The sequence below is a fragment of the Petaurus breviceps genome, unplaced genomic scaffold (assembly GCF_028583685.1).
Source record: "Petaurus breviceps papuanus isolate PSGF00001 unplaced genomic scaffold, PetGlider_PUasm1.0 470, whole genome shotgun sequence".
In the NCBI taxonomy this organism is placed as follows: Eukaryota; Metazoa; Chordata; class Mammalia; order Diprotodontia; family Petauridae; genus Petaurus; species Petaurus breviceps.
The window spans coordinates 7,260,551-7,317,155 of NW_027186350.1; the positions used below are offsets into that span (position 1 = coordinate 7,260,551).

General features: G+C 43.0%; 1 protein-coding gene across 1 annotated transcript; it reads right to left on the minus strand.

The window, feature by feature from the left end:
• Positions 1 to 26,453: 26,453 nt before the first annotated feature.
• CLSTN3 (calsyntenin 3) lies at positions 26,454 to 53,401 on the minus strand. The gene is made up of 17 exons (XM_069101547.1): positions 53,248 to 53,401; positions 52,555 to 52,750; positions 51,390 to 51,598; positions 50,796 to 50,945; positions 50,288 to 50,473; positions 49,505 to 49,786; positions 48,323 to 48,435; positions 46,914 to 47,076; positions 46,179 to 46,235; positions 45,317 to 45,474; positions 45,056 to 45,204; positions 40,696 to 40,922; positions 40,062 to 40,232; positions 37,049 to 37,194; positions 36,682 to 36,817; positions 27,656 to 27,858; positions 26,454 to 27,433 (listed from the first exon to the last, which is right to left on the minus strand). Exons 1-17 carry the CDS (start codon positions 53,321 to 53,323, stop codon positions 27,293 to 27,295), a joined length of 2,763 nt encoding a protein of 920 aa, XP_068957648.1. The 5' UTR covers positions 53,324 to 53,401; the 3' UTR covers positions 26,454 to 27,292.
• Between the last annotated feature and the right edge of the window lie 3,204 nt (positions 53,402 to 56,605).

Genomic DNA, 56,605 nt, shown 5'->3' on the forward strand with positions numbered 1-56,605 from the left:
CCAGACCCCTGCAACAACAGCACTGTCCTTCACCAGTGGACAGTATTCACTCTGTCTGCAGGACAGTCTCCAGACCCCTGCAACAACAGCACTGTCCTTCACCAGTGGACAGTATTCACTCTCTGTCTGCAGGACAGTCTCAGGGCTTCTTAGCCAAAAGCCAGGTTCCAGGACTTCTTCAACAACAGGACTGTCTTTCACCAGCGGACAAATCTGGCAAAACAACATCAAAACAGACAGACAAAGTACCATCAAAACAGCCATGTCTCCTCAGTCCTTGGCAGCTCAGGGAGCAGGTCTCAAAAGTCCCCCAGCAATTCTCTCAGTCTCTCCCTCTGCCTCCACGAGGTGCTCTCTCAAAAAGTTCCTCTGCCTCTCTCTTGTCTCTCCAAATCTACGTCACCAGCTCCTCCCAGTTCAAGACTTTCTTTTCACATCAACAAGTCCATCCCACAGGTGGGATTAACAAGCTCTGGGTTTTAACACAATCAATTTGAAAACCAAGCCAATACAGGGGAATCTTTAATTGCCATTACTATCACAGGGCATGATAAAAGACAAAAATTATAGGGATTTAACAGAAGCAGAAGAGATTAAGAAGAGGTGGCAAGGATACACAAAAGAATTATGCAAGAAAGATCTTAACATTCCCAATAACCAACATGGTGTGGTTGCTGATCTAGAGCCAGACATCCTGGAGAATGAAGTAAAATGCTAACAATATGGCTAATGGAGATGATGGAACTCTAGTTGAGATATTTAAAACACTAAAAAATGATCCTATTAAAGGGTTGTACTTGCTATGCCAGCAAATTTGAAAACACAACAGTGGCCTCTGGAATGGAAAAGATCAGTTTACATTCCAATCCTAAAGAAGGACAATGCCAGGGGTGGCCAGGTTGCTCAGCAAATAAGAGCACTGGCTCCAGGGTTGGGATGACCTGGGGTTCAAATCTTAGCACCACACTCAGAAATAGCTGGCTGTATAACCTTGAGCAAGTTACTTAACCCTGATTGCTTTAAAAAAAAAAAAAAAAAAGGACAATGCCAAGGAATGGTCAAATTACTAAAGAACTACATTCATTTCACCAGCCAGTAAGGTTATGCTTAAGATTCTGCAAGCTAGGTGAGCCAAAAATTACCAGAAGAGCAGAATCATTTTCAAAGAGGCAGAAGAACTAGAGACCAAATTGCTAACATTTGCTGGATTATGGAGAAAGCAAGGGAGTTCCAGAAAAACATCAACTCCTACTTCATTGACTACACTAAAGCCTTTGTGTGGATCACAACAAATATGGCAGGTCCTCAAAGAAGACCTTGTCTCCTGAGGAATCTGTATGCAGTCCAAGAAGCAACAGTTAGACCTGAACATGGAACAACTGATTGGTTTAAGATTGGAAAAGGAGTATGATAAGGTTGTATATTATCACCTTATTTAACTTATAAGCAATATATCATGTGAAATGCCAGGCCGGATGAATCAAAAACTGAAATTAAGGTTGCTGGAAGAACTATCAGCAGTTTCAGATATGTTTGCTATTCCACTGTGATGGCAGAAGGTGAAGAGGAATTAAGAAGCCTCTTGATGAGGGTGAAATAAGAGAATGTAAAAGCTGGCTTGAAGCTTAACATCTAAAAAACTAAGATCTTGGCAACTGGTACCATCATTTCCTAGCAAATAGAGGGAGAAGAAAAGGAAATAGTATAAGATTCTATATTCTTAGGTTCAAAGGTGGCAACTGCAGTCATAAAATTAAAAGATACTTGCTTCTGGGAAGGAAAGTTATGGCAAATCTGGACAGCATGCTAAAAAACACAGACATTACCTTGCCAACAAAAGTCCATATAAGCAAAGACATATATAGAAATGCCATATAGACAAAGGTCCATACAGTTTTTATAGTAGCAGTGTATGGTTGTGAGAGTTGGACTATAAGAAAGCTGAGCACCACAGAATCAACACTTCAAATTGTGGTGCTAGAGAAGAATTTTGTGAGTCCCTTGGACAGTAAGGCAATCAAATCAGTACTTAAAGAAACTAATTCAGATTATTCACTTGAAGGTCAAATACTGAAGCTGAAGCTTAAACACTTTGGCTATATAATGAGAAGACAGTACTCATTGGAAAAGCCCTTGATGTTGGGAAAGACTGAAGGCAAAAGAAAAGGGGGATAGTAGAAGGTGAGATGCATAGATAGTATCATGAAAACAATGAACATGAACTTCGACAGACTTCAAGAGATAATGGAGGATAGAAGAGCCTAGTGTACTATGGTCCATGGAATCACAAAAAGTCAGACATGACTGAACAACAACAAATATGACTCTTGACAAATCTTCTAACCTCTGTCTTTCTCATCTGTAAAATGGGGATTGTTGTTGTTTGTCCTTCATTCTTGGAGAGGACCAATGACATCATGTAGCACTTATATTCCAGGGTTATAGTGAGAATAAAATTAAATAATATTTGTAAACTAATAAATAAATAGTATTTGCGAACTAAAGGGTTTTTGCAAAACTTAAAGTACATATAGAAAATGCTAGCTATTATTATTATCCAGCAGTAACACTGGATATATTTCTCAAAGAGATCAAAGAAAGAAAAAATGGACCCTTATATATACATATATATATACACACAAATTTTTATAGCAGTTCTTTGTGGCAAAGAACTAAAAAAAAGAGATGTTCATCAATTGAGCTGAGCAAATTACAGTGACATAAATACATATATGTAATTGAATATTATTGTTCCATATGAAATGGTGAAAGGGATGGTTTCACATATTCTGGGAAGATTGATATGAAATAATACCAAATGAAGTAAGTGGAACCTGGAGAAAAATTTATACAGTTACAACTTTCTAAAGAAAACTAACTTTGAAAGACTTAAGAACACTGATCAAGTGGGACAGAGCCAAAATAGTGGGTAGAAGGAGGAAAACTCCATGACTTCCCCCCATAACTACCTCAAATACCTATAAAATATGACTCTAAAAAAACTTCAGAGCTACAGAACCCACAAAGTAACAGAGAGAAAAAGATCTCCTGATGAAGGCAGTCCAGCAGGCTGGCAGGAAGGGTCCATCACAGCATGCTGGTAGCCAAGCCCAGCCCCATGTAAGCCCACAGTTTTAGCCTCATGGTGGCCACGACCAGCAGCGGCAGCTGGAATGGATTTTGGGAGAGTGGATCACTAGCAGCCGTGGCAGTTTCCAGAATTATCAACCCATAAATGACAAAGACAAAGTAAAAGGTCAGTGTAGAACTCTGCTGGAACTGGGTGGAGGGGGAGAAAGTGCAGTATGGGCCCCTGCCCCCTTGGATGAAAAGTGGTAGAGGTATGGTGGCCCTGGAGCTGCCGCTGGGTGGCTGCTTCAGAGCACCTGGCCTGCAGATTGTGGGGGAACCAAGCAACCAGTCTGAGGGGTAATCACTCTTGCTTTAACCTGCTTGGATTTGGATTGCTGTCTTAGGTGGAGGTCCTGGGGTGTGTGGCTAGGTGCCAGAGCCGGTGGAGGCTTCTGAGAGGGCACCCAACTAATAGCCCCAGCAGCTGTAAAACCCCCAGTAATTTGGGACAAATCTCTCCTCTCTGGAAGCAGAGCTCTACTGTGGCAAAAGGCTCAAAAGTCAAGTAATTGAATGACAACATGAGCAAGCAAAGGAAGCAAAGCAAACAGAGCAGTCAAACCTTAGATTCCTTTTTTGGGGACAAAAAGTATAAAAGCATGGAACAGGAGGAAGATAGTGAAGTCAGAACTCCTGCACCAAAACTTTCCAAGAAAAACATGAACTAGTTACAGGCCATAGAGGAGCTCAAGAAGGATTTTGAAAACCAAGTAAGAGAAGTGGAGGAAAAATTGGGAAGAGAAATGAGAATAATGCAAGAAAGTCATGAAAAGAGAGTCAACAACCTGACTGAAGAAAATAACACCTTAAAAAATAGACTAACTCAAATGACAAAAGAGGCCCAAAAAGCCAATGAGGAGAAGAATGCCTTAAAAAGCCAAATTTGCCAGATGGAAAAAGAATTTCAAAAGCTCACTGAAGAGAATCATTCCTTCAGAATTAGATTGGGGCAAATGGAAGCTAGTAACTTTATGAGAAATCAAGATACTATTAAACAGATCCAAACAAATGGAAAAAATAGAAGGCAATGTGAAATATCTCATTGGAACAACCACTGACCTGGAAAATAGATCCAGGAGAGATAATTTAAAAATTATTGGACTACCTGAAAGCCATGATCAAAAAAAGAACCTAGAAATCATTCTTCAAGAAATTCTCAAAGAAAAATTGCCCTGATATTTTAGAACCAGCGGGCAAAATAGAAATTGAAAAAATCCACCAATCACCTCTTGAAAAAGATCCCAAAAAGAAAACTCCTAGGAATATTATAGCCAGGTTCTGTAATTCCCAGATCAAGGAGAAAATATTACAAGCAGCCAGGAAGAAACAATTTGAATATTGTGGAAACACAATCAGGATAACACAGAATCTGGCAGCTTCTACACTGAGGGATCGAAGGCCTTGGAATATGATATTCCAGAGGTCAAAGAAGCTAGGATTAAAATCAAGAATCACCTACCCAACAAAACTGAGTATAATGTTCAGGGGAAAATATAGTCATTCAATGAAATAGAGAACTTTCAAGCATTCTTGATGAAAAAAAAACAGAGTTGAATAGAAAATTTGACATTCAAATAAAAGAAGCAAGAGAAACATGAGAAGGTAAACAGGGAAAAGAAATCATAAGGAACTTATCAAAGCTGAACTATTTACATTCCTTCATGGAAAAACGATAATTGTAACTTATGAAACTTTTCTCAGTATGTAGATAGTTGAAGGGAATATAAATGTACATATATATATATACATACATACATATGTCTATATAGGAGAGTATATTTGCATATGCATAAATGTGGGTGTGTGTACATATGTGTCCAGGTATACATAAACAGATCAATTGAATAGTAAGGGATGATATTTAAAAAATAAAATTAAGAAGTGAGAGAGGAATATAATGAGAGGAAATAGGGAGAGACAAAATAGGGTAAATTATCTCATATAAAAGAGGCAAGGGGAAACTGTTACAATGGAGGGGAAGAACAGGAAGGCAAAAGGGAATGGGTCAACCTTACTCTCATTGAATTTGGCTTAGGGAGGGAATAACATACACAGTAAATTGGGTTTCTTACCCTACAGGAAAGTAGGGGGGAAGGGGATAAGAGGGGAGATGATAGAAGGGAGGGCAGATTGGGGGGGAGGGTAGTTAGAGGCCCACACTTTTGAAAAGGGACAGGGTCAAAGTAGAAAATAGAACAAGTGGGGGTGTGATAGGATGGAGGGAAATATAGTCAGCCTTTTACAGTATATCCACTATGGAAATGTTTTGCGTAACTACACATAGACAACCTATATTGAATTGCTTATCTTCCCAGTAAGTGTGGGAGATGATGGAAGAAGAGAAAGAGTCTGGAATTCAAAGTTTTAAAATCAAATGTTTAAAGAAATTATTTTTTTTACATGCACTGGGAAATAAAATATACAGGCACTAGGGTATGGAGATCCATCTTGCCCTACTGGTAAGTTGGATAGGGAATGGGGGAGGATATAGGAGAGAGCAGATTGGGGAAGGGGTACTTAGTGGGATTGATGTTTTGGGGTGGTGGGTAGGGGAAAGATGGGGAGAAAATTTGTAACTCAAAATCTTGTGGAAATGAATGTTGTAAACTAAAAATAAACATAAAATTCAATTTAAAAAAAAGAACACTGATCGATCAATACAATAGTAAGCCACAATTCCAAAAGGTCAGTGATTAAAGAGGATACCAGACAGAGCTGATGAATTCAAGGTAGATTCACAAAGAGGATGAAACAAATAGAGAATTTCATAATTTTAATATTTGTAACAATATTCCATTTTCTTTTACATAGATTAGTGCTGATTCATGGACTATGAGAGGGATAGAAATATTCCCAACTTCCAACATCAACACTTGCCAGCCAGAAGTAATTTCTCTGAAGAGCATTTTGCGTATTTATGGCACTTAAAACTTTTAAAATTGCATTTATGGGTATCCATACGTGTGTTTTTTGTGCAAAGTCAGTTACTTGTGCAGTCAGTTTGAGTGGACCCCATTTTATTTTTGTTTTGTTTTGCGAGGGGGGGGGAAGGCAAGGCACTTGCAGTTAAATGACTTGTTCAAGGTCATACAGCTAGTTAAGTGTCAAGTGTCTGAGGTCGGATTTGAACTCAGGTCCTTTTGACTTCAGGGCTGGTGCTCTATTCACTGTGCCACCTACCTTTCCTGGCCCCATTTTAAAACCTTGTTTAGACTGTGGGTTTATGTGCAGCCAGCCCGCAGGAGATGATGGTCCAGAAATACTTCTACAAACCTGCTCTGATCCAGGCACAGACGTTTGAGAGATGCACAGGAGGTGCTCACCAGATTCCTGAAGATTATGGACATTGCCTAAGGACTTGACATCCTAAAGCTATAGCTCTATGGGTTTCTTTATTCACCCTATTATCATTTTGCTTATTTTATTAGTTTTGTGTGTGTTATGGCCCCATTAGCTTTTTTGTAAGCTCCTTATCAATTCTGTTTGAACTGATTCCAATTTAGGAACTGAGGCCCTTGTACTGAAAGTTTACCAGTCACAGTTTGCATTGACGAAAGGCCCATATGTGGTCTCTAGCTAATTTTCTTGTCAACAGTTTGACTCCTCTCAGAAGAAAACAATGACAAAAGGGGGAGGAGGAGAAGTAGGTGACCCTACCATTTAAACACATGCAGACTGACTTTATTGTCCCTACCATTTGAACACCCACAGACTGACTTTATTAAACTGCATAAGTCTATGGGCTACAGATATGTTTTGGTGTCCAGAGATTAATTGAGCCATTGGGTAGAGGCTTTTCCTGATCCTGCTGACCTCCCAGGGTTGTTGAGTGGATGACCTGCACATGTCACTCCCATGTGAAACCTGCCATGATTGAACCAAGCCCAGCAAAGGACACAACCCCTGAGTAGTTCCTAGACCCGATTAGGCTAAAAAGAGACCCCAATAACAATTAGTGGTCCTTGGTCACCTGATTATTTGTCCCTGATAATTAGGACCTTATCCCTCACCTGTTTCCTGTCTACTGTGCATTTGTTGTTTGTGTTTTATGCCTTCCTTTGCACCCATGGGGTTGGGAGAACAGGAGAGCCTAATACTTATGTTCATCTGAACCAACCTACCAGTCATGCTTTTAAGTACTGGATACATGCACATGGCCTTTTGTCTTTGGGAGAAGGGATGCTCCTGGTGGGTGTGGGAGCAGACATCTAGGACTTGTGTGATTATTGTTTTGCAATCAATAAGGCAAACTTAGGTACAACACCAATGTACTGCCATGGGCTAGAAAAATGAGTCCTCCCACTCATTCGCTTTTAATTGGGAAAAGATCACTAACCTTTCACAATTCTCAGCCTCCCCCTCTCCCCTTGAGCTTGTAACATATTGTCAGGTTACCAGTCATTTATTATAAGCAAAATGAGACACAAGGTCATGAAATGGCATAGCAAATGGGATATAATTATGCCCTATCCCTGAAACAAAATGTGACCATTCAGGATGGAAAAGGCCTACTGAGAATTTTTCTTAAGCCAGGAGGCCTGGCACTCACAATCGGATTTTTCAGGATATCCCCTACAGAGATTTTATTTCCTGTGTAACAAGAAAGCTTATTATTGGCTTCCCTCAAATTGGATGGGCAGGTGTGGTTTGGGGCGGTGCTTTTTGGCCTCCAGCCCACACCTACCCTGCTTCCTAGCACACACTAAAGAAACAAGTGTAAAGCCGTCCAAGTTTCTGCTATGGTTTCCTCTTTAGTGAATGAGACTGAATGAACCTTTTCCATCCTATTACCCATGTAAAGAGCCAGATGCAGTCTGGCACTCCTGAATAAAATGAACAAATTTTTAAAAGTATTTGTTAATGAAGCCATAGGCTCTGTGGAGGACCTTAATACTGAGGTTCATGCTCTTAGGCCATGGCCTTACAAAATAGGTTGGTTCTGGATTCCTCCTGGCAGAGAGGAGAAGGGTATGAACTCTTGTGGGTCAGGAGCGCTGCACCTGGAGTTCCTAACAACTTCATTGATATTTGTACCCATATGGACTAGATTGGAATGGCTAGAATAAGTTCCAGGAGAATGGGAAGAAGCCCTGGCCCCCATGGGAATGGCTAACCTCTTGGCTCCCAAATCTCTCATTGCTGAAATTGTGGTTTTCTCTTTTGTGTCCTCATAGGGATTATGTGTTTGTATTTTTTTGTGCACTCCTTTGGTGCAAAGAACTGATTCCCAAAGTGACTTTCAAATTACAAGCAGCAGAGATTAAGATGATACAATTGAGGACAGAGGATCAATATAGGTCTGATTTGGTGCTGTACCATGAGTATGGTTAGTACCAAAGAGGAGATTGTGCAAAGTCAGCTACTTGTGCAGTCAGTCTAGTGAACCCATTTTAAAACCTTGTTTAGACTTTGGGTATGTGGGCAACCAGCCTGCAAAAGATGGCGGTCTGGAAAATACCCTTGCACGTGTGCACTAATCCCATTGCCTCATGATTACGTGCACCAATCAACATACTTTTTCCCTTATATGGAAGTTGTTTACTCCTGTCTATAAAAAGCAGCATGCTGTTTGAATCTGAGCCGGTAGCACCCAACTGCTTGCTGCCTTGGTTTGCTAAATAAAATACATTTATGTTTCTTTTCCTGAGTTTGCCTAAACGATCAGGGCAAGGCTCAAAACTAGATTTCTTTAACACTTGCCTCATCTAATAAACTGTGGACTTGTTTATAGCAGTGATGCACCAAATCTTCTTTCATTTTTGTAATACCAGCTTCTCTCCCCAATGCCTAGCACAGTATCTGCACCCAGATGTTTGTTAAATAACAAGTTGATTCACTTAAACTAATTTAGGGACTTATTGCTAAAGCACTGAGGTTTGCTTCCATTTTAGAAGGGGCTGCTCTGGAAAGGTAAGCTAAAAAGAAGGAATCACTTGTGAAATTTCAGGCACCTGAATGAATAGGATATTTGAAAATGGGGTGGTCTTTCCAGTGCCCCTTAAAATTGTACCTCTTGGGTAACAACCTGTTTCCTTCATAAGGCCAGCCCTGTGGGTATGGTGATTGAGATTGGAAATTATAATAAAGTTTACTTAATATGTACTCAGGACTGCTAGGTACTTTGGAGGGATATAGGAAAAAAAAGTATAAGCTCTTCAAGATCACAGACTCCCATAAAACTAAGGAAGAAATTATAGCAGTATAGCATTTTGCAAATTGTTGTCAATCAAAAATTAGATTTTACAATTAAATGTGTACAGTGGCATGAACTGTTTTCCAGTTCTTTTCCCTAGTAATAACAGGAGGTTTACCAGGAATCCTTGATCAATCTAGTCCCTCCCCCCAATCCTCTTGATATTTTAGGATATAAGGGACAGGTAACCAAGACTAGGGAAAGTAAGAAGGTGCCTGGATTTCCAGGTTGTAAGGGTGAACTTATTTTAAAAAGATTTTTAAGTGGTTCATTTGCATATGAAAGGCAGAGGATTATTAAAGGCTTTGGGGGGAGGCCAAGACCTCTTTTTTCCATACTACTCACTGCTGTGGGTGAACTGAACTATTAACTATAAACTAGTTTTAAAGTCAAAGAGATGACCTTGCCTTGTCTTTGAATTCAGTCAAGAGTCAGCTTTGGAGGAATTCAGCTGCAGAGAGGTTAATTTGCAGAGAGGTTAATTTCCACTTTTTCCCTGTGCCTCTTGGAGATTGTAGCAGGCAGGAATAGGAGTGATGGGATTTCTTTTCCCTCTTGCCTTTAATCGTGGTTTGTGGCAGAAGCACATAGACTCAAGTTGAGAGAAGTCAAATTGAGGAAAGATTCTAGGACTCAGAAGGAAGACTTCTGCTGGTCCCAAGATGTAGATTCTCATTCTTTCTGAAAGGCCATACCAGTATATGCGTTGAGGTTAGAGTTGGGAGAGCTGGTTCAGATTTGAAAGAATTCACTTAGGCCTTTTCTTTAGCCAATGGGAGCTTTATTGGTGCAAAAGCATATGGACCTGAGATTTAGCAAGGAACTAAACAAAGGCCCCATATAGGAAAAGAACCAGACTTATATAGACAGAAAGCTATATAGCCTATAAGATGATGATGTAATTTTTAGGGTTTCTAATGGGGGTTGGAGATTTAGGGGCAGGATGAGAAAGATGGATGATACTAGATAAGGAAGACTGGGGAAATTTTATGATGCAGGATGGGGGGAGACAGGCAATTTTATGGTCCAGGACAAGGGGAAGTTTTTGGTATTTTAAGATAAGGGAAGGGACTTTAGGGTGCCTTTGGGTTAGAGAATAAACCAGGGAAAGAGCAACTCAACCCTCAGGGCATTTTTGTGTGTCCACATCATATCAAGCCAGCATTTCTGCTGAACCCTAAGCTAGACTCAGTAAAGACTATGGCCAAACATTGGAATAGATCTGGCTTACCCAGCAGAGACAGCAGCACCCACACAGAATAGCATGAGATCATCATGAGAAGACATCAGGGGATCTGGAGGCACAAACTGCTTTGGCCATATGTATTTTATAGGTTTTTGAACTCTCTACTGACCTCTGCATGTGTCCATTCTTCCCAGACTTTGTGGGAGATGGAAAACCAGGTTTATGTGTGAAATGTTTTGTTGGGGCTGTGGTTAATATGCCATTTCATTAAATGCCTTTACTCTGAGCTAATTGTAGCCTCTGACTGACTAGAGAAAGTGGAAACTCATTAATTATTATTTCAGGAACATAGACCCACAGAATGTTGTTATATTGGCGCAGTCATCCTTGAGTGATTCAACCTTCAAGTGCAGGTTGGGTCCCTATATAGAGATGTGACATTGGCCAACTCTCTTAACCAAACAGCTTCAGTTTCCTTATCTGTAAAATGGAGTTACTGTTCCTTACAGCATTTAGCTAAGGGTTCGTATGAGAAAAGCAACTATAAACTACAAAGTTAACTATATAATCATGAACTATTACTACAATGAATATCGTTCAGTCATAGAAAGTAATCAACACAAGCAATGATATCTTCTAATGTGAGGATATATTTTGCTGTAAAATCACCAATTTGGGCATGTGTAGATACACTTGAGTAAATTACAATTTCCCTTAAAAATTATATTTGGTGGTCATGTGGATCAGGGATAACAGCTCCATTGGTATTCTCTCAATTTTAGGAGAAATTGAGGAAGGCCCCCAGTGTGTTAAGTGGACCTCTTATGTCAAATTTATGGGAGGACATGGAAAAGAGTCATATGAGATGGTCAGGCATGGATGGGTTTTGATATGCATCATCTGAGAGAATTTCAAAATGTATGAGATCACAGATCCACTTGAATGTTCAGACAAGGCACATCTAGGCATAAGCCCAGATATAAACCTAGGTTTGGGCAAATCATGCCTAGAGTTGGAATGTGTGCCTATATTCTGTAAGAAACTACAAAATATCCCTACACAAATAGAAGTATGAGGTGTGCAGTAACCACCCTGGCACTGTGGCAGGGGATTTCTCCATGGTAGTAATCACAGAAACTACCTTGTTCCTTGTTCCTTGCCAAGGCAATTGGATTGGAAGGGCTACCCCACACTCCACCTTTCACCTCTATCCAAGCCTGGCAATAAGACTAGGGAATCACAAAGATTTCAGAATTGTCACCATTTGCTCAAATCCAGCCAAGGACTCTTTAAATGGAATAAGAAAGTTTGGGGTTGTTTTTGTTTTTTTTAATACTCTTGTTTGTAACACTGGTACATAGAACCCAAATTAATGGGCAGAGAGGGATTTCCTCATAACATGTCAACAACATACAAGATATAATGATAAAGTAATGAATTATTTCACTGGCTGAATGTAAGAGCCAGTTTTATAACATTATGGTCACATGTTTATGTGTATCATGCTGTTCATATTGTCTTCCCAGGAACTGACCCTCCCCAGTCTTAGCTCTTCTTTCTCTCTCCCTTCTTTCCTAGCCTGTCATTGTGTGATGGATTCTCCCTGACCAGCTCTGCAGTTTTCCCAGTTTCCACCGGCACCCCCCCAGTTTTCTTTGTTTTTTTCCCTCAAATGTATTACTTCCAGGGAACATTCTTGGGTTTTCTTCAGAGGGAAGTGCAACTTTAGCCTGTTGCTGCCTTTGGGACTATCCACTTCTCAGTATCAATTAGTCTTCCTCTTTCTTCTATAGCTGTTTCCATCAACATAAAAGATGAATTATTAGCACTGGCCCTGGAGTCAGGAGGACCTGAGTTTGGTTCCGGCCTCAGACACTTAACACCCACACAAAAAAAAACTAGCCATGTGACCTTGGGCAGGTTACTCAACCCCAAATGTCCTCCAAAAGGCAAAAAAAAAAAAAAAGATGAAATATTTCATGGGATGGCATTCACCTAGTCCAGGGGTGGGGAATATGTGGCCTTGAGGCCACATGCAGCCTTCTAGGTCCTCAAGTGCAACCCTTTGACTGAATCCAAACTTCACATAATTTATTCTGTAAAACTTGGATAGTCAAGAAGCCACACCCAAGGACCTAGAAGGCTACATGTGGCCTCGAGGCCACAGATTCCCCACCCCTGACCTGGTCTGTGTTCTTTAGACATTGATTGTCTAAATTGTTTTAGACATTAGTTTGGACATTGGCTGGTGAAATTGGGGGTGTCAGTTGATGATTACTCTTGCTATAAATTTATTGATTATAGCCCCTGGGCAGGTACAAGATTACATTGTTGACAAAAGTTGGAAGTTATTATTATAGTATATTAACTGTGGCCATTTTATGATACATCAAAATTTAAGATACATAAACATAATAGTAACTATAAATTACAGTATGAATCCCATGACCAAACAAACTTTCTGTTTTCTGTCTTCTACCTATGAAGTCTAAGTGTTTGCCTTTATACTGACCCCATCATGTCTGGGGTTGCAATATTTTTTTTTTACCTTCCAATAAAAAAATCTCAGTAATTCTTGGGAAGAAGAACAAAATGGCTTATAGATGGAAAATAGCAGCCTGTGAAAAAAGGGAACCCAACTATTGGCTGACCTTGTGACTTCCATCACCCAAACCCTTAGGGGTTCTCTGTGCCCAACTCAACTAGCTTGCAACACAGTAAAGTTTTACCTAGGAGTACAACATACAACCCAAGAGAACACAGACACAGAGGAAAAGCCCCCCAGGCTTACCTAACCCCCAGAGCTGCATTGCTTCACCAAAGTATCTAACTTAATTCTTCCACTCATTCCATTCAACATGTACTAATTGTTCACTTTCTGCCTTATCCTTCCAAGACAGACAACTCTATAGCTGGAGTATATAATAGGTCTGCTTATAACAAACACCAAGTTATCCAACCCACCCTTCAGGTTTATAGAAACAGACTGCCTTTTGGCATCCCTAAGATCTTTCCTTTCTTTGGAAATATGGTGGAATAGAAACCAGCCCTCCCCCTGTTTGTTTCAATAACACATTAAGTTCTATTGAATATAATGTGAAAAACTTTTTTTAATGTATTTATTGGTTTTATTGATTTTTCCCCTCTTTTTTCTTTTTAAAGAAATTCTCTCTGTAGGAGGGAGGGAGCTAAATACTGGGGAAAATAGACAATGTAAAAACAAAAGATATTAATAAAAAGTGTATTTAAAAAAAAAAAACATTAAGTTCTAAGAACCTGGGCACCCTGGCTGATAAACATCAGAGATCAGCTCAGATATTTCCTTCTCCACCATTAACATAACAAGGAAAGCAGGACAGTTGAGCAGTGAGGCAGGAAGGGAAACAATCTGTCACTAGTCCTGTCAAGGGCATCAGCCTCTCCCCATTCAGAGGCTACCTGTGCTTTCAATGTGATGCCTTATATGTCTCCAAAGTGGGGATCATGGTTCTACTATGGGCCATGTTGTGACCCCAGGTGTTGTGTGAGAAATGAGAGGATAAGAAGATGAATTCAATCCCACTCTTTCTTCATTAGTCAATAACAGGGCTCATCTCCAGCACAAATTTACCAACCTTTTACTCAGTATATCCCAACCACTCCACCCATTCCAATCCTGTCCTACCACTTTTGCAAGCTCCCAACCTTTCCCTATGTGACTCTCAGGGTACTTATAATCTAACTGTGATCAGCACACCCAGAGCAACAGCTAAACAGAAGCCACTGGAAAAATCACTCCCCTCCTTCCCATCCCCTCAGCATACTAACCACAATCTCTCTGAATCCCCTTGTGACTTCAGCAGGTATCCCTTGGAATATGGGCTCTGCACTCTGGGACAAATGTCAGTGAGTTAAGAGCCCTCTCCCTTTTTGTTTTGGGTGGGACTGATTCTCACATGATGAGTAATATGGGATTGAGTTTCAATCTGACATGCAGATTTCAGTACATTATTTTTCCCACATACCCCTCTTCCAAATAGGGCGCCACCATCCTTCCAGTCACCTAAGTTAGCAACCTCAGGCTTATTCTAGACTCCTTACTCTCCTCACTGCACATATCCAGTTAGTTGCCAAATCTTTTTATTTCCATTGCCACATTTCTCACTTTCATACCCTTCCTACCCAAGTTCAGACAGTGTTGCCTAGACTATTGAAATGGCCCAATGTAGCAGCAAGCACCCCAAGCGTCCTCAGGGTTTGCAGCTACCACAGGTTCTTGGATCTGCTTTGTTAAAGGAAAGAAACTCAAAATGGGTTAACAAGCTTACTTTAATCAGTCAGATATATATCGTTTACCTTGTTCAGGAGAAAAGGTCAGTACCCGGAACCTCAAAGTATACAGGCATAATTATCAAGACAGAAACATCAAGTAGACAGATTTCCAAACTGTCAAACCATTACATCCATACCCAGTCAACATCTGGGTTTCCACATTCTGGGTTTTTCAAAGCCGGGGGACTCTCAAAAACGGCTTCCCAGAATTCAGATCAAATCACAGAACACTTCTCAAAGTGAGTCCCAAAACAAAGCTCCACATCAGGGCTTATATAGCCTTCTCCTGGCTCAGAGAATGTAACAACCTTATTGACTCACTGGCCAATCAAGAAGTATCTACTGAAAAACAAGCCTCCCACCCCAGGCTTCAGGTGCACATTAGCCTAGGGGCAGGGAAGATCTTAAAAATTTACATTCTTATTACACCCAATTTGTCTGATCTCTCTCTAGGTCAAAACATTCTGCCCTCAGCTGCTAGGAGGATTTTACTAAAGTTCAGATCTAACCATATCACCTTGCCTCTTTGTAAATTTTAGTGGCACAGTATTGACTCAAGGCCCAAATAAAAACTCTGTTTGGCATTTAAAGCCTTTCACAAACTGGCCCCAACCTACCTTTCCAGCCATATCTATTTATTATTCCCCTTCTTGAACTCTATTGGCCATTCTGTTCTTCCCTTTCATAAATACACACTCATACAAAAATAAAATATTGAAGCACAAATGGAAAATTAAGGTATGACACCATCCATTAAGCAGGACCATATAGAGAACAATGGATTTATACTGAAAGTTTTCTGCTGAGTTAAAATCAGAAACAGTTAACTTTTCCTTGCTTTTGCATTATATATGATGAATTTTTATACATGGAGAAACATGCCTGGCAAAAAGTTATTATGTTTGTTGGCATGACTTGTTACTTGATAGTTGTTTATCTTTCAATTAAAGAAATTTTTCTTAAAGATTTCTCTCCTAGACTGGCTATATTAGTCAATTTAGCTGAATAATCACTAATCCAATGATTATTTACAAATTTATCCTATCATCTAGGACAGTAACATCAAACTCAAATAGAAAGCAAGCCACTAAAATGTCCATGAGGATTTCTGCAAGCCAAATGTTGGCTTAGAAAACCATATGTTAACATTATTTATGTTTTATTGTATTTTTATTTTGTTAAATATTTTTCAATTACATTTTAATCTAGTTGGGGCAAGAACTGAAGGAAGACTCATGAGAAGAAGATTAGTATGGCAGAAAACTTCCTTTGACTTGCAAGTAGTTTTTAGGATTGATAACATGACTTCAATAAAAAGAGCATTCTAGCTACAATGACTTTTTTCACCCTGCCTCAACTAGAGCCCTGGTCCATTTACATTCCCTGATCATGGCTCATAGGCAAGTCAGTACTGAGCCTTTCCCAAGACCCCTCTGGCAGCAAGAACCTTGAGTCAAGGTTATAGTACCCAAAGTGCAACAGGGATGATCTTTTGGAGGTAGGTGTGTTCTTTTTTTATATAATTAAATTTATTAATTACTTTATTTTTCGTTTTCAACATTCACTTCCATGAGGTTTTGAGCTCTAAACTTTCTCCCCCTTCTTCTCCCCTCTCCCCAAGATGGCATGCAATCTGATATAGGCTCTCTCTATATATATATATATTCATATTAAATATATTTCCATATTAGTCATGTTGTAAAGAAGAATTAGAACCAATGGGAAGAACCATAAGAAAGAAGAAACAAAACAAAAAAGGAGAGAACAAATAGTGTGCTTCAATCTGCTTTCAGACTCCATTATTATTTTTCTGGATGTGGATGGCATTTTCTATCACAATTCTTTTGGACTTGTCTTACTTAGATCATCGCATTGCTGAGAAGAGAAAAGTCTAACAAAGTTGGTCACTGCACAATGTTGGTGTTACTGTGTACAATGTTCTCCTGGTTCTGCTCACTTCAGTCAGCATCAGTTCATATAAGTCTTTGCTAGGCATGCTCTTTGGCTCTTTGTTAAACAACATGTCTTGCAGAGATGTCCCAGCAGCTCCTTATGTCAGTTCCTGTGACTGAGGGGTTGAAGATGATTTATAACTGCCATCAGGGGGAGCTGCCCACTCTTTGGGCTGTAAGAGGACCTGAGAAAAGACAGGCTAGTCTCTTTGGGACCCTGCTTCTTCTAGCTCTCATTCAGTACTTTCTCCTGAGAAAATGGCCATTTCCACCTTCAGGGCTGCCTCATATTTGACAGTTCCAGCATCAGCTTCTGTTCATCAGGTGGAGGCGGGGAGAGGGGATTGCTATAACTTCATGATTCTCAGAGGAAAAGCACCATCAACCCCAGGAGAATGTTTGACTGAAAGGACTAAGAAAGCCTGGCTGGCCAGATAATGTAGACCTTGTAAGCTGCTCAGACAGTGCAGATCTGAGATTAAAGGGAAATATCTATTTTAGCTGTTTCATAACATTTTCTTTTTCAGGAGAATAATACGCATGTGATGAGTTATTGTTTTATGTTTCTGTATTTATCAATGAACCCTTATACTTCTTTTGTGGGTTCAGCATTTTCTATGATAGAGGAAATAAGCAGCTGTCCTAGATCTGATATATGTATTATACATTAAGAACTCTTTCTATAAAGGATAGTGTTTTCCACTTTGGGGGGAAGACCCTGGTTGTTTTTTGTTTTGCTTTGTTTCAGAGATGTCCTTGAAGTTTCTTTGGTATGACAGCAGAGAGCCAGAGAATGAGAGAAAAAATCTTGACCTTTCCCTTTGGAGGTCAAACTACCCCAAGATAAATTTGGGCTCTGTGGCAGACCACAGTCAGAACTCTGTTGGGGAAAGGGTCCCTTGTACATACCGTTTTTAAGGTTTACAAAGCATTTTAAATACACAATCCCACTTGATCATCACAACTAGTATTGTCCCAATTTTACAGATGAAGAAACTGAGTTTTGGAAAGGTTACATAATTTGCCCATGATAGGTAGGTAATATCTGAAGCAGGATTCAAACCCAAAATTCTCTCCTGACTCCAAATCAGCATTCATCATATAACATTGTCCTTACTATGAAAATGGCAGTCCCAGAAATTTTGTTTATAAGGATGAAGAAAAGTCTTGAATAGTCAAGACTTTTAGATTCATGTCATTGCCCTGAGTTTAAAGATTTTGAAGGTGAAAAGAGAATGCAGGGTCACAGTATGTTTACCAATCCTGGCAGAAATCTGAAAGCAGAGCAGAAGCAGGGGGAGTAACTGGGATTAACCATTAGCCCAAAGGACTCTGGAAGAAAAGCAAGATTGGCTGAAAGAAAAAGTACAGAGTGCTGCACACAGACACAGGCCAGGCCATAAAGACCTTTATAAAGAGAGAGCCACTGGCTTAGGTAAGGCAGCAAGCCAGCAACCAGTCACCTAATCTGACAAACAGAGAGCCATATTTGTGGACTCTGGGTGGTTTCCCAGAAAGGGTACATGGTGAGGCAGGGCCATTCGTCCTCTTGTGAGCAGGGCCTTTGAAAGGGAATTTTATTAACAAAATCCAATGATCTGTTGGGCCAGGAAAGTAGCAGCTGTTGCCACTAGCCCTAATAAAGGTAACACTTTCTCTGTCACACGAGGTAAAAGCAGAGACAATCCTAAAGCTTTGGGCTGGTGTTAAAATTGTCCTTTACATTGTGACTGGTGAGCTGAGTGGGGGGGGGCGGGGGGAGCAGGGGAGAGGCAGAAAAAGAGAACCATGTGAGGCTTCCTTGTAATAAAACATTTCTATTTCTGTGAAACCCATTCACTAGAGTGGTCATCCTTGGGTGTTTATGTTGTGTATATCTGGGGAAAGTTTTGTGAGAGGGAAGGGAGGAGGTATGGAGAGACAGAGACAGAGACAGAAAAACAAAGACAGAGACAAAGAGAGATGCAGAGAAAGAGGGAGAGAGACAGAGACAAAGACAGAGACAGAGAGACAAAAAAAGATGGAGAGACAGAGAAAGAGAGACACAGAGAGAGGGACAGAGAGATAATGAAAGAGGGAAAGACTGAGAGATAGACTCAGAAAGAGAGAGACAGAGAAACAAAGAGAGAGAGACAAAGAAGGAGGGAGAGATTGGGATCCAGAGTCAGGCAGAGACAGAGAAACAAAGAAAGTGACAGAGAGAGAAAGACAGAGAGAAAAAGACACAGACAGAGACAAAGAAAGAGGGAGAGACTGAGAGCCAGTCAGAGAGAGACAGAGACAGAGACAGAGACAGAGAAAAAAAGACAGAGAAAGAGGGAGAGGGAGACAGAGACAAAGAGCCACAGAGAGAGACAGAGACAGTCAGAGAAAGAGGGAGAGACTGAGAATCAGGGCCAGAGTCAGAGAAATAAAGAAACAAAGACAGAAAGAGAAAGACAGAGACAGAGACAAAAAGACAGAAAGAGAAAAAAGATAAAGAATGAGGAGAGAGAGCCACAGAGAGACAGAGAGAAAAAAAAGAGACAGAGACAGAGAAAAATCAATAAATCCTTTGTCTATCCATGTGTGCAGCACTATGCTAAGTATTGAGGACATAAATATAAGCAAGACAGACTCTACCCTCAAAGAATTTAAATTCTAATGGGCGAAAAGGATACATAAAAAAGAGCAGAAGGTCCTAGGCACACCATTATACTCAAAGGCCAGGTACAGCATTATTCATGATACAGCATTGTAAGTTCAGTGACAGCCATGCCCTTGACCAGCACCTTGCCTTTCCAAGGGGCACTTGTACCAGAAGTTACAGGACTCTCAAACTGGCATGGCTTGTTGAGGGACAGTAATAACACAGACACTCATAGAGCCAGAGCTAGCTGCAAGTCCACAGCACGGAGGGACAGCAACGGAATCCTAGTGACATTATTCCTGTAAGGGAATAATCAGCGTGGAGAAGGAAGTTTGGGGGGGCCCTGACAGTGACTGTATTTCAGAGCACATACTTTGGGAAAGTGTCCTTATACTAATAAGTTGTTGTTCCTGCCCTTAGAAATCTACACTCCCTGCTTCGTAGTTGCTGTTGTTGGACTAAAGCTGTGCGTCATTGGCACAGGGAACTCCCAGTGAGGAAGGGAGCCCTACTGTTTCAGATCAGTAGATCCGAAATCCTTGCCCTGTGGTTTAAAGTTTTAGAGAGTTGCCTAGGACCCTGAAAGGTGAAGGGATTTGTCCAGAGGTAGGGTTGAACCTCTACCTCTTATATCCACTCTCCCATACTGTCTCTTAATTTTCAACAAATAAAGCCAAGCTTCACTTTCTCCTCCCACATGACATTGCTAAATGTAATCCTCCTCTGTCCTCTTTCCTGTAGGATGTGAGTATTTTAAGTGAACAAGAAAAAGTGGTTCTGGAGAAGCAGCAGTGACACCCCCTTGCTATCAGAATAAACTTGCTATGTCTTCCTCTCTGTCTGCCCTCGCTATGTGGAGGCTTAGTCTATACCATAAATACCTTCCTCCTGGAAGGGGACTGCCATTCTGAGAAGGGGGCATTACACCAAGACTAAGACTGGTCGGGGGGTGAGAAAAGACTCCAATCTCACTCCCAATCCCCACAATTCAATCTTTATCATCACACATTAATTAGGAATCTTTTAGGTGCCAGGTATTCTATACCATATACAGGTAAAAGAAATAAACAATGTTGTGAGTTCAAACTCAGGATCCCCTAATAAGAGTTCATTCCCCAATTTAGCAGTCACAAATCCTGGAAACACAAGCATATAGATGTGTGCTAAGTGTGTGTGCTGATGTGGTATTCATATGTATTTACATAGAGAGAGATATAAATAGAGATGTGAATTTATAGATATAAATATGATGTACCTACAGCCTCCAGCTCCCCCCTTTTATTTTTTGGAGGGGGCGAAGGCAGAGCAATTGGAGTTAAGTGACTTGCCCAAGGTCACACAGCTAGTAAGTGTCAAATGTATGAGGCCAGATTTGACCTCAAGTCCTCCTGATTCCAGGGTCGGTGCTCTATTCACTGCACCACCTAGCGCAGTGAATGTACCATATTCCCCCATTAGAATATAAGCTCCTTGCCAGGGATGGTGGTACACACTTGTTATCTCTGCTACTAAGGTAGAATAAAGTTTGTGAATCACTTGAATTAGCCATACTGCAGAAGGGTTAAAGCCCATCAAATGTCCACATTAAATATGACACCAACATGGTAAGCCCTTGAGAATGGAGTTGGAGGGTGGGGGTCGGGAATGACGTCTAAGGAGGAACAAACCAGCCCAGGTCTAAAACAGAATAGGTCAAAGCTTTCAGTGTGTTCATCTTGTGAGTAGTTCTGTCCTTCCAGCCTTGGCATGATAGATTCAGTCTAAAAATTATAATTACACATGCACGTGTGTGCATACATGTGTGTGTGTGAGAGAGACAGAGACAGAGAGAGCTCCTTGAAAGCAGGGAGTATTTGATTCCTTATTTTTATATCCCTAATGAATAATGCTGGCTGCATACTGTTTGCCCAGGGCCCAATCAGCAGTACTGTAGGCTTTCTCCTGGGTTTCCTGTAGCCACAACCTATAACCATCAGTCCCTGAACTATGGTGTTTGTTGGGAGGTGATAATTATAATTTATACAGAGATTAACCAAGAAAAAAATAATCACAGACCCTATAGACTTGGTGTGCCTTTTAGGGTATCCCAGACCACATCCCTGCTCAGTGGTTTTGCCCTAGCATAGTTTGTGGGTTATGTGTACTTTTCAGAATAAAGCTTCTATTCCATGTGCCCCTTAGAGCAGGAATTTCACTTAACCTTTTTTGGGGGGTGTTACAGATCCCTTTGGCAGGCTAGTACAGCTTATGGACTTCTCAGAATAATCTTTTTAAGTATGTAAGATAAAATACATAGAATTTTAAAGGAAATATATTGAAAGTTACATATATATATATATGTTCTTAATGTGGAGGTCTGTCAACTTGGCGATTTTAATTATATATGTAAGATATGTAACTTTAATTTTTTTTTTTTTGCTTTTTGGAGGGCAATTGGGGTGACTTGCCCAAAGTCACATGGCTAGTTTTTTTGTGTTAAGTGTCTGAGCCCAGATCTGAACCCAGGTCCTCCTGACTCCAGGGCCAGTGCTCTATTCACTGTGCCACCTAGCTACCCCTTAATAAAATTTTAATATGTTACATAGTATATTATATAAAAATGTTATATATATTGTGTAATATATAATGTTACACAATATATAACATATATCGTATAACATGACTTAAATATACTTATATAAATATATTATGTGAAACCACCAAGTTCACAGACCCCTAGGTTAAGAACCCCTATTAGAGTTCATTCCCTAAGTTTCTCTTATCTTTTATAAGATATTCTTAAGGCCCCACATGGAGGCAGCTAGGTGACTCAATGGACAGAGAGTGCTAGGCCTGGAGTCAGGAAGCCCTGAGTTCAAATCTGGCCTCAGATACTTACTAGATGTATGACCCTGGGCAAGTCACTTAACCTCTGTATGCCTTAATCCATTGGAGAAGGAAATGGCAAACCACTTCAGTATCTTTGCAAAGGAAATTTCATGGTCATGAAGAGTCAAGCATGACTGAACAAGACCTCACATACTATTCAGAGTTCCCTCCAAACTCTGTTATTCCAAACATTGGGTCTTCAGAGATCATGTTCTCATAGGCCTATGAACCAGCAATGAAATTGTATACATCAATATGTGCCCTTTCCCCTACTGATAGCACTGGTGTAAATCTCCTGAACATTGCTCAGGAAAGATTTGAATTTGATAGAGGAAAATATGCCTGTGGGGAAGACTGAACACAAGAACAGGTAACTGAGGAAGTTCTAGAACCTCTTTCCCATAAGGAAGGTGATATAGTAGAATGGAGAGGGTACTAACTAGACTCTAGCAATCAGAAAACCTGAGTTCTAGACCTAGCAATATCCTAGTGACATCAGATCGTAAGCTCCATTGGGGCAGGACTGTTTTGTGTCTATCTTCCCCAAAGCCTAGCGTCTGACCCTCTACCCATAAGCATTGAACAAATGGTTGAATAAAGTCTAGATTTCAGGTTCCTAAGCTATAAAAGGAAAGAGTTGGACAAGAGGATCTCTGGAAAAAATCCACTGAGATTGCCCAGACTACTTGCAGCTCTATTTCCCTTTCTTCTCTATCCTTGGAATTAATGTCTTACGTCATTCCCTAATTCCCACTTCCAAAATCAGAAGGTGTGGGCGTTGCAGCCACTATCTGTATAGAAGAGGAAAATAGTGAAGGCAAAAAGTGGACATCCCAGGAAGGCCTCCCCATGCTTTCCCCCAGCTATGATGTCCCTCCCTGCTCAGAAGTCAAAAGTGTAAAATTTTGTTAGTCAAAGTGTAAAATTTTGTACAGTCAAAAGTGTACAATCAGTCCCTTTTTATTTAGGAAGTTACTGGGGGGGCAGGGAGTCTTTGTAATCTGTAATTTGGGGTGAGAGAAAAGGTCAGGCAGCATTTACACAATACATAAGAAGTAATCAAAGAATAATCTGGAAAAAAGTTTCAAAAGAACCATGGCAGGAATATCTGTATGACATAAAGAATATTCCGTGGGATTTGCCACTGTAGCACCCCCGAGAATCTAAGTAAAAACTGAGGGAATGCCAAAGGAGGCAAAGGCCAGAGTCAGGGAAGGGTAGGGCAGAGGCCACTTCAAAGAGAAAGGTTAACTATTACTCATTGCAAATGTTGGCATGTGCATGCCAGCAGGGAAAGGTTCATGGTGTCTGTTTCATCGATCCTTCTAGTTCTAGAGGTTGGGGTGGGGGGTGGAAGATTTAGCCTCCTTGCTCTTTGTCACAAGGCTGAATTTAGGGTTTTAAAGCACAAAAGCAGGAAAGGAATGGAACCACTTAGATGCTGTGTAAGGTATGGGCACCATAACAACCAAGAAAGGTGGAAGACAACTTGCTGGTTCCTGAACTTGTCCTTCTATTTTCTACCTCCATACCCCGGAACAGGCTTGTGCTTCAGGGCATGGAGTGCACTCTCTCATCACCTCTGCCATTTAGAATCCCTAGCTTCCTTTCAAGACTGGTTCCTATGCTTGCTGTTTGTCCTTTGGTCTCAAAGAAGACCATGACATCAGGAAGGAGATTCATGGCTTACAAAGTGAATTGATTTTAAGTGAGGGAGAGCTATGCAAAGTCACCAGCCTTGCTTTCTCCTCTGGGGCCATCTGGGTCCAGTGGCAGATACAGAACAGGACAACTGGAGATGGCCCTGGTGGCTCATATGCACTGCCTACAGGAAGCCTTTTCCTGATCCTCCCCTACAGAAAGCCCTTCCTGATGAGTTAGTGGTCTCCCCCTCCTCAAACTGTCATATATGTGTGTATACATACATATGTACATAAACACACTTATCTGTTCACATGTTGTATCCTCCCAACCCCCTCCCCCAAAGAATATAAGCTCCTTGAAGGCAAAGACTATTTTTCATATCCCCATTACCTTGTTCATATTTTCTTTAAACTAGACTAATGTAGGAATCTTCCAATGAGGAATTTCTCTGCTGAGCAGGGAGGGATGTGATAGCTGAGTAGGGAGAGATAGCATAGCTGAGTGAAGGCATGGGGAGGCCTTCTTGGGATGTCCATTTTGTACCATCACTATCTTCCTGCTTCTGCCATACAAACACCAACCACATCACCCACACCTCCTGATTTTAGAAGTGGGAGTTAGTTGCTACTAATGTACTCCTAGCCATGCAGTTTGGCACCTTCTCTAAAATTTTCTATGGTAATTAAGGTGCCTAGGGCCCTGAGAAGTTGTGACTTGCCCAAGTCACACCACTAGTAAATGGCAGAGGCAGACTAGAACAAAGGTCATTACAATTCTGAGATCTACTCTCTTATTCTCTGTGGCACGGTGCCTTTCATGTTATGGGCCTTACACTTAATACACATTTAATAAATGCTTGTTGGGTGAGTTGGAAGAACTTTGTTCTCCTTTGTATCCTGCTCATTTTGGACCTGTAGAAATTCAAACCAAAAAACTGGAAAGTTTTACATTTACATATTATATTGCAAAATGAACTCTCAGGTCTCGAGTCTAGATTAAGTACTCTTACCCAATAGTGTGCCAAAGTCCCTCAGGGAACTATAGATAGAAAAGCTGAGACTTCTGCCCACATAGGATTGCCTCAGACATTGAAAACTTCTCTGTGTCATGGAAGGCCTTCTTACACTCCTAGAATGTTATAGGAACATCTCTTTTCTTCTATGGTTCCCCTTGGCCCCCTTCCCTCCCTTCCCTTAATAGATCACTCCCCTAGAGTCATTGAACCTTGGAGTTTAAGAAGGTAACATCATGCATTTCAATACCATTACTCTACAGACCATCAAAAGGTTGGTTAATTGATATCCCTGCACCTACAGTGATTGGAGAAAGCTGAGCAAAAATTTCTTCCCATCATCCCAAGTTTTGCTGAATCACTCCCAACTTCTTACTTATTCTGTTGACTTTCTGTCAGGTTCCCCAGGTTCAGAGGTAAAGTCAGGGTACAGTCAAGAGGCAGTTTGGCATGGTGGATGACTGGGTTTGGTGTTGGGAAGAATTCACTTTGAATCCCATTTCCTTACTGTCTTACTTCATGTCTGTGAATCTATATATCTCACAACCCATGGCAGAGGGCTGTGTTTCTAAGTCACTTAACCTCTGTGCCTCAATTTCCTCACTAGGTCAGTCTCCGAGTCTTGGCATGGCAGGCAAGTCTACGTGTCTAAGTCAGCAGTTCTCAAACTTTTTGGTCAGAGAAGTCTTTTACGTTCTTAAAAATTATTGAGCACCCCAAAGAATGTGTTCTAACTTTCAATGATTACCATATTAGAAGTGAAAACATTTTAATATTATGAAAATAACTTTGATCTTGTAGATCCCTTGATCATGCTTTCAAAACCAATGATCTAAGGAATTATTCTAGTTTATGAAAAAGGGGAAAACTGTACATTTTAAAATGAAAGAGCTCTTCAAGGTCATCTAGTCTCCCAATCTTCATTTTACAGATGAGGAAACTGAGGCCTAGAGAGGTTAAATAGCTTGCCTATAGTCATACAGATAGTAAGTAACAGAGCTGAAATTCTAACCCAGGCCTTCTGACTCCTAATCCAGAATTTTCTACCAAACAAAACTGTTCCTTTGGGAGCTGAGAGGAGGAACAAAAAAGAAAGAGCCCCTGGCTGTGACCATGAGATAGGGGAAGGGGAGGCAGGAGAGAACCTTCTCTGCTCCTTCCCTCCATAATATCAAAATCTATTGGATAGTAAGGGGTGTGTGGCCTTTGCTTTACTTTTTCAGACTGAGGTGGGTAGGAAAGCACTAATGTCAGTTACTTTTGGAAGCTTGGCCTGGTAGTCTAGCATCATGGAAAATTGCCTGGAAATGACCGTGGGAAAGTTTTTGGAAGTCATCAGAAACTATTCACCCCATTGGGTATACCATCCTTATTCCCCTCCCCACCAGCCCTCCCTGGGAAGGCTCTGTGGGAAGGTCATTTCTCCCTCCTTTAACCCCACCCATCCCAGATCAGGCAGGCAGGATGCAGCTCATGGGGTGGGATTTTTTTTTTTCTGAGTTATTTTTATTTGGAAAACCCCAGGAGGTGACCCACCCTCACCCAAGCCCACCCCCTTCCCAGACATGATGGCTGTGAGCTGACCCATGATGACAAGTGACACAAGGCTGTGAGCTGCTCACAGGAACACAGGGGCTGTGTTCAATATAACATTGAAAAAATATACATTATATATAAGACACCCAGGGCACCTCTTCCACCATCCCCTGAACCATCCGCATGGAAGCAGGAACAGGATGTAGAGAACCCCAAGTCTAGAGGAGGGGATTGGGTGAAAGATAGAATGGAGGGACCTTGGAAAGAGGTAGGGGAGGGGAAGGAGAGAAGGGAGCCCCCCCTCCCAGAGTAAACTGGGCAAAGGGAAAGATACCAAGAAAGGGAGTGTCCACATGGAGGGAAGAAAAGCTTAAAGGGAGAGGAGGGAAGGGAAAGTGGGGGGTTTTCTCTCATTGCTCCCTCAACCCCATTGCTACTAGTCTTTCCTGATGAAGCCCAGTCAGCAGTAATGAAGGAACAGAAACACCAGTAGCGCTGGCTGCCATGGGGGACAAAATAAGTAACCCCCAAGTGTCCCTTCATCCCCTTTCTAATATAAGCATCCTGGGTTCCTATAGGGGAAAGAAGATTCTTGGAGTGGGAGTGGACACTCAAGAGTAAAGGTTAAACAGGGAAGGGGGAGAGACACTATTTGAGGGAGGGGAGGAGAGTAGGATGCCAAAGACAGCTCACTCCAGGGACTTCCCTGGAGAGCGTCTCACTCTTTCAGACTCAATTGTCCTTCTATTCCCAGATGTCTCTTTCTGTGTGGGTGTCTCTTGCTTCTTCTCTCCTGGGTAGGGTGCTCTCTCTCACTGGGGAAGAGGCCTTAGTAGCGGTGTGGGGCCGACTCAATGATGTGCCTTTCTTCATTGCTGGGAGAGTCAGCTGCCTCTGAATCACTGCTGTCCTCATCCTCCGGCTGCCCCCCAGCAGCCCCTGCCACGCATGCTTGCCTATTCTGGTATGACTGGAGGGGAAGAAGAAGTATAAGGGAGAAAAGAATCAGTGCTCCAGTCATGCATTCTAGTGCCTTCCCTCCTCAGTCATACCTCCCTTAGTCCACTCCCAGCCTCCATGACAGCCAAGATGCTTTCCTCTCCCCTTCCTGGGTCCACTTTCCTTTCTGAAGAGCCCAAGTTCCAACCCCTGCCTTTGTTCTCTTGGGCCCAACAACAGCCCCAGAACTTACCTCCATGGGGTTAACAATGATGGTGAGGGCTGAATCATCCCAGAAAAGGTCAGGGTCTTTGGGGTCATCTGAGGCTCCCGGTGAAGCTCCAGCTCCTGAGACACGCTGGTGCAGGGAATGGATCCTTACCAACCCCAGGACAACCATGAGTGCCAGGAACCCCACACACACCACGATGATGAGAGTTGCTGCACTAGGAACCACTGTGGGGGGAAAAGAGAAAGGAAGATCCTAGAGGACGGAGTCATGGGACAGTTCCCAGAGAGAAGCGGGGAGGGGGGGTGCCAATGGGCACCAAGTAGAGGAGAGATACTGGTGTGCAAAAAAAAAAAAAAGATGAGACATTGACACAGAAATTAGTTCAAACCCAGGTTCTACCAATAGCGACCTAAGATGGGCATCTTAGTCACCTCTCTGGGCCTCAGTTTCTTTATCTGTAAAATGAAGGGATTGGATAATCCAGTCTCCAAAAGTCCAAATGATCCAAAAAGATCTCCAAAGTCCTTTCCAGCTCTAGATGGATGATTCTATGACCCTTAGCTTGAGACGCCCAGATGCAAATAGGACTAAACGTTAGGCAAGACAGGCCATAGCCACTGCTGAATCATGGACTCAACACTGAAAGGAATCTTGGAAATCCTAACTGCCTATCCAGTGCAGAAATATACCCTATAGTCTCTCTGACTCAAACACTTCCTATGATGAAAGCTCACCATCTCACAAGGCATCCTCTTTTGTTTTTAGATAGTACTAATTCTTTTTTTTTCTTTTTGGAGGGCAATTGGGGTTAAGTGACTTGCCCAAGGTCACATGGCTAGTTTTTGTGTTAAGTGTCTGAGGCCAGATTTGAACTCAGGGACTCCTGACTCCAGGGCCAGTGCTCTATTCACTGAGCCACCTAGCCACCCCCAAGATAGTACTAATTCACTAGTTCTTAACTTTATTTTGTACTATGGATTTCTTTGGCAATCTAGTAAAACCTTTTCAAAGTAGTATTTTTAAATGTATAGAATTATAAAGAAAACCCATTATTTTGAAATACAGTTATAAATAATAATAATAATATGAATAAAATAATAATAATAATTAATAGAAACCAAAAAAAGTTCACATGTCCCAAGTTAAGAAGGTTCTTCTTATTGAGCCAAAATCCCCTTCCCTCTAACTCCCCTCTAGCTGCTTATATCCTGAGGCTATAGCGAACTGATAACTTTCTCAACTGATAATCTTTCATCTTCAGTTCTCTGAATAATTTCTCCTCTGACATTTTTTTTCCAATCTTTTCAGCATCCTGGTTGTCCTTTGCTGATTACACTCCAATTCATCAACTACCTAAGTGCATGCCACTACCCAGAATTAAATAGTGTTTTATTTAGAGGAACTCTGACCAGCTGCCCAAGGACTATCACCGCCCTTGCTCTGGATACTTCAGGGAGCAATGATCTCAGCAGTATGGATAAAATCATAGGATTTAGGTCGCCTAATCCAAATCTCTCATTTACCTGTCAGAAGAATGAGGTCTGAAAAGGCTAGGTTATCGCCCAAGTTTACAGATTACGTAGCAGAGCTTACATTTGAAAGGAAGTCCTCTATTCTTTCCACTGTGCTGTGTGGGTTATTTCTTCCCCATTCTGTATATTATATTTCTAATAATACAAACTAAGATTTAATTAGCTTTTTTGGTAGCCATCATCACAATTGATTAAACTTTTGATCAAATAAAACCCCTAGACCTGCGTCTCTGTCTTTCTTTTTAGACATTCTTTTAAATTGCTTTTGTTATTTTTGAACTTGAGAAATACCAGTAACTACGAATAGGTTCATGTACAATGAAGAACAGGAAGAGAAGATTGCATATGAAACTGCAAGTTATGTAAAGCCTAAGTCTTTTTTCACATGAACTACTAAGCCAAGTCTTCCCCAGCTTGTATATACATTTAAGCTTAAAATTGCATTAAGACTTTTGGAACACACTTTATAGAGGTGATTATTAGAATTGAAATTCAAGACCTTATATTTGTCTTTTTTTTTTTTTGCCTTTTGGAGAGTAATTGGGGTTAAGTGACTTGCCCAAGGTCACACGGCTAGTTTTTGTTTTAAGTATCTGAGGCCTTGAACTCGGGTCCTCCTGACTCTAGGATCAGTGCTCTATTCATTGTGCCACCTAGCTGCCCAAGACCTTATATTTGTCCATATTCAAGTTCATGTTTTTAGATTTTAGATTCCTGACTGTTTAGATTTTTTGCAGTCTTAATTTTGTCAAAGGGAGCAAGGTGGCTCAATAAACAGAACTCTGGGCCTGGAGTCAGGAAGACCTGAGTTCAAATCCAGTCTTAAATACTTACTAGCTGTGTTACTCTGGGCAAATCACCTAACCTCTGTTTGCTCTAATCCACTGGAGAAGGAAATGGCAAACCACTGCAGTATCTTTGCCAAGAAAACCACAAATGGGGTCACAAAGATTTAGACGCAACTGAAAAGACTGAACAATGACAGTTTTTTCAAGTCATCTGAGCAATGTGCCCTCTACAAATCTGTGGAGCATGGCAGTTAAATCTTTATCTAAATCATTGACAAAAAACACTCAGTAGGGCTAAAGAACAAGGGAGACAGATGAGATTTGTGAGCCAATAGAGGAGGAAGAATGCCCAGGGAAAGGAACACACAGACCACCCAGATTTCAGAGTGTTTATGAGCAAAGGAGAACAACCAGTTCCCACCTCTAAAGATAGACACAGCACCCGTTTTTCCTTGTCTTCTCTGGAGGTGGGATAGCACAGGAAAAGAGGCCAAGCAAGGCAGAGGAGAAGGGGAGGCAACCGAAAGCACATGCAAAGGGATCATTGCTACTCTCTTCTCGGGGCAACATCACCTCTGCACAAACTGAGCTAGAACTAAGGAGACCAGGAATAGCTTTTGGACCTGAATAAAAGAATCAGGCTGAAAGTGCCTTCCACAAGAGAAGAAACATGGCTGTAGGGTAAAGAGAGTTGCAGCTCCAGGTTGAAGAAAGAAAAGATAGATGTATACAAGACAGGGAAGAAAGAAACAATAGAGCGGCACCCCATTCCATTCACCCACCTGAAACGGGCTCCCTCCGGAAAATTGATGGTTTCTGTTTTCTTGTGGACTGGGGATTTTCTGAAGTCTGAAGTTCCTGCTCCCCCAAATTCTCTCCCTGAAAACTATCCAGCTCCTCTCTTTCCCTCCCTTGCCTCAAATTGACTCTCAAGTTCATTGGGGCATGGAGTCTGAGGGGCAGTGAAAGACGGAGTGGGGCATGGACCTTTACTGAGACCTTTGAGCTTATAGCAGCAAAGCAAAAATGTAGGCTTAGGCCTATGCCCACCAAGACCGTGTGGGCAAACATCCCAGCACAGAGCAAGACTGGCTTTACCTGGGACAAAATACATATAGAATGCCTGCTAGCTTTCATGGCTGCCAAGACCATCCATACTATGAACTGCTTAAGCAAGGAATCCATGAGAAAATCCCTGAGTGATTTCAGTATGGCCCAGGAGATTTGTATTTGCAATATCAACAAGCTTGTTATCAACTGGGTGACCCAGGCAGTCCCTACCAGAAACATATAGACACAGCCAATATGGGTCATGTGGACCACAAATTGAATACTCAAGACCACAACTTTAGCTCCTGACTGTACATATACATACGGCAAATGAAAAAATATGTAGAAATACATTCTCCCTACCCATAGCCCCAGGTCCCAGAATTTCATGCACACATCTAAAGCCCATAGACGAGGAAACATAACACTTGTAAATCCACTTGGGCTCAAAGAGACCCAGTTATTTGCTGAGGAATACATTATGCCCAGAATTTGGTCCTGAAGGGACACAATTGCCTGAGGGGGCACAACATATACATATATATATATATACACACCACCGCCACACCCCAAACAAACGGGGTTTATATTACATATAAGTAGTATACTTATCTTAGTATACAACTATATCCTGAGAAGCAGATTTATAGATAAAGAGAGATCTGGACAGACTGCCCCTTCCCATAGCCCCTGGAAAAACTCACTCAGCGATACACTTCAAGAACATAGGCACGGCAGAATGTAGAAAATCCTTCCATGCAGCCTTGCCCTTGAATACACATGCCCAGTGTGCACACCATAGGGGAGAAGCCAGCCAGGCTAGGTGAGAGGTGACCCATCCCACAACCCACACAGCAGGCCCCTCCTCCAGTTAGGCCAGACTTTTCGGAGCTGCCTTCCCAGGGCACTGGCATCATCCCCATGAGCAGAGAGCAGCCAGTTAGATCAATGGTATGGAAGAAGGAAGAGGAGGGAAGAGTTGGTCCTTTCTGGGGCCTCCAAGAAAACAACAGATTGTTCAAAATTTTTTAAATGTGGCTTTGTAAGATCTATGGGATCTTTCCTCCCCACCCACCCCACCCAGCAGCAATAATATTCTTACAACGGTGTTTGGCTTGTGCCAATATGCCAATGTATTTGCTCTCTGAAGACACACAACCACTGAATGGTGGCTGCCCAAGAATGTGTTAAAAATGTCGCTCATCATCATTTCACCCCCTTCCCCTAAACCTCTCCTCTTCCTTACTTCCCTTTTGTTGTCAAGTTTCTAGTCTCCTAGGCTTGAACCATAGTGTCACCCTTTACCTCTCAGTCGCTCTCACATTATCCAATCTGTTGCTAAAGCCTATCTTTTTTTAACATCATGACATCTCATGCATTTTCCCCTTTTCTCCCCTCAAAACTGCCTCCATAGTTCAGAGCCTCACCACCTCTTGCCTGGGCTACTGTGTAAGATGCCTGCCTGATCTCCCTGACTCAGTCTCTTCTCACTCCAATCCATCAGCTGCCAAGATGATATTATTAAAACACAGGTCTGACCATGTCCGGGCCCTAACACTCTCTCTTTCAACTGTAGCAGCTCCCTATTACCTCCAGAATCAAATACAAAATCCTTTCTTTGGCATTGAAACTCTTCCTGACCTGATGCCTCCCTACTTGTCCAGTCTTCTCATACCCTAAGTCCCTTCATGGCCTCTGACACAAGACTACCCTGGCAGTTCCTCAAACAGGATGCTCCAGAGCCATGCCTTTTCTGGATTGCTCTCCCTCCTCATCCCTACCTTCTACTTCCCCTGGCTTTCTTCGAGACTCAGTGGGAATATCACCAGCAGTCTGCCCATCCCAATGCTAGTGCCTTCACTCAGATAACTCTCCATTAACGCTTTCATTTATATCTTGGATGTATAATTTTTTTCCACGCTGTCATCCCCCTTGGAATGTGAACTCCCTGGGGGCAGAGGTCATCTTTTGGCCCTTCTTTGTATTTCCAGCACTTAGCACAGTTCCTGGTATATTGTAATTGTTCAGTCATTCAGCTGTATATAACTCTACATGGACAAGTCCATGGGATTTTCTTGGCTAAAATATGGCAGCGGTTTTCCCTTTCCTTCTCTAGTGTGTCCCCATTTTACAGATGAGGAACTAAGGCAAATAGGGGTTAAGTGACTTGCCCAGGGTCACATGGCTAGTAAGTGTCTAAGGCCAGATTTGAATTCAGATCTTCCTGACTCTAAGCCCAGTGTTCTAACCACTATATGCCCCACCTGGCACATAGTAAACCCTTCATTAGTGTTTGCTAATTGACTAATTAAAGGAAGGAAGATTCTCAGGAACAATCATGGAAACAATGGAAATACAGGACAATTTTTTTTAAGAAAGATGATTTATTTGCAGGTCCTCAGGATTTAATTATACTAAAAATCGATTCATATTGCCCTTAGTCACATTCAAGGGGATGTGGAGAGAGATCACCAGAAACATGCTGAGTAAAGGTAGGGATAATAGCAGACTTTTTAAAGTGACTACAGATAAAGTGTTTAAAAAACCACAATTGCCTCCTCCTGCCCACCACATGAAGTCTTAACTCCTAATTCAAAGCCCTGTTCAAGCCCCTAGACTTATTCCCTAGCCCTCCTCACCAGATGCCCTCAGCTCCAATCAGAGAAGGGTCCTTGATGCCCTCACTCTCCTCTTCACACACACACACACACACACACACACACACACACACACGCACACTCATTCTGGCCCCTATGACACTGCTTGGGTGAACAATGAGCTCCCATCTCCACTTTTTCCTGTCTATCCAAATCCTACCAATCGTCAGACCCCATTCCCTTCCCTGACTGCTCTAACATACATTGAGTCCTCCCATTCTGAAGTCCCTACTGTACTTAAAAGTTTTGGAGGGTAAGGGAATATGACCAATTTTTACTTTTTAAAATATCTCAGGGGGCATTCAGGAAGCACAGCGAGTAAGAGCACCAGCTCCAGTGTCAGGATGACCTGGGAATCAAATCCAGGCTCAGATACTCAGCACCACACCCAGAAATAACTGGCTGTGTAACCTTGAGCAAGTTACTTAACCCTAATTGCTTTAAAAAAAAAAATCTCAGAATTCCTGACTGTTATCACCTTGGGAGGCTCTATTATCTTATTTAAGTAAAGTTGTCATGGCTCAAATTTCTGAAACTCATTTTATGGAACCTGCCACACAATTATGGGAATCAGGGAGTTAAATTCAGAACATTATTTTGCTTCCAGGGGTAGTGAATCTTCATCCCACAAGGGTAGATTTTTTTTTTAGAGTCAAAAGTTATTTAGATCCTAATCTGATGGGAAAGGTAGGTGATCAAGCTGGGTAATTGTTGAGAGCCAAAATATTTGATTTAGCACTCAGATTATATGGGGAGCCAAGGAAGCCTAATCCAGGACTCAGACAAAAGGGTTCTTCCAGACTTTAGGGTCTTTTGATATGGACTTAAAAGGATGTTTGAATTTTGAGATAAAAGGCTTTAGTCTCCTAGATAATAAATCCTTATCAAATTATCTATTCTGTGCTACTTCCAGGATATAACAAACTAAGGTAATGATAAGAATACTTGAGTCCTTTTTTCTTTGTCTCATTTGCTCTATAAAAACCTTGTCCTAAGAATCAATAAATGGAGTTCATAGTTCTTCCTTGAACTACCCACATGGTCTGGTCTTTTCTTATTCACATCTCCAACCATGCTTCGTGCTGGACACTGAGCAGCTCACAGCAGGTAACATTATTTTTGGTTAAAAGATGTATGACTGTAAAATGAAGAGGTTAATTGTATGTGTGTGTACATGCATACATGTGTGTAGTTCATAAACTGGTTCTAAAAGCAAATCCAAAGAGAGGTTCCAAGGATGTTTTGAGTAGTGGCAGATGTTTAATCATTTTTTTCAATCATGTCCCACTTGTCATGACCCCATTTGGAGTTTTCTTGGCAAAGATACTGGAATGCTTTGCCATTTCCTTTTCCAGCTCATTTTACAGATGAGAAAACTGAGGCAAACAGGGTTAGGTGACTTGTCCAGGGTCACACATTTAGTAAGTGTCTGAATTTGAATTCAGATCTTCCTCGATCCATGTCCAGCACTCTATCCACTGTGCCACCTAGCTGCCCCCAGCAGAATAGGTCATTTAATCTAACCTGTATTATATAGGAATCTACTGGAGGGTCTTGGTTTGAATTCTAGCTCTACTACCTGTGTGATCTTAGATAAGTCACTTCCCCCCTCTGGGCCTCAGATCTTTCATCTGTAAAATGAGGGGATTGGAGTAGAATAGTCTAAGGTATAAATCTTTCTAACTCTAAATCCTTTTATTCGATAAATAAGTATATAGCTCCCCAGGTTGACTACTTTGAAGGACAACAATCATTTGGATATATATATTTGTTTGTTTAAGAAGTCAATCACATCATGTAAATGAAATAGGAAAAGAAATGAGGGAGGAAGGGAAGAAAGAAGGAAGGAAAGGAGAAAGGAAGGAAGCAAACATTTACTAAGCATCTACAAATATTATCTTTTTTGAATTTTACAACAACCCTGGGAGGCAGGTGCTAATATCATACTCATAGAGGAAACTGAGGCAGACAGAGTTTAAGTGACTTGCTCAGAATCACACATCTAATAAGTGTCTGAGGTCAAATTTGAACTCAGGTCTTCCTAAAGCCCAGCATTCTATCTACCATGCCACATAGCTGCCTAGAAGACAATCGCCATTTCAGAATGCCATATGCGCAGCACCTGATCATTCTCTATTTTTTTCATGTGTGCTAGTCTTGTCTTAAAGACCTAGATCTGTTAAAGATGAAGCCCCTACCCACCTCGAGCTGACATAATTTGTTATTTGCAATAAATTGCAACCTTGGACTCCAAAATTGGACTCCCTGTGTGTTCTTGGGAGTCAAGACAGGTATCAATCAGTCTGCACTAGGCTGAGAAACTTGCTTGTGCAGCTGTGAGCCTTAAGCAGACCACCCTCTCTCTTCATGGCCTAGCAGCTCCCAAGAAAAAAGAATGCAACTTTTGCTATGGCCTTGCTCCTCCAGTTCAGGAGGAGTTTTGTCCTTTTCCCACCTTTACTGCACCTTTCACCCTCTCATGCCATGCCTCTTTAGGGGGAGATTTGTGTTTCCTCCTCCTCCTTCCCTTATACTGTCATAAATATGCAAACTTCTGTATGTACTGTGAACTCTTTGGGTTCCACATGCACATCCATTTCTCTCATAATAAACCTAGTTCTCACATAAGTTGTGATTGCCTGTTGACAGGTCAAATCTTATCTTGTATCTCCCCCTGAACAGCAGTTCTGAGCACGTATTTAGCATTCAATAAATATGACTGATAGGAGACTCTTCCAGGTCAAAGACTGACATCATATGATAGAAAGGAAGCAGTAGCAGCAGCAAGAACCTGAAATCCCAACCAGACCTCATCATACTAGTGATGAAAACAAGGGAAACTAATGACCCAGAAAGAGGAAGGGTTTGGCCCAAGCTTCCAAAGTAAAACAGACCCAGAGAAGATGAAAGGTCTGGACACATCCACTCCTGCCCCCATAATTTCCATTATTTCCCACCTACCGCTGCATGATCACCCAGTATCCCCCTCTATTTGTCTGGTCCTACCTCTTCTTACTTACTGGAGTTTTGGTGGGTGCTGGCTATGCTGTGTCCAGCCATCTCCGCAGGTGGCTGGTGTCCATGGTGCAGAAATTGCTGGGAGCTGAGCACATGGCTGGGGTAGGCAGCCCGATTCATGCTGTGCAGAACATTCGCCTGGAGACAGAGAGTCAATGACCTTTGGGTATCCTCCTTCAGATTTCCTACCACTGCTGAGCCCCAAACCCCAGTTTTTACCATCTCCACTCCTCCACTTAAAACAGTGGCAGGACTCAGTCTCTTTAGGGTTCCCAGCCCCACTAATAAGAGGTTTAGCCATGTCATCCAACCCCACTGGGCTCTCCCAATTGGAGCAAGCTCTGAGAGGGAGGGGAAGTCAGCTCGTACCTCTACAATGAATTCATTGCTGGAATATCGGCCATTCATTTCAGAGCAAGAAAGCCGGAATTTCCTTGCATAGAGGGCGGCCCCGTGTCGCAGCTTGTAGCGTGTTTGCCTCAGCACCTCCTCATACACTGTGATGCTTTCCACTCCTGGAGAGGTGGGAGCATGATTTGACACAACTCAGATGGGACCCACCAACTTTAGCAACCTAAAGGTTGCTCTAGCTCATACATGTGACCTTTACCTACTAAGACTTCACTTAGCTGGGGTTGCTAGGATAGCGATCCTAAGTGATGTAAGAAGCTAGTGCCTTGTATCCTTTAGTATTGAGTACTAAATCATATCAGGTAAAGTGAAATAGGAGAAGGAAGGAAGGAAGGAAGGAAGGAAGGAAGGAAGGAAGGAAGGAAGGAAGGAAGGAAGGAAGGAAGGAAGGAAGGAAGGAAGGAAGGAAGGGAAGAAGAGAGGGAAGAAGGGATGAAGGAAGGGAGGGAGGGAGGGAAGAAGAAAGGAAGGGAGGGAGAGAAGGAGGGAGGGAAGGAAGGAAGAAACAAGTGTAAGTAGTAAAGGATAAAACATTCTAGCCTCTTCCATTAGTTCTGCCTCAATAGTTATTACATCTATAGTTCTATAGTTGTAGACTCTTTGTAAAACTGTTTCTATTTGTTAGAAAGACCTTGGAGGCATTGTTGGGAAATGACAGTGACGCTTTAAAAAAAAATGGAAAGCATCAACAAAACACAGAAAAAGCTGTGTGTTTTGGGGGCACATAAGTCCCTAATGAGTTGAGAGATACAGAATAGACTGATAGTTCCTTGGCCTCTAGGAAGAGAGAGAATGAGGACTGGGAGATGAAAGAAAGATAGCAAAAAATGAAAAGGGAGAGAGAGATGGGTTAATGAATAAGAAGAGAGGCTAACAGATGCTCTAGTTAATTCCTGGAGAAACAGAAATCTGCTTTCGGAAGCCACAGCACTGTACCTTTTAATTTTTTGGATCTGGACTAATAACTTCATTGGAACAAAGAATTCCCAATGAGGAAACTCTTGCAGATTGGCAACTACTCTGCAGTTTATAATCTCTGAAAATTAACTGGGGCACTGAGAGATTGAGTCAGTCAAAAAGCATTTTATTAAGTGCTTGCTAGTGCCAGGCACTGCTCTAAGAGCAAGGAAACAAAGAAAGGCAAAAACAAAGCAAAACCAAAAAATCATAGTCCTTGCCCCTGTCCATCTGTGGGCAGGACCTGAACCCAACTCTTTCTAACTCTAATTCTAGTTCTCTTTCCACCATAATATGCCACCACTCTATGTTTCTGCCTTTAATCAGGGATTGAAGCTATAACTTTGGGTTATGCCATAATAGCACCTTTGAGTTTTATTAAAGATGGAAGATAAATAGACTGACATAAATAGCTAGAGAGTTCATTAGATAAAATAATCGATGCTTGTCAGACTGAACTGATTTAGTAACACAGCAAAGGAATAATAGAATTTTGTAGCTGGAAGGGACCACAGTAGCCCAGTAGGCCAACCTTTATCTGAGTAAGAATCTACTTTGCAACATTCCCAACAAGTATTCCCATTCAGCCTTTCCCTTAAGACCCTCTAGGGAGGGAGGTCCCCCTACTTCATGAGGCAGCCCATCCCACTTTTGGGCAGCCCAAATTGTTAGGAAGTTTTTGGTTACATTGAACCTGAATGTACCCCTCCCAGATCTCTCTACCCATTGTACCTCCTTCTGCCCTTTAGGGCCAGAGAGAACAAATCAAATACATACTGGCTGTTCCAAATGAGAGCCCTTCTAATAGTTGAAGACCACTCTCCTGTCTCCTCCTAGGTCTTTTCTTCTTCAATTTAAACCTTTCCAGTTTTTTTCAAATGATTCTTGTATGGCATGTGGTCTGACCAGAGCAGAGTTTAGCAGGATTCCCACCTCCCTCATTTCAGATACTATTACTTTCTTAATGCAATCTACCAACACATTAGCTTTTTCTGGATGCCATAATACCCTCCTGAACTTGTAGTCCACTAAGACCCTCAGATCAGATCAGTGTCTAGCTACCCTCCCTGCCTCATCCATTGGTAAATTTGTGATGCTGATTTTTTTAACCTAAGGGTAAGACTTGACATTGATTCCTACTGATTTTCATCTGGTTTGATTCAGTCCCATCTTCTGGCTGTTTGAGGTCTTTTTTAGATCCTGAATTTGACATCAAACACTATCCCTGTTAGTATTGTGTCACCTGCAAATGTGACCAGAGAGACGGAAGATGGAGGTGATTGATGGAATAACAGATTGTTTTGCTTTCTATTTGTGTCCCCAGGATCTAGAGCAATGTCTTGAACAAAGCATGTGTTTGATTAATGTTTGTTGAATTCGGTTGTTTTGGTGTGGATGAATCTCTAGCAGGATTATGTACAGAAAGAGATGGGAGGAAAAGAGAGGAAAGGCAAATATTTGGGGCCTGGATTTGGAGTCATTTTCATTAAGTATGAACATATAAGATGGTTTTCTTTCTTAGGAAGGATATAAACAACACCAGTCATATCTCTGGACCCTAAAAGAAAGGATCCTCCCTGTTTCCTAACTGTTAGGTCCTAGGGGAAAGTGAAATTAAGGTCAAAGCAGAGCTCTAATGAGTGTGAGGCTTTGCTCCAGGATGCTGAAATGGGTGGGGAGCTACTCAAGGTCCTCCATTAGCCCCTGCAACCATCCCTGATCCCTGACCCGTCCCTAGGCTGCCATCCCCAAGGTTCCATTGCTGTGACTTCCCCCCTCTGTGGTCTGTCTCCCACTCCACCCATCTAAGTGGGGTTAGATGAATGGGAGGGGAATGAAGGACAATCAGTCATTCAAGTCAGATCTTCTAGAGTCTGCTCCTATCCTAGCATAACTGCACCATTAATAGGTTGGCTTCTGGGTGACCCTCCCCCTTCCATGAACTGAATCCATCCCAGGCACAAGAGTTCCCAGTTATGATTCTAAGTGGAAATAATCCTGGAGCCCCACTAACCAGAAATGGTGATGTAGGCAGAGGTGTTACTGATCTCTAGTCCTCGCTGCTGCAAGGATGCTGCATCTAGCAGAAGGCTCTCTCTCTCTGGGTCCAGGTCATCACCAACCAATGAAATTTCACAGCCATCCAAATTATGCACAATCTCATCAGACATTCGAGTGTCTGTCACTGGAAAAAGGAGACGGTCATAGATGAAGGGCCTCCATGAAGACAACTATCCTCTCATGGTCTGATCTCTTCCTTCTGTAAATAGTCATTTCTTGCATAGACAAACACCACCTGGTGTTTCCAGAACCTTTTCCAATCCATGATCCCCAAACTCCCTACAATCCTCTTCCCACTGATATTATTTCTGAAGGCCAAGTACTCATGCTAATTCCTTTTTTAAAATCCAGTTACTTGGGGTGGCTAGGTGGTACAGTGAATAGAGAACCAGCTATGGAGGCAGGAGGACCTGAGTTCAAATGTGGCCTTAGACAGTTAACACTTACTAGTTGTATGACCTTGGGAAAATCACTTAACCCCAATTGCCCTGCCTTCCCCTCTCCAAAAAAAAAAATTCAGTTACATTCTAGTTCTACTTGAAGACCTTTCCTTTTTTCTTCTGACCTTGTTTCTAGGGCAGCCTTACCTGTACCCTGCCAGCTTTCATCTTTTTTGGCCTCCACCTGGTGGGAGATGGAGCAGGTGATCTGAAGCTCAGGGAACAGAGGGACTCCCTCGGGCCCTTCAAAGTCCACAGCAGGGCGTGCTAAATGGGTCATGCCACTTAGTAGGATCTGAGGGGCATCTGGCTGGAGGACCACGACATAGCCCTCGACATCAGGGATAGAGACGCAGGACTCCTCACTGAAGCACCTGTGTTGGGACGGATGGTAGGAGACAGCTGCACCACCATGCAGGATTCTTTTAATCCTCTTTCTAACCCCTGTGTCTTTAGGTGAAGAACCTCTCTTACAAGGAGGTTGGAAGAAAAGGAAGAGTTAGTAATTGCATCTACCTGCACCAGCAGAACAAAGCTAGGGGAAGAGATTTCCCTTTCTGATGTCATTCCCAACTGTAGGAAAGGTTCTGGGTAGGAAGAATTTGTTACTTATTTCAGCACCCTTTAGTCCTCATAGGGGACCATGGCTTAATGGCTTTCCTTACATGTCTCTGTCCATTAATTCTAATAATGTTATCAAACATAAACAAAAATCAACCTAACAATGACCTACAAAAATAACGTGTTTTGTAGCATATTTCATAATAATGGAGACTTTAATCACCCAAAAGGTATTGAACTGTGAGTTCAACATCATAACTAGCAACGTGAAGAGTCTAAGAGTGGGGTGACCCAGGAAATGTTTCTCTCCCAGAGGTCTAACTCACCAGCTCAAGGTGACAAGGGCAAGCTTTAGAGTGGTCTACTCTGGTCATACTGGGCCAAATCCTACCCACTTCCATCAGTCCTTACTGATTCTGGCATCAGGACACTAAGCCTTCCTTACCTTGAAGGCAGAGTCAAAACCAAACCAACAGCATAGCTGCTCTGAACCACCCCTCCAAGATGACAATATCAACACTTCCCAAAATAAGTTGGGCATCTAGTCATCTGGTGTCTACATGTTTGCTGGCTAAAGGATTCAGATAAAAAAGTATATACCCTAGGGTGGCTAGGTGGTGCAGTGAATAGAGTATCAGCCCCAGAGTCAGGAGGACCTGAGTTCAAATCTGGCCTCAGATACTTAACACTTACTAGCTATGTGACCTTGGACAAGTCACTTAACCCCAATTGCCCTGCCTTCCCCCCTCCAAAAAGCAAAAAAAAAAAAAAAAAGGCATATACCCCTGGTTCTATATTTCTTCAGAAAGTGTCTCATCTTCCTGGGTAAAGTGAGTTAGCTCTGGTGAGGAGCGACTTCCTGTGTGCTAACAGAGGACATTTTGCTTAGAGAATAATTACTGTCTGTGCTTCTAAACAGGTCTGATATGACTGCTGAAGCCAAGGGAGAGAGGGGGCAAAGTAGAGCAAGAGACCAAGCTTGGAGGGATAAATAGTCTGGAGTTTGTCTCAGCAAGCAGGAAGGAATCTCCAGTTCCAGAGTCACTGTGACATTGAGGAATGGGATTCCCAGGTTGTGAGATCCACATCATTATCCAAGGCAGCCTAAAAACAGTGCAGTTTGGGAATCGGTCTAAGATAACAGGCTGGCAGCCATTTGTATGTAGTTTAAAAAGGATTTTTACCAATAAGGTGAATTGGCCATTTAACTGGTTCTAGACTGAGACAATAACTTCCTCCTGAGTTCCCAAGGTCACTTGTTTGGTTGTGTCATCTATACAGCTGAGGGGAATTTGTCAATTAGCAAATGTAGGAAATATCTGGAAAACATCAGCTTTAAGATTACTTTGGGAGCTGTGTGAAAGGTAGATTGGAGAACAGAGACTGGAGGCAGAGTCCACTGAAGAGGCTGTTTAACTATAGTCCAGAGAAGAGATGAGAAGGATCTGAGATAAGGTGGTGGTTGTGTGAGTGGAGAGGTTGGGATATACAGGAGAGACTTTTCTGAGATGGAATTGGCAGGTGGAGTCATCACTAGGGAGGGGCTACAGGGGCTGAACTTTAGAGGGCATTGGTAACAACTGCACTGCTTCTCCAACATAGAAACCAGTACTCTTAGCACCCAGTTAGAAAGAATAATTAGTTAAATAAGAAGTTACCAAATGATGCACTCCATCCATCCCTTGCCCCATCAGCTTCCTCAGCAGCAGCCTGGCAGTATTGCAGGATCTGTGACCCCACCCCATCCTCATACCTCTCTCAAATGAATTGCCTCTTTGCCAAAATTGCTAGTTGTGGTGAATTGCCCTTGGTGACTGGTTGGATGCAGAGAGAAGGGGAAGAAGAGGGAGATGTAAAAAAAATGACCCAGAAATTTTGAGCTAAGGTGATTGGGAGGATGGTGGTGCCATTATTAGAAATATAGAAGTCAGAAAAAGGGGCAGGTTTAGGGGGCTGACCTCCATTTTTAATATATTAAATTGGAAGAGTCAGTGGGACAATGGGGTAGAAATAATGATGGTTAGCATTTACTTAGTGTTTTAAGGTTTATAAAGTTCTTCACACATGTTATCTCATTTAATCCTCACAACAATTCTGGGAGGAGGCTGCTTTCATTACACCCATTTGAGATGACGAAACTGAGGCTGGGAAAAGTTAAGTGATTTGCATATAGTAAGTATCCAAGGCAGGAATCAAACCTAGATCTTCCTGACTCCAAGTCCAACACTATCCATGGCACCATCTACTTGCCTACAAGTAGGTACCTGGAAAAAGCAAGGGTGACATAGATCAGGGCTAAAGATAAAGACTTGGATCATACGAATAAGGTGATTGTGAAATGTATGGGAATGGAAGAGATGATCAAGGGAACCTTGGGGAAAGACATGTAACCAGTCATTGAATCCCCAATTCTGGAGAGTAGTGACTGAGATCTTTCCTCACTCACCCCCCACACTGGGACAACCCTAGTGTCCCCACCCCATGTATAACATGAGGGAAAGGGCACTGGATTTGGAATCAGAGGATGTGGGTTCAAATCTTGACTCCATCATCTACTACTTTGTAACCTTGGTAACAAAGGCTCTCCTGGACTTCAGTTTCCTCAATGTATGAAATAAGGGTATTGGAGTAAATGGACTAGATGTCAACTCTGACAATGTGATCCATGATCCTATGATCTACTTGTAAAGGAAGGTAAGTCCCAGAAGAGAATAACCCATCCAACACAGAAAAGGTTGAAGCTACCCTTGACCAGTGTGCTGGTCAAGGCTTCAATAAAGAGCTCTGAGTCAGGACAGAAGATATGGTCTAGCATAGTGAATAGAGCACTAGCCCTGGAGTCAGGAGGACCTGAGTTCAAATCCAGCCTCAGACACTTAATACTTTCTAGCTGTGTGACCTTGGACAAGTCACTTAATTCCAATTACCTTGCCTTCCCCCCTCCAAGAAAAAAAAAAGATATGGTTTTTCCATCCAAAAAGAAATTCCAAAATAAGAGATTTTTATCCAGAAAATAAGAGAGCTCACTCATCTACTTCCTACCCCTGAACTGAGCTGAACTGCCCCAGGTTTAACTTTAACTATACCTGCACTGGCCAAACCTTGGACCATAACCTGGCTCTTTAGCCTGGTTTCCAAAAACCCCTTCCCCCACAACTCTAGCATGGAATCTGTTATTATTCCCCAGTCACTAGCAGGGAGTTAAGAGACCACCATAAATTAAAACCCATCCTTATTCTCCCCAGGAGATAGGAAACTGTTAGGGACATTTCTTCTCAGGTTGCTGATGGAGAAACTAGGGCACAGCAGGCGAAAGGGATTTGACAACCAGTGGGGAGGCAGAGAAAGTGGGGGGGAGGGGAGTAAGATAACCAGTTCCATCCACTAGATGGCAGTACATCCTAAAAATAAGTGGCATCAACCATGAATGACCAACTTGTACTTGGCACTGTGATTTGAGCTATCACTTGTTTCCTACTGAAAAAAAAAAATCAAGTTCAAAATGTTTTACCTGTGGGTAAGAGGTCTCACATTGAGCCTTACATTGACATGGTGAGGCAGGACTTATTAGAATAAATGAAGAAAAAGAAAAAACAAAGAGTGAAGTGTCTTGTGTTCAGGGTCACCCAATGGGTCAGTCAGTAGTCTGGCAGGACCAGAAGCTAGGTCTGCTAACTGAGCTCTGTTTACTAGCACTACATTTAGTCATCACATTTTCTTTTCCTGCTTAGAGAAAGGAACAAAGAAATAAATGAAGACAGAGAAGAGAAGAGATTTCCCCACAATGTCACTGAAATGTGAGATTGATTCTGCCGGTCACTGTCTGTGTAACACCAGGCAAGTCACTTCATGTCTTGGGCCTGTTTCCTTGTCTGTAAAATGCAGACTGTGGCTTTTGGGAGGTCCTTTCTTACTCTAGATTTCGATAATTCATCCCCACACTCACTTGACAGCAGTGGCAAGGCGCAGGGGCCGGACACCAGGTGTTGCAAAGCGCAGAGTGTTCATGTAAGCCACATGCTGAAGGGCATGATTGAAGGTCTCCACGTCATCTCCCTCCAGGGTGAGTAGGGACTGCGAGGGATTCACATGGACCTGGGCCCCAGACATAGACATAGCCGTGAGCAGGACCAGAGGCAGGAAAAGGAGGGGCCAGATAGGGCAGGGGGCAGGAAGACATGCTAGGCAGGTAAAGGAAGGCCTGTACCTTCATGCCTTTGCCCAGGCTCTCGAAGTCCCTATAGTCCAGCCCCTCCCGACATGCATAGAGGCATTCGATAACCTCGCGGCTCTCCAAGCGGCCTGAGCGCACGCTGAAACCAGCCAGGTAGCCATGGAAGTAGTGGTGAATCGGCAGAGGGTCTCCTAGGGCAGGAACATAGGAGCAGGAGCAGGAGATGAGGGAGATAAGAAGAAAGAGGGAAGAGAGAAGAGGAAAGAAGGAAGGAGGGAGACAAAGGAAAAGGAGAAAAGGGGAGAGAGAAGGGCAAAAAGGGGACATGGGAGAGGAAAGGAAGGAGGAAAAGGGGGTCAGGAAAAAGATGCAAAGATACAAGGGAAACAAAACTAGAAGGGAAAGGATAAATTCCTGAAAGCCAAAGGAGAAGCAACAGCACTAAGTGACGAGTCCAGTGGAGCAAGAACTGGGACAAGGAGAGAAGAGGAAAGGGGAGCCACACAGGAGTCTGAAGGAGTGGTCTGCCAAGACACAGTCCAGTTCCCAAGCCAGGCTGTGCACGTTCCCTCCTATGTGGTCTAGTGAGACTATTCAGAAGGATTGTGTGGGTCAGCTTCAGAAGATGCTCAGACACACTGCCAAGTCCTCCTCCTTTCTACCTCTGTCACCACCACCCCAATCAATGTCAGGCTAATCAGAAGACCTCCTTACCTCGTTCTGTGGAGGTACACCACAGAGATTAATGGGCCCTGTACTGCTGTCTTTGCTTAGGTCATGGTCCGCTAAAGAGGGATGGAGTGGTGCATGATGGGGCTGGAGAGGGTACGTGGGAAGAAATAGACATCGTTCCAGTTCCCCAATGGAAACTGCTCCTTGCACAAACATACCATACCTTGGTTCACATCTGTGCTGTTGTCTCCCCCTTTTTCCTTCTCTTTGCTTTTTTCCTCTGCAAGGAAGAGAATCTGTAAGCTCAGGGTGGTAAGATCAGGTGAGCCGAAAGGAATGGAGAGGCCCTGCCCTTCTGCAACCACAATCCTAGCCCCAAACATGTCCTACTTAGGATTCTCTGGGCAGCTTCCAAACTGGACCTTCTTCCCACCAACTACTCAACACCAATCTCCCAGACCTCAGTGTAATCGGATGAAATTTCAAATGTGATGCTCTGGAATCCATAGCCTCAAGTAAGAAAAGTGAAGGGAGAAAAGCTTAATGATGGTCTCTGAAGGGTTCCTCTCCAGAGATGACTCTTCTCCATCTCCACTAATGATGGAGCAAGGACAAAACAGACAAAAATTATAGCAGAGCCATGTTCAGATGAGCCATCAGGAAGGTTTTTCTAGCAGTTTGAGATGCTGACCAGTTTCTATGGCTATGGAATCTCCTTCTCTCTAGCTCTTTAAATATAGGAGATTTCTTTTTTTCTAACTCAGGATTTGCTTACTCAGATTTAAGGGGATGCATGAAACATCTTCTGCCAGTCTAGGAAGTACAGGCTACTGTTTCCCTATCAGTCACCCTCCTTTTCCTAACCCTAACTCACCAACCACCCCTTAGTGGTCCTTATCTTGGCTTCATCCTTGAGTGACTTCTAGATGGGGGTAAGGGTAGATAGAGGAGGACTCACCAGTCCAGCAGGCCCCAATCATGAGCGCAGGCTCTTGGCGAGGTGGGTGAATGAGGCCATTGTCATGGATAAGAGCAGGGTCAAAGGAAATTCCATCCACATAGAGTGTGACTGTGGGGAACTCAAGGTTCAGGGCATAATGGTGCCACTCATCATCACAGACCTGGAAGGGATTAACAGAACCAGGAGAGGAATTAAGGCAGGACCATCCTCCAGTCCTTAGTCTCTGAGGAAGTCTCAATAGCAATAATCCCTGCCTCCTGGGTAAGAAGGGAGACTTTATTTTTCAATGCTAGCCTGTTAGCATCAAGATCTACTTTCAAAGTAGGTGATTAAAAAAAATTTCCATTACCCAGACATCACAGTGCTTGAATTTCTACCACCAGAGATTCCTTTCTTTTAAGTATTGCCCACTCCAAGTAAGTTTCTAGATATGCAAATACCCCTTAGAGTGAGCTTATTTATCACATAAGAGTACTGAACCAATGGGGTCTCAAGGGGCAGGGAAAAAAAGATGAAGAAAATGGGGAAACCTCAAAGGCAAGTTCTCTCTTTTATACTTTTTCCAAGGCTAGCCCTGACTACATCTGGAATCAGAAGGATTTGAGATTGAGTAATGGAAAAAGGGAAGAAATGGCAATATAAAACATTAGAGGAGAGGTGGGGAACCTGTGGCCTTGAGGTCACATGCAGCTTTCTAGATCCTTAAGTGTGGCCTTCTGAGTGAATCCTTTCTGTAAAATTTGAATTCAGTCAAAAGGCCACACTTAAGGATCTAGAAGGCTTCAAGGCCGCAGGCTCCCCTCTTCTGCGAGAGATTAAGAGGTGGGAAATGCCATTCCTTATTTTCAGCCAAAGGAGGGACCTGGGACTGAGTGCCTAGTTCCCAAATAGCCCAGGTCTTTTGCTTGCCTTCAGATCTCTGTCCATTTCGCACATGTGACTAGCCACTTGGCTAGGCCATAAACAGAAGATATCAAAAGAGGAAAAAAAAAATCACATTCAGCTAGAGATAGGCTGGTTGAAAATGTTCTTGGCTCTAATAAGCTTTCAAATTTATCCACAGATTTTTAAATTATTCATTTCCTTTATCACTTATAACCATAGATAATCAAAGGTCAGCAGCCTGAGGACTATACATAGAAAAGAACTAAGAATTAAGGCCTGTCTGAGATTAATGGCAATCTACACCCTACTCCCTCTCAACCTAGGAAGGCTTTCTGCAGGAATCAGGCTTTGCAAGAAGAAAACACGAAAGAATGGTGGCTGTGGAGAAGCTTCTATAAGCAGAAGACTCAGTATTGGAAGAAAGGAATGGGAAACAAGAGGTGAAGAGCATCTCTTCCCAGTATTTTTCCCATCCACTGAGTGATTCCAGGAGTCTGAATTGTCCATTGTGCCACCCTCACCTGCTCTAATTTCCAGAGGAACTTGACTGGACGGGCACTCTCCAGCAAAGGCCAGTAAAGGAAAGCAATTCTGCAGCCGTGGACTGTCAGCCAATAGTGAGAGAAGCCATCCTCTGTGGGGAAAGGTGGAGAGAGAAGAGTTCAAACATGGAGACTTGGGACAAGAGTAAGTTAAGGCAAAAGGAAAGAGTAGAGGGGTGGCTAGGTGGTGTGGTGAATAGAGCATCGCCCCTGGAGTCAGCAGGACCTGAGTTCAAATCCAGCCTCAGACACTTAACACAAAACTAGCCGTGTGACCTTGGGCAAGTCACTTAATCCCAATTGCCTTACCTTCCCCCCTCCAAAAAAGAAAAAAAAAAAAGAAGAAGAAGAAGAGAATAGACACGAGTCCTCTGACATGAGTCAGTGACCAAGCTAAAAGAAGTGATTTGCCTAAGGTCCCACAGATGGTAAAAGAGTAGATAGGTGGATGTATATTCATGCCTAGAGGAATCCCATTTTAGTGGGGGAAAGGGTAGAGTAGGCTCCTAATGGGGGGGGGGGGGAATTAAGAGAGAAAGATAATGAAATTCTACTATCCATCCATTCACCCATTCAACTTTTACTGTTGTTATTTAGTTGTTTCAGTTGTGTCTGACTCTTGGTGACCCCATTTTAAGTTTTCTTGGCAGAGATACTAGAGTGGTTTGCCATTTCCTTCTCTAGCTCATTTTATAGATGAGGAAACTGAGGTAATCAGGGTGAAGGGACTTACTCAGGGTCACATTGCTGGTGTCTGAGGCTAGATTTGAACTCAGGAAGATGAGTCTTCCTGACTCCAGGTCCAGTGCTCTATCCACTGTTCTACCAATTCAGCTAACATCGATAATGCCTGTTGTGTACAGACCATTAGGCTAAGGGCTGCATTGGGAAGGGTAGTGCCAATGTATGTGTTGATGAAAGTGAACATTCCAATGTATTGGAGGCATATTTGGTTCTCTACCTATCCACATTTATGGGTAGAGATGGATCGTATATTTATTGAGCTAGAAAGGACCTAAAAAGTCATCTAGCCCAACCCTTTCATTTTATAGGTGAGAAAACAGGCCCAGAGAGGCTCAGTGACTTGCTCAGCTTCACAGCTAATTTACTGCAAAGCAATGTCTAAACCCCCAGCCTCTTGCCTCCTTGTTTGCTGCTCACCATTCTGCACAGTGTTGCACACGATGGTTTCCTCTTCTTTCTTGCCCTTGCTGGGTGTCACTCCATGCTTCATCCAGAAGGATAAAGTGAAGTGGTCACTGAGGCCTTCTTGGGAGCCAGATCCGACTCCTCCCCCACTGCCCAGGGGGACCTGCACAGCCTGGGTCCCATTGAACCAGTAGATGAGGCTGCTGTCCTGACTGTAGTGCACGGACAGCCCTGCTGTCCAGTTAGCATTAGGTCCAGGCATAGGGAGAAGATCCACCTCCCCTGTGGCAGCACCTGTAAGGTAACCCCCACCCCCAGGAAGACAGAATGATTAGAATCAAGATAGGCATTGTGATTAGACTGAGGCAGTTATTCTCAAAATGGGGGATGGAAAGAAGAAAACTTTGAGGCATCTTTTCCAGCCTGCCTTACAGAAGTCATCATTCTGCTCTTTTAAAACTCAGGTTGAGGCCAGCCACACCAAGAATCTTTTCCTGGCCCTCCCAGCTGACTCTCCAACACCTGCTTGCCCTCAATGCACTTCAGTCATTGTCGTGTTGTGTTAGAATTGTCTCTGTTAATTATGTCCATCTCTCCCATCTCAACTTTTTGGGAATAGGGAGTAAATCTAATCTTTCCTGTACCCCAAGTACCTAAAAGCTACAAGTACATACTTATTGCCCCCTAGCAGATGGTGCAAACAAGGATTCTTGGGAGGAGGGAGACAAGGTCAAGGGGTGCTGAGGAAGAACAAAAGGACGTGACTTAGGGTTGGGGTAGAGAAGGGGGGCACACCACAGAGCTTTCGAAGGGCCCTTTCTGAATAGTTGTCCCGATCACAGCCCTTGGCCACGTGACTGGTCTGCAGCTCAATGGTGGCCTGGATGTTCCACAGTGGCTCATCACAGGTTTCTAGGCGAATGCCAGGAAATAAGGCCAGGCTCCCAGCACCAGGTGCGTATTCAATCCTTTTGCTCCAGCCTGTAGAGAATATGGGGCAAAAGAAAGGGAAGTATGTCTTTTCACCCAAATTTACCATCCTATTTCCAATTCCCCATAACCATCTTCTCAGATTCCATGGAGTCTAGCTTAGTCCATGGTTGGCCTGCTCAGTCCACAGGTAATACTGCAAAATCCCAGTCTGTTGCCTTCTACATCTTTTGTTCCTCTACTTTTTCCCCCAAGCTGGATCATGTGGCCATCATGAAAGCCCAGAGATGGGCAAACTGAGAGCCAAACTTTAAGTTCACTTCATTCAGGTCAGGATAAGTGAAGGGATTAGAGTGAGGCCCGGGCTGCTCACCTTGCCAGCTGGGCTTGCAAGTGGGCTTCACCTGGATCTCCACCTCAGCATCATCAGCTGCCCTCTTCTTCCCACAGTCATAGGCTGTCACTGTGAATTTATAGAGTCGCTCCCCACTGTATTGCAGTTTCTCTGTGTTCTCGATATTACCTGGAACATAAGATGATGGCATGTAGCAAGTAAAGAAAGGCAGGAAAGAGAGAGGATAGCAAGAAGATGGGGAAGGAGGAGAGGAAAGACAGTGAGAGAAGAGAGAAGGGGAGGGAGAAAGGAAAAAGAAGAGAGGAGGGGAAGGGAGAGAAGGAGGGAGAAAAAAATGGGGACAGTAGGAGAAGAGAGGGAAGGAGAGACAGAGAAAAAAGACAAAGAGAGAAAGTCGCAGAGACACAGAGAAAAGGACAGAAAGAAAGACGGAGAGAGAGAAGGAGAGAGAGAGAGCAGGTAATGGAACTGAAGATGAAGAATAAATTGGACAATAGGAAGTTGTCTAAGAAGTTGGGGAATGGAGTAAGGGGTAAGCAAGGATTTTTGTTCCAGTTGAGAGGTCTGAGGGATAAGAGTTGTGATAAGAGGGTGGAAGTGGGATGAACTCACCATCATTGTCAATGAGGAAAGGAGTGTTAGGGGTGAGAATCTCATAATAGCAGATCTGACTATATTGTGGGGAACAGTCCCCATCAATAGCCTCCACTCTTAGAATTCGATCATACAACTTTCCCTCTGTCACTGATGCCCGGTATAGCCGCTCCACAAATACTGGGGCAAACTCATTCACGTCATTTACTCTCACGTGTACAGTTGCCCTGCAGAGACCAGGGGAAGGAGAAAGGTTAGCATTTCCCCAACATCCAGAGAGTTTAGGGTACAAAAGCTTGGACCAGAGAGGGGGAATTCCAGAAATGCATCAAAGTAGTCCTGAGCCTGTGGTAAGACTATATTCCTTACATTCCCTTTCCTCACTACCCACCCAGCCCCTAAGTGTCCTAGCCTGTGCTGCCATGACCCTGAGTCAGACCCCATGGTGAAGAGCATGAATGCAAAGGGAAGAGGTGCCCAAGGGAGGCAGTGCAGCACCCACCTCAGGGGAGGGGGTTAAATGGTTTCCTAAGAGATGACATAGTTAGCTTCATAAGGGGATCATGCGGAATCTGAGCTTCTAACATGAGGTTGGGGATGGCAGACAGTGAACTGGAAAGCATTAAGAGTCGTCCTAAGGCTCAGAGCATTTGTCCTCATGAAGAGTCGACAGGTAGGTTGCACAGTGGATAGAACACTGGGCCAGAAGTCAGGAAGATTCTCATCAGACACTTACTAGCTGTATGACCCTGGGCAAGTTACTTAACCTCAATTGCCTTGTTTTCCCACATCCCCCCCAAAAAAAAACAAGGAAAATTAAATATAAAAAGCAATGGGTAATATGTGTAGCATTTACATATAAGGGGCACATATCATATAATGTGCATGTTGCACATGTTTGGGGAGAAAGAATGTTGTCTATATGGCACGTGTTATAGATCTGTGTGATTTGTATGAAGTGTGCAAATACAATCCATAGGACTGTGTGCCTGTGACTGGAAGCTTCTGAAAGGCAAGGACCCGGTATGTCCCGGTACGGTCTGATGGCCAACCATCATTGTGAATATTGGACAGTTACTATACAGAGGTGCTGTGGGGGTGTGCTGATATTAGTAAGAAATCAGCGTGACCTTAAGAGAAGGGCCAGAAGAGGGTTCTAGTAGTGAAGTGAAAGACCCCTCACTTGTGTGATTTCTTGGTATTGGCCCCATCTGGACCTTCACCACAGTCATAGGCCTGAATGGTGAAACTGTGTTCCTTCTGAGCCTCACAGTCCACTGGTTCCTTGGCTCGGATCAACCCCTCTCCAGTCGCCTTGTCCAGGATAACAGCCTCAAAGGGAACCCCAGCACCATGCAGTCGGAACCCACAGATTTCACCTGGTCAGAGAAAAAGAAAAGGAAGGCCATATGATCATATGATCCCCGTTAGCTTCTTCTCTAGCTTCTCCTTTACCCCCACCTACATTAACCCCTCCCATCTTCGGTAGTAACAGGCCCTGACACTCCTCCCAAACCTTTGCTCTCATCTCCTCTTCCCTCCCTGTGACCAGATCGATATAGTTCTAGCCCCTTACCCCTCCCCATGTTAACAAGAACCCATCCCCCTTCTTCCTGTGCTTCCAGAAAGGAGATTCTGATAAATCCTACTGAATTCAGCCCCTGCCTGTATCCTTACCTCTGATTTCCCTTTCTCCTCCCTTATACTAAGGTTCCCCTTTCCCTTGCCTCTATTCCCTCTTCCTAAAGTTTTTCCTATGCTCTTCCTTCTACTCCCTTTCTCCCCATGCCTTCTAATTTTCCCTATATACATTCCTACGCCTGTTTCTCCTCTTTCTTGTCTCTGCCTACCCCACCCCTGGTTTTCCCTCCATTACCAGCATAACGAAGAGGGGCGTCCTTGTCCAGGGCAAAGAGTGGTGGATTGAGTAGAACGGTGTTGTCATTCTCCATGACAATGCCCTGATACTCTGCTTCGATCCATGGCTTGTGTTTGTTGGCTGACACCCCAGGGAACAGAGAGGAAGACCCTGTGAGTCAAGACCCCACTCTATGAACAACCCCTCTAGGCCCAGGCCTTGGCTACCCTTACCCACCTTTTTCCCTCACCCTTCCCCCACCTCCAACTCCTCACCTTTGTTAATCCTCCCTCTAAACTTGCAAAGATAAACTTTTTTAGAGCTGGAAGGGACCTTGGAGACCAATTAATTCAACCTCCACCATTTTTCTCTTAAGAAAGCCAAAGCCCGAAGAAGTTAATAGACTTACCCAAAGTCAAACAGGTAATTAGTAGCAAAGGCAGTATTCTAACCCCGGTCTTCTGCACCCAAATCCAGTGCTCTTTCCACCCTACTATATCCTGCTGGAAGGGTACCCGCCCAACCCCAGAGAACAGAGTAAGGACATGGTATAAACTATGGAGGTGAAGGGCAGGACATGTAGTCTGTTCCTTCTATTTTCATAGCAACATTGGAGACCTAAGGTCTGCTCTGAATATCAGGGTCAAGAGAATGGGTGAGTCATCTCCAAAAGGCACTTCAGGTCCTTGGGAGAGTATTAGGGAGGGGACAGGTGGGGCAGGTAAGATAGGGAACACCAGGAATTGACCATGAAAAAGCCCTGAAAAGAGGATAAGGAGAGATTGAGGTCACAGGGATAGGGAGGGGGAGAAGAAAGGGTTTGAACCCCACTTCCTCTGAATTTCAATTTCAATTCCCTCATTTCTCATGTCATCCATTCCAGCCAACTCTCAATCCAGAACTGTACCCCCAGGGGAAAGTAAACGAATGGGGAGGAAGAAAGAGATATAGGGCAAAGGGAGAGACATTCCATCGGCAAGATCAGGGCTAGAGGAGAGAGATCAATGCCAATGATTGGACCCAATGGTTCCAGCATCCTAGAGAATTATTGAGCTGCCCTACATACATCACTAATCCTCCCTGCTGCCACTGCTAAACACACTCACTCAGCACCCATCTGCCAGTCCCCAGGATTGTATCTCCCACAACCCCCATATCTAACCCCTAGGGTGCAGTTAGGATCAGAGGAACTTTAGCAAGCCTTGCGCCCACTGTTTTGTTTCTTATCCACATCCAAGATTGAGTCTTCATTCTTTTTTCCTGAGACCATTCCAAAGGGGGCATAGCTTCCGCCCCCCCCCCATTTCTACCCAAAGGGTTCAGGGAACCTTCCCCTATTCCTCCCTCAAAGATCATGTTGGCTGTGAAGTGAGGAATTTAAGGCACAAGATAGGCCACGGGGCCATAGCCCTATCAGTGTCCCAGTGGGCCCAAATTTCTCAATAAGAAATTTGTTTGAGAATTTCACCTTCTGCCCCATTGCCCTTGCTCTCTACTCAACCAAAAAACTCCACTGGGGAATAGGCAGCTATATCTGTCTTGAGTCCATCTTTACCACCAAATCCAAGGCTCTTAAATTACACTAATGAAGATATGATTTCCCTTGTATGGGAGGGAGAGGTGGGAGCAATGTCGCCAAAGATCAACTGAGTCACTGAGAGGAAGTTTATCTCAGATGTTATATAGGGAATATGCTTCTGAATCCAGAATTCCTGATTGCCAGGATTTTGAGGGGGCAAAGTAGTCACTTGAGAATAGAACTCTCATATAGTGGACCCTCAGCCCCTTGTGCATTGTAGACATCATGCCCCTCCCTGTTCCCCTTCACAGCTGAGGAATGAGCCACAAAGAAGATGGTGAACAGGATAGAAAAGGATGTGGCAGGACACCAAAAAGCTGAGGTTGAGGTGGGAGATGCAACGAGAAGAACACAAGCTATAGGCAATTCAGAGATGGAACACAAGATGGAGGGGAACAGGTGGAACAGGGGCAGCTTCTCCCCCTGGCTCTCACCCCAACTATCTCTCCCCTTTTCCTTCTCTCTTCCTTTCTTCCTCAGTTCTCATTCTCTCCTTCTTCTCCCTCCTTTTCATCTATCCTCTCTTCCTTCCTCCAGTGTTCTTTTCCCTTCTCTTCTCTTCCTTCCCTACTCCACTCTCTCCTGTTTCCTTCTTTCCTCCCTTCTCTTGTCCCCCCATTTCTCTTCTCCCCTTTCTTCTCTCCCCACCAGTTCTTCCTTTCCCTCTTTCTCCCCATTTCCTCTTCCCCTCTCTTCTCCCCCTCAATTCTCTTTTCTACCAATAATTCTCCCCTCCCCTTTTCTCCTCTCCTTTCTTCCCCCTCCCCCAGTTCTCCCTTCCCCTCTCAGGTGTCACCTCCTCCCCCCTCAATTTCTCCCCTGCCCTTTCTTCACTTCACTTCTCACATTCTCCCCAGTTCATTTTCCTCTTCTTTTCTCTCACTTTCTCCTTCTCTTCTCTTCCTTCCCCAGATTTTCTCCTCTCCCCCCCAATTCTTCTCAACCTGTATCTTTCCTTTCCTCTCTCCCTATCTTCCTTCTATGCCTCATCATCTCTGCTCTGCCAAATGAGTGTCTTTCCCCTCTTCTCATGTCTTCTCTTTTCTCCCTGTTTTTTCCTCTCATCTCCCCTTCTATTTTCATCTTCCTTTCACCTCTGATAACTCTTTTCCTTCCTCATATTTTTCTCCCACACCTGTTTCTCTCATCTCCCTCCTACGTCTGTCTCTCCATTAGCTTTCTGCCCCAAACCTCACCCTCTTCTCTCTCTCTCTCTCTCTCTCTCTCTCTCTCTCTCTCTCTCTCTCTCTCTCTCTCTCTCTCTCTCTCTCTTTCCTTACCCAGATGAATTTATGAATTTATCACCTGCCCTTTTGCTAAAGGGCTCCTTGGCTCTGGTAACCCACAGCCCAGCTGTGTGCCAGCATAAAAACACATACACACATGAACATGCAAAAACATACGTGCTCTGAATGGCTGAAATACAGAGAATGGTTTCTCCCTGGCACTGGATAGAGAAAAATCAAATAAATTTGCCACACATTCACAGAAAATACACCCCCTTAAGAATGTATAGAAATGAAGAAAGATATGTATCACCCCTCAGATACAACTTCTCCTGAGAGCTGAGAAACCAAGGTTCAAACACAAGAAGAAACAAGCAATTAATACGGTATGATTAAGAAAGAGAGGTGGAGAAGGACATTGGGCTCAAGAAGAGGGGAACTACCTGAGGGAAAAAAAGAAGGGGAAGAGTGAGAAACACTCTTTGGGTGAAGAGCATGTGAAGAAGCATGCAGCACTGGGAAAAGGGATGGAGAGGGATGGGTGGAAGGAAAGACACAGGTCATACTCAAA

What these genes read in the sequence shown, in the direction of transcription:
- CLSTN3 (XM_069101547.1), bottom strand. Translation starts at nt 53,323, where the DNA reads ATGGAGAATGACAACACCGTTCTACTCAATCCACCACTCTTTGCCCTG. An exon ending in CAGCACAGATGTGAACCAAG is followed by an intron (nt 45,475 to 46,178) that starts GTATGGTATGTT and finishes TTCCTGCCCTAG; the next exon opens with GAGACCCTCTGCCGATTCAC. An exon ending in TGAAAGCTGGCAGGGTACAG is followed by an intron (nt 40,233 to 40,695) that starts GTAAGGCTGCCC and finishes TCCTTTTTCCAG; the next exon opens with TGACAGACACTCGAATGTCT.